Source organism: Muntiacus reevesi, chromosome 2 (assembly GCF_963930625.1).
Source record: "Muntiacus reevesi chromosome 2, mMunRee1.1, whole genome shotgun sequence".
NCBI lineage: Eukaryota > Metazoa > Chordata > Mammalia > Artiodactyla > Cervidae > Muntiacus > Muntiacus reevesi.
In genome coordinates, this window is record NC_089250.1 from 52612284 (window position 1) to 52678530 (window position 66247).

The 66247-nt window shown below is 58.3% G+C and overlaps 6 protein-coding genes across 10 annotated transcripts; 4 read left to right on the top strand and 2 right to left on the bottom strand.

Annotated features, from left to right (window-relative positions):
* The first annotated feature begins 604 nt into the window (after positions 1-604).
* Positions 605-18166, top strand: GMEB2 (glucocorticoid modulatory element binding protein 2). Of its 3 annotated transcripts, XM_065921627.1 has the most exons (11): positions 637-734; positions 6339-6441; positions 7019-7183; positions 7477-7574; positions 8134-8261; positions 11879-11982; positions 12276-12433; positions 14281-14352; positions 14599-14736; positions 15034-15156; positions 15587-18166. In XM_065921627.1, the coding sequence occupies exons 3-11, from the start codon at positions 7053-7055 to the stop codon at positions 16243-16245; spliced, it is 1611 nt and encodes a 536-aa protein (XP_065777699.1). In that variant the 5' UTR covers positions 637-734; positions 6339-6441; positions 7019-7052; the 3' UTR covers positions 16246-18166. The 3 variants fall into 3 exon arrangements, with proteins under 3 accessions (XP_065777700.1, XP_065777699.1, XP_065777701.1); XM_065921628.1 differs by lacking the exon at positions 6339-6441 and having other exon boundaries at positions 605-734; XM_065921629.1 differs by lacking the exons at positions 637-734; positions 6339-6441 and having other exon boundaries at positions 7144-7183; positions 8063-8261.
* A 2990-nt stretch (positions 18167-21156) lies between these two features.
* Positions 21157-24424, bottom strand: FNDC11 (fibronectin type III domain containing 11). Its single transcript, XM_065919662.1, has 2 exons — positions 24320-24424; positions 21157-22161 (listed from the first exon to the last, which is right to left on the bottom strand). The coding sequence occupies exons 1-2, from the start codon at positions 24338-24340 to the stop codon at positions 21157-21159; spliced, it is 1026 nt and encodes a 341-aa protein (XP_065775734.1). The 5' UTR covers positions 24341-24424.
* A 605-nt stretch (positions 24425-25029) lies between these two features.
* Positions 25030-31037, top strand: SRMS (src-related kinase lacking C-terminal regulatory tyrosine and N-terminal myristylation sites). Its single transcript, XM_065919663.1, has 8 exons — positions 25030-25391; positions 27731-27852; positions 28007-28173; positions 28980-29121; positions 29205-29363; positions 29791-29972; positions 30069-30225; positions 30461-31037. The coding sequence occupies exons 1-8, from the start codon at positions 25030-25032 to the stop codon at positions 30652-30654; spliced, it is 1485 nt and encodes a 494-aa protein (XP_065775735.1). The 3' UTR covers positions 30655-31037.
* A 2328-nt stretch (positions 31038-33365) lies between these two features.
* PTK6 (protein tyrosine kinase 6) lies at positions 33366-40030 on the top strand. The gene is made up of 8 exons (XM_065919664.1): positions 33366-33595; positions 35250-35371; positions 35653-35813; positions 36300-36453; positions 37027-37188; positions 38215-38396; positions 39104-39257; positions 39442-40030. Exons 1-8 carry the CDS (start codon positions 33366-33368, stop codon positions 39627-39629), a joined length of 1353 nt encoding a protein of 450 aa, XP_065775736.1. The 3' UTR covers positions 39630-40030.
* Positions 40031-41300: 1270 nt separating this feature from the next.
* Positions 41301-42942, bottom strand: PPDPF (pancreatic progenitor cell differentiation and proliferation factor). Of its 3 annotated transcripts, none has more exons than XM_065919665.1 (5): positions 42791-42942; positions 42244-42324; positions 41951-42028; positions 41773-41869; positions 41301-41691 (listed from the first exon to the last, which is right to left on the bottom strand). In XM_065919665.1, exons 2-5 carry the CDS (start codon positions 42296-42298, stop codon positions 41574-41576), a joined length of 348 nt encoding a protein of 115 aa, XP_065775737.1. In that variant the 5' UTR covers positions 42299-42324; positions 42791-42942; the 3' UTR covers positions 41301-41573. The 3 variants fall into 3 exon arrangements, with proteins under 3 accessions (XP_065775737.1, XP_065775739.1, XP_065775738.1); XM_065919667.1 differs by lacking the exon at positions 42791-42942 and adding an exon at positions 42613-42641; XM_065919666.1 differs by lacking the exon at positions 42791-42942 and adding an exon at positions 42473-42604.
* An 11084-nt stretch (positions 42943-54026) lies between these two features.
* EEF1A2 (eukaryotic translation elongation factor 1 alpha 2) lies at positions 54027-61875 on the top strand. Its single transcript, XM_065921632.1, has 8 exons — positions 54027-54172; positions 55501-55721; positions 57247-57426; positions 57878-58174; positions 58542-58692; positions 59710-59966; positions 60574-60808; positions 61467-61875. The coding sequence occupies exons 2-8, from the start codon at positions 55578-55580 to the stop codon at positions 61592-61594; spliced, it is 1392 nt and encodes a 463-aa protein (XP_065777704.1). The 5' UTR covers positions 54027-54172; positions 55501-55577; the 3' UTR covers positions 61595-61875.
* The last annotated feature ends 4372 nt before the right edge of the window (positions 61876-66247 follow it).

The following is a 66247-nucleotide window of genomic DNA, read 5'->3' on the forward strand; positions in this document are numbered from 1 at the left end:
TCTGATTGCGGAGGAACTGGATTTAAACTTCAGTTAACGCAAATTAAGATGAGCAAACGTGGTCAGTGACTACAGCATAGAACAGCGCGGTCGGGAATCGACACAGGAACACTGGGGGGCGCCGCGCCGATCCTGAAGTAAGAATATTCAAAGCCGTCTTTATGGCTTACTGTAATACAAAAATAAACCATGATAATCGCAGGATTGGGACTATACGACCCCCAAGGCAGCCCTCTCGCTTGCCTGCCTCTGGGGAGACCCTGTCACACACGGGGAGGTCACTCACATTTCTCGCCAACCCTAAACGAGTCTTCCTACGCACCCTTTCCGGGGTCTTGTTTCCGCCGTGCCAGGCAGGTGAGCCAGCGGGCGGGGTGTGTGTGGGGGGGGTTGGGCAGCGTGACCCGCAGCCCCAGGAAAAGGCAGGTACATCCACCTCCAGCCTAACCCACACCCACGCGCACGCGCGTTCGGCCTCGCCGGGCCTTATTTCTCGGCACCGCCCGCTTCCACACCGAGCGCCAAATAAATCCCCGGGCTCGCCCTTGCCCGTGCGTGCGCGGCCCCGCCGCCTGCGTCACTAGGAAGCGCGCGCCCGGGCTGCCGCCGCCGCCGCCGCCGCCGAATCCCCAACAAGGAGCGGAGCCCGAGGCCGCCGCCGCCGCCCGCCCGCCGCTGCCGCCCGCCACCCCCGCCCGCCCGCCGGCGCCCGCGCAGGCCCGGCCGCGGCTCAGGTAAGCGCCCGCCGCCCCCCCGCGGCGAGGCCTCTCGCTCCGCCGCGCGCCGCCGTCCAGTCAGGGGTCCCTGCGGAGCGTCAGGACGTTACGGCGGGGGGAGGGGAGCGGGGGAGGGGCGGCGGCGCGCGGCGGGCGTCACGGGCGTCACGGGTCCGCGTCAGGCGCGTCGGCGGCGGCGCGGCCTCCATCTTGCCGGAAGGCGGCGGGCGGCGGGCGCTAGGGAGGGCTTTGGGCGGGGGCCGCGTGGAGGGTACTGCGCGGATGCCCCGCCTTCCTGTGGGGGGTCCGTGGATCGCCCCGTTTCCGTGGGGGTGTCGTGTATACTCCCCTTCCCGTGGGGCTCGCGGGGATGCCCCCTCATCCCGTGGGGGCCGCGTGGATATCCCTTTCTCCTGGGGGCCTCGGAGATAATCCCCCCTTCCCACTAGGGCCTCATGGCTAACCTCTACCCTTGGGGCCACGTTGATACGCCCCATTCTGTGGGGGCCTTATGCCTGCAGACCCCTTGGTGAGAACCAGAGCCACGTGAACCTCTTGGTAGGGGTCCATTGCCAGTAATGACCTGTTACATACTTGCCTAACTTTGTGACTTACTTAGTTTTCTTTCAGATAGCCAAGGTTATCTTTCTTTGGTAACACTTCAAATACAAATTTCAGTTACATCAGTCTTCTTTTTATTCATTTTTTAAAAAAGCTGACATAACCATTATACAACTTTATGAGTTACATGTACGCCTGTGAAACTACAATCTATACCATTAAACTATCAGTCACCAAAAATTTCCTGCTGTCATTATTACTCTGTGGTAGGAACGATTAGCTAGCAAAACTTTAAGTATACAATATTGTTAACTATGCAGTATCTCAGACCTCCAGGATTTACTCATTTTGCGTATCTGAGGCTTTGTACTCTGACCAACATGTCCTGGTCCCTCTTGAGCAAATGCTTGCAACCATCATTCCACACTCTGCCTAAGTTTGACTGTTTTACACTCCTCACGTAAGTGGTGATGGTGGTTTAGTCACTAAGTCATGTTGGATTCTTTTGTGACCCCATGGACTGTAGCACTCCAGGGTCATCTATACCTGGGATTTTCCAGGAAGTGGTATCATGCAATATTTTGTCCTGTGTCTGGCTTATTTCACATAGAATAATGTCCTCCACATTCTTCCATGTTGTCACAAATGGCAGAATTTCCTTTTTTTTTTTTAAAGGCTAAGTTATATTCCATTGTGTGTGTATACCAAACTTTTATCTATTCATCTGTCCATGGACAGTGAGGTTACTCCCATATCTTGACTGTTGTACATAATGCTCCAGTGAACAAGGAGTGCAGGTGTCTCTTGGAGATCCTGATTTATGTTCTTTCATATATACACCCAGAAGTGGGGTTGCTGATCATATGACAGTTCTATTTTTAGTCTTTTGAGGAACCTGGTAATGTTTTCATAGTGGCTGCACAGTTTACATTCCCACCAACCATGCACAACTGAGTACAACAGTGTGCACCAGTCTGTTTAGGATAAAACCAAGTGGATTAAATAAATCCCCAGTGTAACAAGATACATTAAGCAGACTGGTCAGAAATTACTTCTTTGTAGGAAGTATCATAAGACTTTGGGAAGACATACTGGACAGGGGAGAAACTTACACATACAGGTTTCTCACTTAAGAGCCTGATGCCGCCTCGCCAGTGTAACACAGGTTGTGGTCAAGACAGCAAGTGCTTGTGCCCCCCTCACCCCCCAGGAAAGCAGGGCGAGGAAGCCCAGATTCTCAAGGAAAAGCAGGGCTAGAGGGCCACCTCCAGGAATGGCTGCTTCTGACATTCCTCAAGAGACACTGGAAATCTGGATTTCTAAAGTGTGAAGCTTGTAAACTTTGAAAAAGTTGCAACTAATTAAATATTTTGAAACAAGGTGAGGATAAAAGAAACTGTGTCTGTGGGCCATTGCTGTGTGACCTAGGCCCTCTGCTACGTTTCTGATTATATTTTTATCAAAGGAAAATATTTGATTTTTTTCAAGACATGGAAAGCTAGTTCTGAATCTGATGTACTCACTGTGCACTCACACATTTTTAACCTGTTTTTATATATTTATGCCCCCAAATGCTGTTTTAGAAATATTTTGTCATGTTTTCTTTACCTCAAAATTAATTGGGAAAGAGGAATTTTGAGAGCTTATATAGTTGCCATTGGAGAGGCAGAAATTCCAGCTTGTGGGTTTTCACTGTTCAGTGTTCTGTGCAGTTTTGAGATGTGGGTGTGGACAGCTGCTCTTGGAGGGTGGGTCCTTGCCTTTCTGTAGCTTTGGGGTCAAGCGTGGCTTTCTGGGCTTCTCAGATCATACCTGCTGAAAGCAGAGGTGCCTCCATGAGAGCCAAGTACCACAGAACAACATTACTTTCAGGGCAATTTTTAAAAAACTTTTTATTGGGCTATAGCTGATTAACAAACAAGGTTGTGTTCGTTTCAGGTGATAAGGGTGATTTTAAAGTGATTTGTTTTTTTTTTAAACTCATGACATGTGGGATCTTAATTCCCTGACCAGGGATCAAGACCAGGGATCGAACTCGTGCTGCCTGCAGTGGAAGTGTGGAGTCCTAACCAGTGGACTGCCAGGGAAGTCCCTGTATGTGTGACTTTCTGAGGCCCTGCCAGACTGCTTTCCACAGGGGCGTCACCATTTTGTTGGTCTGCCACCAGTGCAGAATGGTTCCAGTCCCTCCACATCCTGACCACACTTACTTTCCGTTTATTTTTAATAACCATCCTGATGGGTGTGAAGTGGTATCTCCTGTGGTTTTCGTGTGCATTTCCCCAGTGATTAAGGGTGTTGAGCATCTGTTCCATGGCTGACGGGATGTTTGCAGATTTCCTTCAGAGAAATGTCTCCTCCAAATGATGCTTGGCCTGTGGTTCCGTTCGTTTTGTTGTTGAGTTGCATCCTGGGTGTGAATCCCTTGGTGGGCATGTGCTGCGCAGACACCGCCTTCCAATGTGTAGGTCGCCTTTTCAGTCTCCCAAGAGTGTCCTTTGGTGCACAATAGTTTTTAATTTCAGTGGAGGCTAATTGATCTGTTTTTTGTTGCCCGTGCTTTTGGTGTCATATTGCTAGGGAATTCCTTGGCAGTCCAATGGCTAGAACTCTGCTCTCACTGCCGAGTACCTGGGTTCAGTCTCTGGTCAGGGAACTAAAATCCCACAAATTGTACCACTGCAGCCACAAAGTAAAAAGAAAGAAAGAAATATTTACCAAATTTTGTGTCAGGAGGACTTTCGCCTCTGCTTTCTTCTGAGGGTTTTACAGTATAAACTCTTATGTTTGGATCGTTGATCTATCTTGTGTTAATTTTTGTCTGTGGTGTAAGTGAAGGTCCAGCCTCATTCTGTTGCCTGCAGAGGTCTGGTTTTCCCAGCTCCGTGCTTCGAAGAGGCTGTCCCTGTTCTCCATGGAATGTCTTTCTATGTCCATCTATTGAAGGTCATTTGAGTTGTTTCCAGTTTCTGACAGTCATGAATAAAGCTGTCATAACGTTGTGTGTACAGGTTTTCATTCCTTTGGAGCAGATACTTAGGAGTGGGTTTGCAGGGTCATGTAGGAGGAGTGTATTCAACTTTATGGAAACGTCCAGACCCTTCTTAGTGTGGATGTACCACACAGCTGTGTGTGAGAATTCCGGTTGCTTCACATCCTCCTGGTCTTTGTGTCATCAGCTTTTCGTTGGTGCTTTTTAAGCTGTTCTAATAGGCATGCAGTAGTATTCTTGTGGTTTTAGTTTGCATTTTCCTGTGGGTTAATGATGTCGAGCAGCTTTCTGTGTGCTCATTTGGACTTCTCTTTTGCTGAAGTGTCTGTTCACATCTTCTGCCTACTTTTAAATTGTGTTGTTAAAAATAAATAAATTGTGTTGTTGTTGAGTTCTTTGGGTATTCTGCAGGCAAGTTCTTTGTCGGATGTGATTTGCAAGTATTTTCTTCCACCTATAGCTTGTTTTTTTCATTTTCTACTGTCCTCTCTATATTCATTCCATGGTACATAGCTCATTTTGGGGGTAGGTTTATGTTCACAGCACAATTGAACAGGAACCCCCGGAGTTCCCGTATACCCACTCCCCAGCCTCCGTCCCTGTCAGCATCCTCGCCAAAGCAGTACGTTTGTTGCAGTCCACAAAGCCCAGGTGACTCATCATCAAGTAGAGTCTGTAGTTTACACTGGGGTCACTTTTGGTGCTGTATGTTTTTATATTTTTAAACTAAGACTTAATTTTGGGGATTCCCCTGGTGGTCCAGTAGTTAAGAATCCATCTTGCAATGCAAGCAACAGGTTCAGTCCCTGGTTGGGGAACTAAGACCCCATCTGCCTCGGGGCAACTAAACCTGCATGTTGCAACTAGAGAGTCTGTGTGTGACAATGAAAGATCATGCATGCCGCAGACCTGACACAGCTAAATATATAAGTAAAAAGAACTAAAGGGGAAAACTTTGCCGAGTTTTACCAGATATTTACCACATGTGTTGCCTTCCTCCATTCCTGAAGCTTCAGGCTTCCCTCTGCTATAATCTCCGTCTGTCTGAAGGACCCTGTTAATATTGCTTTTAGAGCAGGTCTGCTTGTGGCCAGTTGTCTTAAGTTTCCTTTATCTGAAAATGTCTCTATTGTGCCTTCCTTTCTGTAGAGTCTTCTCCCTGTTGCAGAATGCAGGCCTGAGGCTCTTTCCTTTCAGTATGTTAAGGAAATCCCTGCCTCTGGTTCCTCGGTTCTGGGGAGAGTCCCGAAGGCCTTCAGGTTGCTGTTCTCATGTGGGAAATGCGTACCTTTTTATCTGCTGTTTTTGTAACATTCTTACTTTGTCATCCGTTTTCAGCAATTTGATTATGCTCTCGGCATAGATTTCTTTTGAGTTTATTCTGCTTGAAGTTTGTTGGACTTCTTGAGTGTGTAAGTTTATATTTTCCACTACCCTTGGGAAGTGTTCAGCTGTTATTTCTTCTGAGTTGTTTTTCAGCACCACACGGTCTTCTTTCCTCTGGGACTCCGGTGATACAGATGGCCAACTTCTTTTGTTCTGCATTCCCAGAAGCTCTGTTCATTCTCTTTTCCATCTTCTTTCTGTTGTTCACATTAGATCTTTTGTACTGCTGTATATTTTCACTGCTGTGTCTCTTTCCTCTCTCATCTCCATTCTGATACTGAGCCCATAAGGTGGGTTTCTCTTTGTTATTATATTTTTTCATTTTCAAATTTCCACTTGGCTGTGACTTTGGTTCCTATGCCAACCCGGTCAGGACAGTAGGCTCCACCCATGGAGTAGGAGCACCCGCAGCTCAGGCCACTGGCGGTTCCAGTGGTCACCTCAGACTGGGCTTCTTTGGGTAATTTTTGCCCTATTTTGGTCAGATTTTCCTGCTTCTTTGTGTGGTAGGTAATTCCGGACTGTCATCTGAATCCTTTGAATATTGTGAGACCCTGTGGAGGATGGAGCATTTTGTTATAGCAAGAAGTGGACCTGGGCTGTGGGTCTGAGCCCCTCCTGTGGGTGGATGTGGTATTGAGTCCGCTCAGCCTTCAGACTGTGCCGGGGTCTCTGTCCCTCAGGTGCCATCCGAGGCTGGTCTGAGACCTGGGCAGTGGTCGACCCTGGAGGTTAGTCCTCGAAAGTTTTGGCTGACCATTTCGGGCCAGGTCTGCACGCAGACAGGTGAGGAGTGACTGGGGCCTTCACACACGGCTGGGGTCAGGCCCTTTCCACCTCCCCACTCTCTGCAGTCTCTTGCACGCTCCAAGCCCCCGAGCCGCCTTTCTTGTGCTCTGCCTAAAAGCTGGGTCTCTGACGTGTCCCCTGTGCTGTGACACCTCAGTCCCTGGCCCGCCCTGAGCCAAGCCTCAGAGGGTGGAGAGCAGTGGAGCAGTCAGTTGCCTTCAGGTCCCCGGAGTTTTCAGTGCCTGCCTGACCGCGACCGTCACAGAGATTAGAGGGCTGGGGCTCACCGGAGGGCAAAGAGGCAAAGACAAAGTAACATCAGGGAGGGTCTCCGAGACCAGAGACAGGGGGTCTCCAAGGGCTTTCTGTGCGAAGCCCTGGATTCTGACGGGACCCACCTCCAGAGGCATCCACCTGCATCCTGGCCCCACCCCAGCGCCCGAGTGTGACCGCAGGGCTTTTGGGCCTGATGTGGCTCCACGGTTCTGCTGGGGCTTCCGCCCTGTGCTCACTCCACTGTCAGAAGGTAGCAAGGTCCCCATGCAGATCCTGTGCCTGCCCTGTTGCCCTGCAGGCCCGGGGCCCTGGCGTCTCCTATCCGCTGAGCCATGGCCACCCCCGATGTGAGTGTCCACATGGAGGAGGTGGTGGTGGTGACGACGCCTGACACAGCAGCGGATGGCAGTGGTGTGGAGGAGGTGAAGACTGTGCTGGTCACCACCAACCTCGCCCCGCACGGGTGAGGACAGGCTCAGGGGGGGCGGTGGCGGAGGGGCTCAGGTGAGCTGAGGGCTATGTCTTTTCTCCCACTGCCGAGATCATGGCTTCCTGTCCCCAAATGCATGGTAACTTCTCCTCTGAAGGGTCAGGCCAGTTGGGAACCAGGTTTTTCTAGGTGAGGTGAGGAGGGACGTGTGTGGGCTCATGACCTCTGGCTAGACTGGAAAGCGGGACAGAAACGGTAGTGGAGCGTGGAGCTGGCTGTTGCAGAAGTGCTGATGTCCCCTCTGTCTCCTTCCCTTTTTTCCCTAGCGGTGACCTGACGGAAGACAACATGGAGACGGAAAATGCCGCAGCGGCTGCTGCAGCGGCGTTCACAGCATCCTCGCAGCTCAAGGAGGCTGTGTTAGGTAGGGAGCCTGCCTTTTGGCAGTGGCGCCCGCAGGTTGCTTCAGAAGTGGTTTTGCCTGAGGGGACTGTCTTCCTTTCAGTAAGGGGGCAAAGGTTCCCGAGGCCCTCCTGGGGCTCCTCTCCAGAAGTGGGCCTGAGGCGCCACAGAAGTCCTGGCTCCAGGGTCCCCAGCTGTGGCGTTGGCCCGTGGCTAGCAGGGAGAACTCAGTTTGTGGTCCAAAAGCTTGGTTAGTGTAGCTGTCTGTGATCAGCAGTGCAGACTCTTACCACCTTTGGCCTTTTTCTGTAGCCTAACATTAAAGGCCTCAGAGCTCTTCCAAATAATTAAGAATAGGTTTCTCTGTAAGTGTTTGGGTGAAGTTTTATTTCCATCAGTTGATCTTTACTTTGGGCTGAGGAGAAATGCCCTCTGCCCAGCTTGGTCTTGTCTCAGTCTCTCCTGGATTCTGATTTCTCTTTCAAGGTAGTTAACCTTGTACTTTTGCAGGAAATGCTTTGGAGAAGTTGTAACTGATTTTCTGTGTTGCCCCTTTCCCTGTCAACACACCTGGTGAGAAGTGAAGATGGCTGAAGAAGAGGAGAGCCTGGAGGCAGAGATCGTGTACCCAATCACCTGTGGGGACAGCAGGGCCAACCTGATCTGGAGGAAGTTTGTGTGCCCTGGCATCAATGTGAAGTGTGTGCAGGTGAGAGTTCCCATGCAGCCAGGCTGTAGGGAGGGGCTCCCAGGGCCGCAGCTACAAAGCAAACAAAAGGAGACCCCAATGGCAGGGTTGTGACCTTGGTGGGGAGTTCAGGAGGCACAAATCCCATATTTGGGAGAGCAGAAGACAAGCAGGCTTCAGGGACAAACAGGCTATCACCAGGGCATGAGAGAGCCTCAGGGCAGTGAGTTCCTTTCCTGGAGTGACTCTGTTGGGCACTTTAAACAAGGGAGCTGCTCTGCAAAGAGTCATTAGCAGCCGTGGGTGAGGTGGACAGCGAGAGGTCTGCTTTTCCTGCAGCATGGTAGCTTAGGTACCCACTCACCTTGTGCTGAAAACAGCTAAAAATGCCACTTAAGGCATCTAGAAGATGCCTCCTGAAGCTGGCAAAAGAGGAGGAAGTAGGCCCGGGGCTTGAGTAAAGGTGGATTGTAGAGGGCAGCTAACTTTTGCTTGACACTGGTTTCTCAGCCTTGTGGGCAGGAGATGAGCCAAAGCCCAGGGCTCCCAGTTGGGGTGTGTTGTTGGGGTAGTGATTGTCCCTGTGATGCTGCTACTTCCAGAGGTCTTCACCCTCAATGCTGGGGGCTAGAAAACATGCTGATAACATTCTCCCAGCCCCCCTACCCCCAGCACAAGGAAAACGCCCCTCCCACATCAGCACCAGGTGGAGTAGGGACCCTCCTGAGGAGCCACATGTGGCCTGTACAGTGTGAATACCTTTAGCTAAGAGTTTAGTTGTCAGATGGTTCCTGGCTCACAGCTCCCCCAGGAATCTGACAAAAACAAATGAGAAATCCTTTTTCAAAGAACTCACTTTTATCTCAGGTTTCAAGTAACTTTGGCAGACAAAGTTCCAAAAAAAGGAGCAGCTCACAGTAACGGAGAACATAACCCTGAGCACACAAGGAAACCATAGCACCTGAGTGAATGCACACAGAATCCACAGACAGCAAAATAAGGCCCACAAATATTGCAAGTTGGAATTCTGAGACACGAAATATAAAATAATGATGTTTAATTTATGTTTAATTACTTCAAGAATTAAAAAGGAGACGCAAACATGAATAAAGCATAAGCAGATATGAAAAAAACTAGAAATGAAAAACAGAATTAAAATCGAACACTAAGTGGGTGGATTTACAGCTGATTAGATACAGTTGAAGAGATAATCAGTGAACTGGAAGACAGAAGTGAAGTTATTGAGACAACTACCTAGCGAAGCGTCACAAGGGAAAATGGAAGCCCAAGAAAGTCTAACGTATCTATCTGACTTCTGAGAGGAGAGAGGGTCTGAGAACTTTCATAACCCAGCAAAGACAACCACCCGCAGTTCAAGAAACTTAACACATCCCAAACTGAACAAATACATTCAGAATTTCACATTTAGAAATCTACACTAGGTGCCAGTGCAAAGGACCTTGCACTAGCTCTGGGACATTTTAGCATCAGAATAATGAATGATGGACCATCATGGATTATAATTCAAGTAAAAATAAGAATCTATCTGCCCATATTTGTTGCAGTATATTTCATATTGTTTATTTACATCAAACAAGGAAGAGTTAAAACTATGACAACTAGCAAACATAGATGGGGTGCTGGAGCCAGAGCGCCGTGAGGAGGTGCTGCATCTAGTCAGGGGAAGCTGGTCTCCAGGTATCCGCATCACTAAGGTGCTGCTTACAGAGGGTGAAGCCTGCAGATCACCCGCTAAATGAGTGGTGATGTTTGGGCGTCAGTGTTGGGCCAGTTTCCGCCACAGCCTCCTGATGGAGTGGGCAGGGGTTCTGTGGCATTTCCTGACACAAACACACAACCTGGTTCTGCTCAGGAAGATAATCAGACAGACACAAACTGAGGGATGCTATCTTTGTCTGTAGAAACAGACCTGCATGCTTCCCAGATGTTGGGATCAGGAAGGCATGGCTAGTCTGAGATGCTCCTGCAGATTAAGGAGAGGAGAGACAGGGCAGTCAGTACAGTCAGACAGGTGTGAGTGGGACCAGTTAGCCCACTCTGAGTGTGGAGCACACCTACCCAACCAGCAGCGCCAGAGGAGGCATTGTGTAGTTAGGGGGCACTTTGGGTCCAGCGTGGACTTTCTATGCTCGGGGAGCAGCCAGAGAGGGTGCTGATTATCCCTGCCTTCCTGGGCTCAGAGGCAGCTCCCAATCAACCAAGGCAAGGGATAGAGTGGCTTCCTGGCTTGGAGGGACAGTGCTCGGGCTCAGGAAGTCAGGACAGTCGCTTCCATCAAGAGGGCTTCCTAGGCTGGTTGCAGGCAGCCTTGGAGAAGGCCACCTTGCAATAGAGAGTCACACACATTTCTTGTTTTCCCGGCACATATAAAAATTATATTTGCACTGGACCGTGCTCTGTTAGTGGTGTCATAGCATTGTGTCTAAAAACAGTGTACGTGTCTTTAGCTTTATTGCTAAAAATGGTAACCATCATCTGATCTCTCGGAGTCGTGGTAGTAGCACTGAAGATCACTGATCACAGATCACCATAACTAATGAAAATGTTTGAAATATTAGAAGAATTACCAGAATGTGGCACAGAGACTTGAATTGAGCAACTGCTGTTGAAAAACAGCACCAATAGGCTTGCTTGAGACAGGGTGTTTGCAAGCCTTCAATTTGTAGAGTATGTACTCTGTGGAGCGTGACAGAGCAGGTATGGCTTGTACTTGAGCTGAGGCAGTTTTGCTCCAGTGGCAGGGTAACCTGGGCCCAACCTGACACAGACTGCAGGGCCCCTCAGGGCAGCTGTCCTGGGAGGGGAGGCCCTGGGGAGGGGAGACCCCGGGGCATCTGGCACCCTGGCCAGGTTCAGCCATGTGTCTAGGCCATGTTGGAGCTTTTGTTTCTGCCTCTGCTGCGACTGTGACATATCCAAACCCCCTGCTTGTGCTCTAAGTAAATGCAGTTGTGTGTTGGTTCTTTGGTTCCAGTGCATGCTTGTTCTACAAGACTGAATTGGATACTTCACCTTCGCAGGCCACATTTGGGTGAAACTAGCAGACGCGCGAGGAGGAAGGGCAGTTCCCTGACTTGAATTGGGCATGTGCTCCTGTGCCATGAAGGGTGCTGTTAGGGCTGGGCCAGGCGGGCTGAAGGGGTGTTCACAGCTGACCCTGTGATTGTGTCTCTTGTTACTTGATGGACTGTATGTGAATGTTATTTGTGAAATAAGTTACGTACAAGAAAGTTCGCTGCTTCTTGTCCGAAGGGAGAGAGCGCCCTGCGTTTCAGAGTTGGGTGGGCTCCATGGGTCCCAGGCACTGGGTATCTGGTTGAGGGAGAGCACCGAGCTCCCAGCTCCCTCCCTGCTAGGGGCAGCACCTGACCATCCACTGGAGCAGGATAGGGCCAGCACCTCACTCAGGCCCTGCAACTCAAGCATCAGGCTTGGCTCAGCTGGTGGTTCTTCCACCTCAGTCAAGATTGCCAGTGGCTAAATCCTGAATGTCCACCTCCACGACGGCTGCCCTGCCATCCACCCTCTTTCCCAGGCTGGCCCTGGACAGAGGGTCAGGCAAGAGAGAAGGGCATCGGGGAGGAGCTCTTGACCCTGCTCTGCTTTTCTGTCCATAGTACGATGAGCACGTCATCAGCCCCAAGGAGTTTGTGCACCTGGCTGGCAAGTCCACCCTGAAGGACTGGAAGCGAGCCATCCGGATGAACGGCATCATGCTTAGGTGGGAGGGGCGGGGGTGGGGCGGAGTGGAGCGGGTGGGGCCTGCACAGGACTGGTCAGGGACCCTCCATCAGGGAGTACTGTGGCCACTCTCTCAAAGAGGGCCAGCCCTCAGGTGCTGACTGAAGTCTCTGGGATAGCTGCCTCCCTCTGGGTACCAGCTGCTGTGGTCGCACTCCTCGTGGACAGAGCCACACACAGGCATCCCCATGCTGCTGAGAGAGTGGTGCTGGGGCAGGCCCTGAGCCTCCGCAGCCTTGTCACCCTGTGTGACGCCCATCCTCCTCCATGCAGGAAGATCATGGACTCTGGGGAGCTGGACTTCTACCAGCATGACAGGGTCTGCTCCAACACCTGCCGTAGCACCAAGATTGACCTCTCTGGGGCGCGCGCGTCCCTGGGCAGCCCCACGCCCACTGAGTACATCCCGCTCACGCCGGCCACCGCTGATGGTAGGTACCACATGCTGGGCTCCCTCTGCTGCTGGCTGCTTGAGTGGGGCCTGCAGTCAACTTGGCTGTCCCTTCTGGGCCCCAGTGGTTTGCACCCACCTCCTCCTTCCTCACCGAGGAAATCTAGCTGAATTGCTGTTGTACCCACAGGGAAGACTGAAGGACTTTATTTTCTTAAGCCATTCTTATTATATATAAAATACAGTGATTCATAGGTGGAGAAGAGCATGAAGATTAACAGGGCCAGCGTCCAGTGCTCACCTCCAGCTTTGCCCGTTTTGGGGAGCGCCCTCTGCCCTTGCCCTGGAGCCTCTCCCGTCAGCACCGGTCTGGGCTTGTGTGTGCTCCCTGCCACTTGAGTTGCTGATGTGTTTATAGTGCTCTAACTGGTAGGAGGCCTCCGTGTTCCCTGGGATTATTTCCAGATGTTTGAGCACAGAGATTCTTTTTAAAACAAGTTGGAGTGAAATCAGGTCCCAGTTTCGTGTTCATGTTGCCCACTAGTAACTTGGTGGCGCTACCTTTCCCAAGATGGGAATTAGGTTGCCCCTCAGCTGTTGCTCCACTGGTCTCTCTGGGCCTGCTGCCATGTGGACAGGGACTGTCCTTACGGCTGACCAGACAGTGGTTGGTCGAGAGGCCTTGTCCTTCTCTTGGGAAGCTGGAGGGGAGGCTCGGGGGCATAGAGAGCTCCTGGAGTTCACCCTGAATAAGTCGCTGTACCCTACCTGCCTAGACTGGCAGCCAGCTCAGCTGGGGAGTCCTCTGGGAGATCCAGGAATGTGCAGGCTGCCAGCAGTTGGGACTGGCCCTTGTTGACTCTTCCTCATCCATTGGTCACTCTTTGCAGTAATTGGGTGGTGGCCTGGCCCTGGGACAGCATGACACAGTGTGGGAGGGGCTGGGTCATGGCAAGGCCCCTGCCCTCAGAAGAAACAGGGGGACACCACTCCTGGTGGGCTGGTGGCTTCTGTGGGAACAGGACCTCCTCTGGATGATTGAATTCACACTCTTCTCTGCCTTGTAAAAGGTGGCCGTAGTGGCTGGTCTCCAAGAAGGCTCTGAACACTGAGCCTCCAGTCAGAGTGCCATGTCCGGTAAAGGCCACATGGGGTTTGGGATTTAGCTCTTAGAATTCTGTTGTCTCTAGATGGTTTGGTTTACTTAAACTTACCTCCGTGGTGGTTTCTTCAGCCAGAGTCCTCAGACCACCAGAGTCGCCTATTGTGTAGTTAAAGTTTCTGTATCAGTCCAGACTATGAAAAAACTATTTCATGCATCTGACATTCCCCAGCCTGATGTCTTTGTCGGATGTGGAAAAGGCTGGCATGAGGTCAGAAAACTCAGCCAGAAGTTAGGATGCTGTGCTTGTTCCTAAGCCCCAAATGGCCAGATCCAGACCGTGTCCAGGACTCTGAAGACACTGGAGACAGGTGAACCAGCCTGGGTGGCTTACACCTCTCAAAGTTCCACCTCTTCTGATTTACAAGAAGGAAACGTGGTAGCTGTTGAGACAGACAACAGTGTCAATGAAACAAAGAATTGAGGGGCTGCTGAGAACGGGCCAGGCAGGAAGGCTGGGTTGTGGCCCCTGGCTGGTAGGCATGAAGACTCATCATAACTGACAAGGACAGCAGAGTATTGAGGACATGGGCACAGCTTTGAGGAGACATTTTCTAGGTCCTTCTTTGTCCATATTTAGCAGTGAATGTATAATGTGTGGATCGTCTGTTGTGCTTATACACATTAATTAATTTTTTGAAAGGGGGGGTATGAGGGGGGTACTGTGGCGGGTGGGGGTGCTGGCCTGTCGCCAGCAAGGCTGACCAAGCTCATCTTGGTTGCAGTGAATGGGGCTCCTGCGACCATCACCATCGAGACGTGCGAGGACCCAGGGGACTGGACCACAGCCGTTGGAGGTGCGGGCCTCCCTAAGCTTCTCTCTCCTGGCTTCGCCCTGGGGACTTGTGGGTTGCCAGGCATTGTCTTGGTGGATGCACAGGGCTGACCCATTGGACTCCCACTTGTGGTTGGGTTGGGGGGAACACTCACACGGCTCCCCCAGAGCTGTGTCTTCCTGGCAGTTCTTTACTCCTCCCTGTGATAGAACCAGAGGGACTGCCTGTGCAGGACTCCCGATCTCTGAGCCCCTTCTTCCATCTCAGATGATACGTTCGCCTTCTGGCGGGGGCTGAAGGACGCAGGCCTGCTGGACGAGGTCATACAAGAGTTCCACCAGGAGTTGGTGGAAACCATGAAGGGCCTGCAGCAGCGGGTGCAGGACCCGCCCCTGCAGCTCCGAGGTGAGCCATCTGTCTGCCCTGGTCCGTGGGCCCCAAGGCCTCTTCTGACTCGGCGTGGTGGGGGTGGCCTCAGGATGCCGGTGAGTGTAACCTGCTTCTTCTGGCTCCGAGCTGGTCCAGCAGCATTGGCATTGGTGGGCAGTTAACCTGCTCCCTCTGGATCCCTCCTTGCTGCTGGGAGGAAGCCAAGCCCTAGACCTGCTGCACCTGGTCCCACACCTCAGCAGGTGGCATGGAGTGCCCCAGACCTGCTGTAGGCCAGCCCATTCTCACTGTTTGCCTGCCCTGCCCATGTAGACGCCATCCTCCTCAACAACATTGTACAAAACTTCGGCATGCTGGACCTGGTGAAGAAGGTGCTGGCCAGCCACAAGTGTCAGATGGACCGTTCTCGGGAGCAGTATGCCCGCGACCTGGCAGGTACACTGGCCTCGGCTGTGCCCACAGGTGCTTGGGTGTGCAGAGGCAGGCACGGGGTGGGTGACACTGGGATGGCCCCAGCCAGACCTCCCCCAGAATCGAGGGATTCACCCTCTGCCCCATGCTTTGCCTGTGAGGTGGCGCCTTCCCAGGAGGTGCCTGTGGGTGTATGTGAGGCAGGCTGGTTCTGTAACCAGGCAGCTTGCCTGCAAACGTTAACATGAGCAGAGTACGTGACAGAACAGGGAAGGCTGCCCCAGTCAGGCGGCTTGAGCCAGCTGCTCTCTGCTGCTTCCTCAGAGCAGCTGGTCCCCTGCAGAGAAGGCCCTGCAGACAGAGTCCCCACGAGCACGTGAGGTCAGGTCCCAGGCCAGTGCAGGCCCTTGTCTGGCGGTGGTGGGTGGTCTGACACCCTGTGCCTGCCCCGCAGCCCTGGAGCAGCAGTGTGACGAGCACCGCCGGCGGGCCAAAGAGCTCAAGCACAAGTCACAACACCTCAGCAACGTGCTTATGACGCTCACGCCGGTCTCCCTGCCGCCCCCTGTCAAGCGGCCGCGGCTCGCGAGGGCCACATCCGGGCCGGCCGCCATCGCCTCGCAGGTGCTCGCCCAGTCTGCTCAGATCGCCCTGACCCCCGGCGTGCCCGTCTCCCAGCTCACTGGTGTGCCGCTGGGCAAAGTGGTGTCCACCCTGCCCTCCCCCGTGCTGGGCAAGGCTGCGCCCCAGGCCGCTCCAGCCAGCTCCCCTGCCTCGCCGCTGCTCGGCGGCTACACGGTGCTGGCCTCCTCCGGCACCACCTTCCCCAACACAGTGGAGATCCACCCGGACGCGTCCAGCCTCACGGTCCTGAGCACGGCCGCCATGCAGGACGGCAGCACTGTGGTCAAGGTGGTGAGCCCATTGCAGCTGCTCACCCTGCCCGGCCTGGGCCCCACCCTGCAGAACGTGGCCCAGGTGTCGCCCGGGGGCAGCACCATCGTGACGGTGCCCACGGGGACTGTCGAGAGTGCCGTGGCTGCCTCGGGACCTGAGGAGCACACAGCCACCATCGAGGTGGCCACCATGGCGGAGGGCCATGAGCACAAGTAGCAGCCAGTGGAAGGCGAGGCCCTATGTGGGCACTGGGCTGGCCGCCTCTCTTCAAGCTGCAGGGCACAGCGCCGGTGCCCACAGGCCACGCGGGGCTGCTGAACCAAAGAGAGGAAACGCCAAAACAGACGGAGAAGAGAGGAGAGGCAAGGGACGTGGCAGCAGCCTGGGGTGTGGGGCTCTGAGCTCTGAACCTCCTCCCCTGTTTTCCTGGGAAATATATTTTTCCATCTGTTGCTTATTAATACTGTTTACACGTGGGGCCTTGGTGAGGAGCCAGGTGGGGGGCCAGGGGCCCAATGCAGCTGGCAGCAGGGGCAGGGCAGGGGCAGGGCCTCGGCCCATAGCTGGGGAGCCCGTTACTAACACGTGTCTTGGGAACTGTCCCCAAGTGTGGAAACCCATGGATCCTATGGATTTGGTTTCTTCCCACAGTTTTCTGTAGGTTTAGTGTGGCCAGCACTCTGCTCTCCCGTCTCTGGCATAAGCATCAGTGGTGCTGCAGGTCTGCACGTGGCTCAGGGGCCTCCAGGGCCCCCGGGGGTCGGGGTGCAGGCCCTGGGACACCCGCCTGGCCACAGGGACCCCGGGGTCCAAGCAGCACAGGCCAGAACACCCCCCCATCCCTGCCCGCAGATGCTCAGGGGCCATTGCACATGCTCTGTGGGTGTTTCTAAGTGAACCCCTTAGTAGGCTCCAACAAAGAGTCAGGTTTATCGTGTTTTCAACCTAAATGAGGCAGAGTGCCTGGGCTCCCTGATCTGCTCTGGTTTCAGGAGTGTCTTCTACACAGGGATGGTTGGGACGGCCCTGGGGGCAAGAGGCAGGTGTGCCCTGTGACTTTTCCTGGGGAGGACACATGGAGAGAACGACCAGGGCCCACGGAGGGGTCACTCCACATCCATTGGGGACATGCCTCAGGTTGGGGCTCATGGTCTGATGTTCAACTCCAGGCTCAGCTCCATGCTGGTGGGCCCCCCCAGAGGTGGGCTGCACCCCACTGGCTGACACTGGTGCCCCAAGGCATCTGGGACCAGCATGGGTGAGGTGGCACCCAGGTGCTCATGGGGAGGGTGTCTGTGGGCTGGCCGGCCCTCTGCTTTCCTGGTCTTGGACTTGGAAAGACCAGGGAGGGGCTGCTCTGCAGGCTTTGAGCCACTGCAGCTGGGGATACCCACGGCCACCCTGGGCCTCCTGTCCATCTGACACCTGTGGAGACCCAGAGAGAAGCCTCTGCCCGCCTCGCACTTTGAAGGGAACTGGGCTCCGTCCATTCGTCCTTCCGTCCGTCAGGTCCCCTGGACCCACCTCAGCGCCCTCACTGAGGCTGTTTTGTTTCTGTCATGTCTGGTCAGCTGCCGTTTCGGGCGTGCTGGTTTCAGCACAGTGTCACTTCCTTGTTTGTTAGATGCTCCTCTTCCAAGGGCGTCTGATACACGCAGTTGAGCCTATGGACGGGGCACCCCAGCCAGTCCAGCGTCCGGCTCAGAACATGTTGCTAGTGAAACTGGGCATCTTGTGCTTGGAACCTTGACCATTCAGACCTGCTACGCCCTGAAAAGCTGCCTCTGCCTGCCGGCCATGGGGCACTGGGTGGAAAGTTCGTTTCAGAGCCATATAGACAGAACCATGACAGCTGCTCCCAGACACGGTGCCTGGGGGCAGAGCTCCGGGTGTGGGAAGGGGCCCACTGTCCTCCAGGAACCTTCAGCCCGCTGTGGGGATCGGGCCATCTCGCTGTCAGCGCCCCATCCTTCCCCTCACCAGGCATGCAGGGGGCTGTTCCGGGCTCAGGCTCCGGGAGGCAGGATTGGATCTGGGGGGCTCGGAGGCAGCCTGGGCAAGGGACACCTCTGAGTTCTACTTTGTACGTTGTTTTGCAAGTATCTGCTTGGTACTTTGATTTCAAATAAAAACATTTTTCATAACCTGTCTGTGTCTTGTGATGAAGGGCTGTGAGTAGATGGATTTCCAGCAAGGACCACTGCACCCAGCACCTGAACGAGGCGAGGACCCTGACTCAGGGCGCCTGCAGCTTCTTTCTTTACAGTTCCAAACTGATAGTGGATCTCAGTTCCCCCGACCCAGGGGCGAAGTCAGTGCCCCCTACAGGGGAAGCATGGAGTCAACCACTGGGCTGCCAGGGAGGTCCCAAGTTACTGAGTTTTAAATTAAGAAACTACAGTTCTTCCTCAAATTTGTGTATTTTGAATATTTTCTTTCAGTCAACACCTTGCCTTTTCTTTATTTTCACTGACATCTGTTGAAGAGCAGGCATTTTGGATATTTATGAAATCCAGTTTATTGACTTTTTTAGGGCTTTTCATGTTCTTAAACATTTGCCTACCCCAAGGCTGTGAAGATTTCATCTGTTTTGTAGAAAATACAGTTTAGCTTTGACATTGAGATGATCCTCTCGAGTTAATTTTTGTGAGGGTGAGTCAGGGACTTCGTTTATCTGTCTGAGGACCCTCGGTTGGGAAGGTTGTCCTTTCTGTGTCTTGGTGTCCTTTTAAGACCAGTTGACTGCAGGTGCAGGGGTGGTCATCCTGGGACCCCTGTCCTCCACCCAGCCCTCTCCTGAAGCTGGCAGTGGCTGTGTCCAGTGCTCTACATGTTCTCCAGGCAGGAACATCTCCCCGGCAGCCCAGCATCCGCCACGCAGGAAACGTTCCATCAGAGACCAATCCCCTCCTAAGCGGACACCCATTGAGCCGTGCAGCCAGAAGTGGACCTCCCCTGGAAGGTGGCAGGCAAGTTGCAGGTGGAGATTCGAGGCCCAGAGGCCAGAAGTGTGGACATGAACCTCTGGTCTCAGGAGTGAGCCTCCCTGTGTGTCCAGGAAGGACGTGGGCTCTAGCCATGAGGCCCCAACTGGAACCCCAGTCTCGGCAGACGGTGTGCACTGGCTTTGTTCTCCAGTCTGCATGGTCAGGAGGGATGTGCAGCTGGACTGAGGCACAGCCAGTCCGACAGGGTGCACGGGCATCAAGCCTGGTGTGGTAGAGACGGCTGGGTCAGCTGGGGCTGCAGCCCCTCCAGATCACTGAGGCATGGAGCCAACCCCTCCTCAGCCTGGAATCAGGGAGGGCTTCCAGGAGGAAGAGGCATTGCAGCCCCGAGGACCTCAGTTCCGTAGTCAGGCAACTGCTTGCAGAAGTGGTGTGAGAGAGGGTCATGGGCAGAGGGTGGATGGTGGGCCTTACCATGGTGAGGGCTGTGCTTTCAAGTCCCAGGTGCAGTTTGAAGCCTGGGGCTATGAGTGCAGGGCAGCGAACGGATCTAGAGAGAGAAGCTGGGGAGGCAGAAAGCCTCAGGCATGAGGGGCGGGGCAGATGCAGACCTGTGCCCTGACCTCCAGGGCTGCACTGGGAGGGTGCTGTGGGTCACTTACAAACTGGCACCTGCAGTGGCACCATAAGGAAGGTGCTAGGAGGGGCCAAGGGAAGGAGGCGTGGACCCCGGAAGGCCCCCAGATGTGCCAGGACTCAGAACCCATGCATTCTTCCCTTGGTGAGCCCTCACCCCAGTGTGCTGGGCTCTGGATCAGTATGACCAGCATAAACCCCCATCTCAGGTCCACTGGCTGGCCCCTGCTCCTCTCCCCTCTAGGCTTCTCATTCCCATGCCCCACCCTCCACTGCTCTGGATCCCTGGGAACCTTGGGGTGACTCCATCTGCAGGACACCCAGGAGGGAGCCCCCCTCCCCCTGCCATAGCCACATGATGCCACAGACCGCGTGACAGTCTGGCTGAACCCTTGGTTGGTACACGGCACCAAGCAGGTGCCTGGAGAGATCTGGGAGGGAAGCCCTAGGTGAAGACACCCCAACCCTTCAGAAGACTCTGTCCATATCTGGGGAGGGAGGGTGGTGCTGGGCCCTCTTACCCAGTTGAAGTCCACTGCTCTTACTGAAAAGCGGTTGCTTTTCAGTGGGGCAGGGGCTTTGTTTCTGACCCCCTGGCCCTGGCTACACTGTATCTTCCCAGGGGTCTGAAGTCCTAATGAATGCTCTGGTGTGAGCGATGGGCAATGGAAGGCTGGTTGGCCATGTACTGGGGGCAGCTCTGGGCCTTCAGTCTTCTTCAGCCATAGCCAGGGTACACGGTGCCGTTCCTCCTCGACCTGAGCAGGGCCAAGTTGCCAGAGCAGGTAGCCACCGGCATCCTCCTCACCTTCATTCACGAAGTGGGTATGTGCACAGGCAGCAGCAAGCTGCTGGCCGAGCTGACCACATTGGCAGGCAAGGGCAGACTCTCTCGGTTGCCCACTGGCCTGGATCTGGGCAGGGTACCCTGCCAGTCTCCCTTGCTAGGATCCTCATCCACCTAAGGAAGGAGGTGCAGATGAACTTCAGCTTCTTTTGGGGAGAAGATAATACTTTTATGTTCATTAAAAACAAAATAAAATGTGCTCTTGGCCTTGGGCCCCCTGGCCTTGACAGGCACGATAGTAACAGGGCCATGACTGCCCCCAATGAGGTTTGGGCAGGACTTGGGGGTATCCACCCCCCTTGGGGAACCCCAGCCTAGGAGGCAAGAAACGTGGCCAGAGCCTGTGCCCAGGTCACATGGCTGCTCACTGTGATGGGAAGGAGCTGGGGCACGTGGGAGGGGCTGGGGCGGAGGTGCCAGAGCCTTGGATCCGTTCTTACCACTGATGGTGGCAGCCATGTGCCAGGCAAGCTGAGGCTTGTTACAGGGGTCAGTGTCCTGCAAAGGCCAGCCTTGGGGCTCCCTGCCAGAAAAGGGAGCAGAAGCTGGAGGGGCCGGGACTCATGGGTGGGCTGTGCTGAGTCAGGAAGAAACACTCATGTGGCTGCCGCCGCCTCTAAAACATAAGTAAGTCTGTTTCTTTAATTGTGTATGTTTGTTTATACTCCTCTTTATTAGTGGATAAATACTAGAAAATCATCTCTCGGAAGGTGCGGTCAGGGATGGGCCCAGCTTGCCCAGCCAACTGGAGGCGGGCCCTTCGGGGGGCCCTGGCCGTGTGTGCAGGGTGAGGCTGTCCCTCCAGGGCTCATACACCAGTGTGTAGCTCTCCGCCCTCTTGACAGTGAACTTGTAGGCACGGTTGGGCAACAGGTTTCGGATGTCAAAGGTGCAGGCGGCCACGGGGATGATGCCACACTGCATGCATTCCTGCTGTGTCCGTGGATCCAGCAGCTTGTAGCGCAGCTCAAACTGCTCCGGCACAGCCTGCTGGATGGTGACAAACCAGCGCAGGCTAACCCAGTCCTGGTGGGCCACCGACTCCTTGCGGTCAAACATGACGGGCATCTTGGTGCTCAGCATGAGCCGGATGTGGGGAATCTTCGTGGCGCCAATGTCAGACACTAGGCGGTGCTTGACGTGTAGGCGCCCCGGCACCATCATGGCCAGGAAACTGTCCATGACAGCCGACAGGTCCACCAGGCGCTGCTCCACGAGCCCCCAGCCTGCCAGGAAGGGCCGAGGGTCCGGCGACTCGAGCAGGGCATCCAGCTCAGAGCGGCCGTGGTCCAGCTGCTCTAGCAGGTCCCCAAGCAGCAGAAGCTGGATCTTGGTCTGGGCAGCACCCACCTTCTTCATGCGCTGGAACTTCCAGGGGTCAATGAGCTGGAACATGGTGGTGGGCAGCACCAGTGGGTTCTGGTCGCCCAGAGCCAGGTGCTTGGGGAGGATCTCGATGTAGTAGGAGCACTTCTTGAGGAGCTCCATACGGGCGTGGTGGCGCTTGAGCACGTGGGGGCTCAGGTCTGAGGTCAGGAACTCTTGCAGAGCGTTGCGGCGCTCCACATAGGTTCGCCAAGCCTCGGGCTCCAGCAGCTGCCCGTCCTCGGCCTCTTCCACCTCCTCCTGGTCCAGGAAGGACTGGGGACTGTCCAGCTTCATTTTGTCCAGGCCCAGGCCTGTCACCTGGAAGTTCATGGTCTAGGAGCAGGGGACAGAGGGCGGGGTGTGAATAGAATGCTCATACTGGCCTTTGCCGCCCACCCGGGGCTCACTCAGGGCAGTGTTTGTGTGGTGTGACTTCAGTCCCACTGTCCCCCATGCTGGGCCCTCTGGCCTCCGGGAGTGGGAGGAGGCTCGTGAGGAGGGCTCATCTCTCTGGACAGAGGCTGCTTGGGGCGCCAGGTGGGCAGGCTGCAGATCTGGATAAAAGTGGACACGGTAGGGCTGACACTCTACTGATGGTCTTTTGTGGGACCCTTCCCCTCAGCCCCTCAGGGAAGGGCTGAGATGGGGGCATTGGGCCTGTGCTTTGGAAAGTCCAGTCACTGTCTAGCTGTGTAGCCCCATCTGGAATGGGGTCACACCGTGCCCTGGAGCTGTTGACAGGATTCACAGTGATTCTGTCTGAATAGCACCAGACCCCAGCTGGGGACCCCACTGTCCTGCAGACCGTCCACACTCCACTGCAGATGCAGAGCAGAGGTCCAGGGCCAGCCCAGCAGGCAAGGTGGCCTCAGCTCTGAGGAGCAATCAGGCCAGTTCCTCATTATGGAGCCCTGCTGTATCTTGGGGCCTCAGGATGTTTCTGAGCCCATAAGAAAAGTCCCTGAACGGTCCCCTTGCTCACAGATGGGGTGCCTGAGCCCAGAACACTTGGTAGCTTGCTCTCAATCCAGGCTTTAAGCCCACGGTAGACCCCAGAGTCTATGTCCTTCTGCACCCCTCCTCCACCCAGGTTCCCCGCTGTAGGAGGGTGCAGTGTGCCCCAGAGCTGGGCATAGCTGTGCTCCCAGCCCTGCCAGGTCCTGACCACCCTTGGAGAAAGGGGGTCAGCCTTCCTGGCTGCTGACCCAGGTCCCAGCCACCCCCAAGGACAGCAAGACAGACTCAGTGGTTTCACTGGGAGGTCTGAGGTTGTGCAGCACCCAGAAAGTTGGATGAGTTACAAATGGGAGTTGAGACGCTGAGTGAGAGTCCCAAGGGGCAGAGTGAGGTTGGGACCCAAGTCGGTCTCCCTCCCCAGATGCCAGTACTTGACCTTCCTGGGATGGAGGCGGCAGACCCAACCCTGGGCACAGCAGCACCAATGTCTGGGCTGAGGTGCAGCAGACCAGGACCAGGATTGCTGGCCTGTGTCCTTCAGTGGCCCAGTGCCCCAAGGCTGGGGCAGATTCAAGCCGCCTCTGGAGGGAGCTTTAGCTCCAGGTAGGGCTACAGGTCAGAGGTGCTTCCAGACGGCCCCAGTTTCTCCGTTGAAAAAGCCAGGAGGGGTTGCTGGTAAACTCAGGAAAGAAGCTGCCTGCCCTGGCCCGCTACCCAGACTTACACCCTCCTCCGCCTCAGGGACCCCCTACACGCCCCTGGCCCTGGGCCCACTTTCCCTCAACCGATCCCCACCTGCCCCCGCCTGCCCACCTCCGCCACACTCCTCCCGTCCTCCCCCTCGCCCGCCTCCCGGCGCGCCCACTTGCCCTGCCTCCCGAAGCAGCGCTGTCTACTGTGCACGGAACCAGGGTCGCCTAACCTCACACCGCGGCGTCCCCCGGGTTGCCATGGGGACCGCGGGTCTTTGTGACGCTCCGCCCAGAGGGCGGGGTGGGCCGAGAGCCCATACTGTGGGGATCGGCCCCCTCGACTCGGGGAGATTGCGGGGGCGCGTTCCCGGTCGCGACCCAGAAGCCTCCCGAAGGCAAGGGAGGGCCCTTGCCTCCACCCCCTTGTAGGTCAATGGTGGGTACCTTCCAGCATACGTTGTCTGTCTCTGAATTCCCCTCCCCTGGCAGAGCCTCCCTCTCCACGGTGCCCCTCCCCCACCCCTCCTGGTGACCTCACTCATGGGAGAAGGCTTTGCCAGGCTAAGCGCCCATCACCGTGTGGGGGTGGGGGGTGCCCTGGGCGCTTAGTCTATATGTTGTAGCTGTTGTTATGTCATTATTTAGGGGTCTGAGAAGCAAGAGTTGAATTATTTGGAAAGGGGATGTTGTCTCAAAGTTGAAGGAGAGGCGGGGAGCTGGAAAGTGGCAAAGGGAATGAACAGCAGCGAGAGAAAGACCGTCCACCCATGCAGTCCACCCACAGAGAGAGTGTGGGGGACAGAGCAGTCTCCCCTCCTCTTCTGGGTCAGGCAGGTCCTCACCTCTGCCATCTCTGACTCCATCCTTTTTTTTTTTTTTTTTAATTTCTCGTTCTCAGCTATTTTCTTAAAATTAAACTTTCAATTTTGAGATTCAGCTGCAATTCAGCTGCAATGTAAAAAATAACACAGAGATCCCAAGTATCCTCTGCCCGTTTCCTGAGGGGACCAGTTTGCAGAACTGTCCTACAAGATCACACCACGTGAGTGACCTTGACCGTCAAAACGCAGACGGCCCCTTCCTCACAGTGACCTCCCAGCTTCAACTTCCGCAGCCCACGAGACCCCGCCCACCACGCCCCACCGAGACCCCGCCCACCACGGCCCCACCCGAGAGACCCCGCCCACCACGGGCCCACCCCTGAGGCCCCGCCCATCACGGCCCCACTTCGGGACCCCGCCCCATAGTCCCGCCCTGACGCCTGTACCGGGACTGGGCCCGCCCCACCTTCACGAGTCTTGGAGCAGTTGGGGACCAGTCCTGCCGGTGAGACAGCCTAGAGGTCGAGGAGAGCAACCGCTGTCGTGTGGCCGGCGCTGGAGGGCCACCCAGCGCTGCTCTGAGCACCGCAGGGAGCCGGTGGTGGCCTCTGGAGCTCCTGCCCCCCTCAACCCCGCTTCAGCGCTCTCCATCCCACCGCCCCTCCAGTGTCTCCCCGTCGGGGTCCCGGAGCCCCGCCGCTGCGCTCCCTCCGCCCCCTGCAGAACCAGGCATGGAACCCTTCCTCAGGAAGAGGCTGGCCTTCCTGTCCTTTTTCTGGGACAAGATCTGGCCGACCGACGCGCCGCGGTTCCCGGACCCCGACGCTGACCTGGAACCGGAGCCCGCCGCAGAGGAGCCCAGTACCGCGGAGCCTTGCAGTCCACCGGCGCCCGCGCAGCTCTTCAGGGCGCTGTCCGACTTCACCGCGCGGCGCGCGGAGGAGCTGAGCGTCAGCCGCGGGGACAGGCTCCACGCCCTCAGGGAGGAGGGCGGCTACATTCTGGCCCGCAAACTCTCGGGCTGGTCCTGCACTGGCCTGGTGCCCATCACCTACGTGGCTAAGGTGGCCCCTGAGACGCTCTCGGACCAGCCGTGAGTACCACCTGCTCTAGGGAGTCAGTAATAAGTGCAGGGTAGTTTGAGGCCTGCACATCCAGCATCACTCCTCAGATCCCGCCATCCAGCGGTGAGCAAGTTCCGCAGGTGTGGTACCAGGATGCTGTGCAAGATAGGCGCCTGATTCCGCTAGGAGAGGAAGGGGCAGGGACTCTGGCGGGAGTGGTTAGGTGGGGCCGCGAGCCAGCGGGACGGTGTGTGCATGCTGGACAGTGTGTGCGTACTGCGCCCGCCACTCCTGCCTGCTGGCACACGGGGATTCAGACCTGGAGTCTTGCAGTGTTTGCTGAGTGGTCATTGCTTGGGGGAAGGGGGCTGAGGACTGGGATGCAGTGAGGTGGTGAGGACATGAGTGAGCAGAGAGGCCGTCCTTGTGCTGTGAGGGGTGAGATAGTGACCTCAGTGTGGAAGGGGTGATAAGCTGGGTCAGAGCTGTGCCTTTGTTCACTCCCTCACCTATCCACATTCACCTGGCCTCCTCCCTCCTGCTCTGGGCCAGGCATGGGGCAGACACGGCCCTGGTCTTTGGGATTGCTCCCAAAGAGGCTCGTTTGGGGAGTGGGTACAGATGGGAGAGCCCACCCATTCCCCTGAGTGTCTGAGGCCCCTAGGGCCAGGGCAGTCCACAGACGGGGAGTGGCTCGCATGGACCCTTGGCTGTTTGCATGCCAGTTGTGTGGTCATGGCAGGGAGCAGAGGCTGGGCGCTCTCCCAGCAGGCTCCCTAGATGATGTGACCTCTCGGCCCAGACTCAGGGTCCAGAGGACACAGTGTATGCTGGTGCCGGGCTGGTCCCCACCATGTGGGTATGGACAGAGTACATGGGCCTTTGACCCAAACTCTGGGCATGGCCCCTACCTGTCTTTCCTCTGAATATCTTGGCCATTGTCATCCCTACTTTCTAGAAGGAGGGGGTGCCTGGGGAACCCTTGGGGCAGAGGCACCTCTTCCCAGTCCTGGTGCTACAGAGGTGACATGCCGGCTGAGAAAGGCCAGAAACTGGCTGGTGAACAGGGCTAGCAAAGGGAGGTTGCCCAGACCTTGCCCTGACATGGGCCCCAGGTTCTGCACCCAGCTGTGTCTCTGCAGACCAGAAGCAGGTCTCATGTCACTCAGGCTACCTCTGGCATCCTGGGGACCCCTGGGACGCCCACTGTCTCCTGTAAATGTACATCTGGGGGAAAACCTGAGTCACAGGAAGCTGCCTTCGGAGGGGACTCCAGCCCCACCCCCAGCCATTCTGATGGGAAGGGGGCCCACAGTCCCTCCAGGTGGAAGACAGACTGGGTCAGCAGCTCCTGGAGGTGGGCAGGGTCCGGGGGAGGGGAAGGGCTGCTTAGAAGACTAGCTAATGACTGTTTGTCTGGGCTGCAGATGAAAGGGCTGCCACACTTGCTGTGTCATTACACTCGGACACCTGGCTGCCTGTCACCCGGGCCAGCCAGGCAGGAGGAGACCCCTCAACTTTACAAGATGCTAGGACACCCCACGCTTATCTCACCCACTGCTCCGCAACCAGGGCCTAGAGTTCAAGAACATATCAGAAGTCTGGGTGTGCATGGGGGTTCAGCCCTGCCCCCCCTGGCCCTGATGTGGGTTCAGGGGTGGGGGAGGTAGAAGCACTGCTGCCCTGGGACTGTCCTCTGTTGCCCCTCCCCTCTCCTGGGTAGAGGGTCCCCGAGGCAGGGGCTGGCTGCAGGAGGCCCTTGGTGGATGGAGCCCTCAGACGCCTGGGTCTGGGCCTCCTGCTTCCGAATCAGTGTGTCTCTGGCTTGCCGTCCACCCAGGGCCTGTCTGGGAGAACCACATCCTACAGGTCCCTGACCCTTCCCCAGATGTCCGCTGATTTTACCTCCTAACAAACCTCTGCCTCTCCCACCATCACCCTACCCCACCCCCATCCTGCCTCAGCCTCAGCCCAGCCTCACTGCTCACTCTGGCCATGTTGTTTGCTAGCCCACTCCCCAGAGAGCACCAGAGTGGGCACAGATGTCTATCTGTGCCAGGGTAGGCCTGTCTCTACCCCTGTTCTTCCAGGCCCCATCTTCACCCCAGGCTCCAGCAGCAGCCCCTCCCAGGTTGTCTATCCAGTCCTTTCTTTGGGGGCTCCCACCTTGTGCCCAGTCCCCACGGACTCCAGAGACTGGGCCCTGGGACTGGGGCATGTGCAGACCCTGGACTGGGTCCCCAGTACCAGGCACCAGGTTCCTCTCTTTGCCTCCTGCGTGGAGTGGGCACCTGGGGCCCGACCCATGGGAGTCATGGGTGTCTCAGGGCTGGGCCAGTATGGGGACTGCTGTGTCTGCCCTTTGCAGCTGGTACTTCAGTGGCATCAGCCGAACCCAGGCCCAGCAGCTGCTCTTGTCCCCCGCCAACGCACCGGGGGCCTTCCTTGTCCGGCCCAGTGAGAGCAGCCATGGGGACTACTCACTGTCAGGTACCAGAGTGCCCTTGACCTTGGGGTGGTGGCTTCCCCAGGCAGTACCAGCCCCCAGCCCACCTTGGGCCCAATGGTATGGGTCGATTGGTTGGGATGGTGGGAGGGTCAGGGCTGCAGCCAAGATGGGGTCTCCATTTCTGTGCCCTCCCAGTCCGGGCCCAGACCAAAGTCTGCCACTACCGCATCTCCACGGCGGCCGATGGCAGCCTCTACCTGCAGAGGGACCGGCTCTTTCCCAGTCTGGATGAGCTGCTGGCATATTACAAGGCCAACTGGAAGCTGATCCAGAGCCCACTGCTGCAGCCCTGCACACCCCAGGTGGGCCCATCCCTTCCCCTGCTGTGCATGCCCCAGCTGCGCCTGTCCCCCCCTGCCCTGCCCGCCCCAGGTGGGCCTATACCCCCTGCCCTGCCCGCCCCAGGTGGGCCCATCCCCACCCCTTTCGCCAGGCTGCCCCTCACCAGGCCCGTGGCACTTCCCAGCACATGTCCAGCTGGCTCGGCCCAACCCTGGGTGAAGCTCCTGTGACTCCTCTGCAGTCTGGCTGCGACCCTGCCCTGGGGTTGGGTCTGCTCTCACAGGTTCATCCCGATGGCATTCTCTTCTCTGAGGGGGAGGGGGAATGAGGCCTGTGAGATGCCCTCCATTCTTGCCCAGCTCCGCCATGGAGCAACCAGGAAGGTGGGAGGGAGGCAGGTTGGGGAAGGCGTCCAGGGATGGCACCCACAGCAGCCCCAGGCCAGCGTGGAGGCCGTGGGAAGAGATGCCTGTCGGGATGGCCACACCTGTGCTGGAGCCATGGTATCTGTGATGGTCCCAGTCAAGCAGTCCTGCCAGGGGCCGAGCAGCCATCTGGTTCCTCTGGTCTCTTAATGACAGCCTGGATGGGACACTAATGAGTGTGGGTGGATGCCTGCACTGGCAAAGGTGCCACTTAGGTCTGGAAGCAATTAGGGCCAGGCCTCCAGAGGTCAGCACCTGTGCCCCTGGCCCTGAGCAGGGTCGGAGGCGAGTGTGTGCTGGGGCACAGGGGCAGAGAGCTGGAGGCCTGGGGCCCCAGGAGAAGCTGTGGACTCTGCTCAGGGAGCCACAGGCAGAGGCCCTGAGTGCTCCCACCCCTGCAGAAGTCCCTTGAGCAGGATGAGTGGGAGCGGCCCCACTCGGAGTTCACCCTGCGGAGGAAGCTGGGCGAAGGCTACTTCGGGGAGGTGTGGGAAGGCCTGTGGCTGGGCTCCATGCCTGTGGCGGTCAAGGTCATCAGACCAGGTGGGTGGGACCCCGGAGCCCAGGGTGGTAGCGGTGGGCGGCGGTGGTTATGGCAGGTCCTGGAACGCTGCCCTGTCCCACAGGCGATGTGAAGCTCACAGACCTGGCCCAGGAGATCCAAACGCTCAAGAGCCTGCGGCATGAGCGCCTCATCCGGCTTCATGCGGTGTGCTCCGCGGGCGAGCCCGTTTACATCGTCACCGAGCTCATGCGCAAGGGCAGCCTGCAGGCCTTCCTGGGCAGTGAGTGTCGCTGTGGGGATGGGGATGGGGATGCCTCACCCTTCCTGATGGTCCTCCAGGCCTTTTTATTGAACGCCGATTGTCCAAGGCCCAGATGGCCAGGGTGGGCTCTGGCCACGAGTGAGGTTGGGTAGGGTTTGGACACTGCAGCTCCAGGTGGGGCCCCTATGGGTCACTAATCCTACACGATTTCACTAGTTCTGGCATGGACCCCACCAGACCCCGAGTGCACCCCTCCCCCACTTTGGTCTGTTTCTGTTCCTGGTTGGGAACCAGGGCCAGGCTGACCTGGAACCACAACACACTGCCCCCCTGCGGCCTTGGCAGGCGGTGCTGTCCTCACCCAACTTAGAGCTGGGGACCCCGAGGCGCGGAGGGCAGCGACTAGCGCAGACGCCTGCCGCCTGACTGTCGGCCCCGCCTGCAGGCCCCGAAGGCCAGGCCCTGAGCCCACCCCTCCTGCTGACCTTTGCCTGTCAGGTGGCCGAGGGCATGAGCTACCTGGAGGAGCAGCGCATCGTGCACAGGGACCTGGCTGCCAGGAACGTGCTCGTGGGCGACGACCTGGCCTGCAAGGTGGCCGACTTTGGCCTGGCCCGGCTGCTCAAGGTCAGCGTGGGCTCTAGCCACGGGCTGCTGGGCGACTCAGGCGCTGAGGGGAGACTGCCTCTCCACCCATTGCACCACTGGTCTCCCCTTGCCCAGGATGACGTCTACTCCCCGCGCAGCGGCTCCAAGATCCCCGTCAAGTGGACGGCGCCCGAGGCAGCCAACTACTGCGTGTACTCCCCCAAGTCTGACGTCTGGTCCTTCGGGGTTCTGCTCTATGAGGTCTTCACATATGGCCGGTGTCCCTATGAAGGTGGGCCTCCAGGCAGCACAGGGCAGGAGGGAAGGGTAGTCCAAGGAAGGAAGCGTGGGAGCCAACCTGGAGGAGGAGGCACCCTCTGCCCCAGGGTCGCTGAGCCTGGAAGGGGTACCAGACCTGGAGGCTGCCTGCTTGGCAGGGTCTGCCCAGGCCTGGAGGTGGGCTCCAGGGTGATTCCCAGGCCAAGGGAGGAAGCACCTGCCCAGCCTGTCTTCTTGCCCCTCTCCAGGGATGAGCAACCACGAGACTCTACAGCAGATCTCACGGGGGTACCGGCTCCCGCGCCCAGCCGCCTGCCCGGCTGAGGTCTACGCGCTCATGCTGGGGTGCTGGAGGCGCTGCCCGGAAGAGCGGCCGGACTTCACCACATTGCGGGAGAAGCTGGGTGCCACGAGCAGGCGCCGCCGCCCCGCCCTCACATGACCCGGGCCCCTGCCCAGGCACCCCCCTCACGGGACAGTGTTTGCCAACAATACCTGCTGCTCAGAACTGGTGCCAGCCCACAGAGCCTCTGGCTGTGGGCCTCACACCCTGACACGTGCTGGCACACACAGCTTGTGCACACGAAGCAGACACATGCGAACACCCGCTCAGACAGGAGAGGGACCAGCGTCCTCCACCATTGTGACCAGTGTTCCCCAGAGAGGGAGGGTCTCAGCAGAGAAGCCCAGACAGAACCCACATTCGCCCTGACCTCAGGGAGACACGGGGCAGAGAGGCCTCCTGCCGGTGCCTGCCTCATCGAGCCCCCTCCCACAGTCAGGAGCCTTGGTGGGTTGCTGTGGCCTTCTTGCAGCTGTCGGTGCTAGGGCTTTGGCAAGACCGTGGCGCTGGCCCCATGTGGTATAGACTGGCATAGCCGCTCCCTCCTGTGGGCCACCTGGGCCTGAGCCCCTAACCAGAACAGGACCTGGGGCTGACGGCTCAGCCCTCTGTCTGGTGGATCGTGCCCGAGGAAGAGCTGGCTCTCACGTGCCCACCTCCACCCCAGGGCATATTGACGCCCACATCCGGGGATTCAGAGGCAGCACACCCTCTGGGCTGTGGGCAGGAACAGGATGGCGGGGGAGGCTGCAGAGGCCAGGTGAACGGCCTTTCCCATGCCCCTGGGCTAGAGCAGAGAGTGAGGGAGGGAGGGGGTTGTCAGGCCACAGGGAGCTCAGACTGGTGACTAGGTGACTGGGTGATGCTCTGGGCGGTTCTCTGTGGGTCAGCAAAGGTCAGGGAGGCGTCGTGCCTCAGAGCTGGGGTCCTGGGTGCTGGCTGACTGTGCAGGGTCGGGGTGGGGCAGACGTGGATGCTCTGGCGTCGGGGCACCCGGTGACCACTGGCCCTCCTGTGACAGGAAGCAGCCAGTTTCCAGGTGCAGCTGCTGCCCCGGGGCTGATCTCAAGCACGGCTTTGTCACAGGACGTGCACTGTTGGCTTCACCTCACCCTGCCGGCTCCAGTTCCACGAGATGGACATGGACGGGGACTGGGCAGGTGGGGTCTGCCCTCAAGGTTCCCAGCTCTCATCGTGGGAGCCCCAGGCTGGCGGCTGTGCTCCAGAGGCCTGTGGGACAGAAGGGGCAGAGGCATCATAGGGCAGGAAGATGGGACCCTAGGGTTCAGATAAGTGACCCTCCTGCCCCAGGAGCTGCTCAAATGCTCAGAAAAACAGTCTGTGCAGGGTTGGAGAAATTGGGGCAGAGGACTTCCCAGAGGGCAGGGGAGGGGGGCGTGGGGAGGGTGAGGGACCCCTTGGGCCCCAGTCACCTTGGTTGTGGGTCAGAGCCTGAGACACAGTCCCTAGCCAACCCCCCCCAACCTGAGGCAGATGGGGGAGGGGGCAGGAGGGTTTGGCCTCAGCCTTTTGGGACATCAGGCAGCTGGGCCTCAGCTCTGCCCTGGCCTTCAGTCCCTGACCCCTCTCTACCCTGTCCTGGGAGAGCTGGAGGGCCCAAAGGTAAGGGCTAGGCTCCTCTGGCTCTGGTGGTTCCCAGACCAAGAAGCCTGTGGGGCTCGGGCTCCAGCCCCGTTGAAGGGCTCACCCTTTTTGTTTCCTGCTGTGTGTGGGAACTGGGGCTGGCAGGTGTCCTGGGAGTGGGGGGGGGAACATGCTGGGTGGGGTGACAGGAGAGGCAGATGTGCGTGGGGGTCACCAGCGCTTCCTGGCGGTGAGTCATCAGCACAAGCTAAACAGGTTTGACACTGGTGCCTTAGGATGGCCGGGGCCTCAGCCTCAGACCCCTCCCATTTGCTGGTGTGAAGCAGGCAGAACCAGAGGCCCCGGGACATGGCTCAGGGGCGGGGCCCAAGGCCAAGGCGGGTCAGAGAGTTGTGGCCAACGGTGAGGGGGTGGGGGCTTCAGAACTTCTCACCGCCCAGTCATCTGTCTTTCCCCTCTGGGCCCTCCTTGGTCAGAGCCAAGCAGGCTTGTTCTTGATCTCAGAGAGGGGGGTGGTGCCTAGTCTCTTCTCAATAAAAGGGAACCCGCCCACAAGCAGGATGAGTGTGTGATTCCCTTGCTCATTGTCCTCATGGACCTCCCATTGGGCAGAGTCCCTGGCACCCCAGCCTCCAGCTGGGGAGGAGGTGCCTGGGCCTCGGGGGACCTCCCCCCAGAGGAGAAGCAGAGAAGCAGCCCTGGGCTTCTGGTCGGAACCCTGCTGGGAACTGGTCCTCCTGAGGTCCAGGCTCAGCAACAACAGTCCGGTTGGTTGGGGGGGGGGGTGGTTTGGGGAGGGCGTGCCTTGTCCCTCCCCTCCAGTTCGGAGTCCCACACCTCCTGCCTGATCAGTGACTCCCCTCTCCCTTCTCCTGGAGCTTAGGTCTGGCCATGTGGCCAGTGGCACCTGTGACCACTTGGTGGGCAGCTTTCTTGGCAAGTGTTAACTGATCAGTTAGTGCCCAGACTGACCTGGCCCAGGGGGTGGCCCTCAGGGTGGAGCCTAGGGTGCCTGAGAAGGCCTGAGAGGGGCCGTCCCTGGTGGCACAGGTGTGGCTGGCCTGGCCGCCTCGTCACAGGGAAATGGGTGGTGGCTTAGTGGGGCAGGGACGGACTGCTGGGGACAGCCCTGCCCACATGCTGCTCCCAGCTGGACCGGAGAAGACAGCAAGGCCGGACGGCCCAGTTTTGCCGCTGCACCAGCCATGGGGTCCGAGGGCCAGGCTCCCCTGGGCCCCAAGTATGTGGGTCTCTGGGACTTTGAGGCTCGGACTGCTGAGGAGCTGAGCTTCCGGGCAGGGGACCTCTTCCATGTGGCCAGAAAGGAGGAGGAGTGGTGGTGGGCTGTGCGCCTGGATGGGGCAGGCCGGGCCCTGGCTGAGGGCTACGTGCCCCACAACTACCTGGCTGAGAAGGAGACAGTGGAGTCAGAGCCGTGAGTGTCCCTGTGGCCCTGGTGGGTCACTCCAAGGCACCCCCATCCCTGGGCCATGCAGCCCCTCATGAGCTTGGGGCAGGGGTCTGTGGGGACAGAACTCTGTGCCTCTGTGGCCGGGCTCTGGATGTGGGCAGGAGCCCTGGGCTGCCACAGATTGGGAATCCATGGCTCCATCTCCCTGCCCCTGCCCCCCTGAGAAGTGGGGCCTACCATCCTGGTCTTGGGATCCCTGGCTGGGCATCTGTGTGTGACTTCTGGGGAGGGGGTCCTGAGACTGTGGCCCCTCCCCTGGGCTTCCCCATGGTCAGTGCACCGTGTGGGACCTAGAGAGGGCAGAGTCTGGACCTTCTGGAGAGTTAAGCTTTGCTCCCCTTCCAAATACCCAAAACCAGACATGTGGCCTCATCAGAGGGAGTGGGAAGGCTATTGCGACAGGCCGCCCGGGGTGTGGGCCACAGACATGCTTCCTGTGTCAGCATGGCTGTCTGTCACTGGCAAGGTAGCTCTGGGAGGTGACTACAGTCCTGTGGGGCTGCCCAGGAAGCTTGGGCCACAGGAGAAGCCTGGCCTGGGCGTGCTCACACGACCCAAGGAGGTTCTGTGAGCTCTGGGTGGGGGGAGGGTCTGGAGGAGGAAGTCCTTGGGTGCCCATGCGCCCCACTGATGGAGTGCCTACTGTGTCCTCCCGGAGGGACACAGCATACACTGGACGGCCTCAGGCGGGGCCAGTATGGCCAGGGCAAAGGCCCCGAGTCCCTGGGAACACAGCACATCGAGACGTGGAAGGAGGCAAGGAGGTGGGGTTGGGAGCAAAGGGGAGAGACTCCAGAGGTGTTGGGCGGGTGGGTGGGTGGGAGCCGGCTGTGAGCCCCACAGGGCTCAGTGCTGGGCAGTGGTCCTCTGTGCGGGGGCTCACGTTTCAACAGGGCCTGAGGAGTCAAGGGTGCAGCGGGCAGAGCGGCTGGCAGCAGAGGTTCCTTGGGGAGTCCCACTGGCCCCATCCCGCCCTCCAGAGTCCAGGCTGGCCCCTGTCCTGGCGCTGGGGGCTGGGGTGTAAGAAAGGGTGTGTGCTGGTGTGAGTGAATCCTCAGGTCCCAGGGCTTTTGTGTCTGTGGCCCCAGGGCCAGAAGGTGCCACAGGGTCACAGGACTGTGTGGCCCAGGAACTTCCCTGGTGGTCCAGTGTTTTAAGAGGCCGCGCTGTCATTGCAGAGGTGTGGGTTCCATCCCTGGTCGGGGAACTAAGATCCACGTCCTGCATGTTGTCTGGCAAGGCCAAAACAAGATGGGTCCAAGTGCATGGCTGCAGAGTCACAGCTGAAGTTGGGGATGGGTCGCTGCACCCACAGGATGGGGGGCTCTATCCCCACAGACAGGGGACGCCCCAGGCAGGGTGGTGGGGGGCCTTTCCCACTTTTGGATCTCCAGGCCTTTCCTGGTATCCAGAATTGGCCAATTGGGACATTTGGAGTTGGCAGTGGGCAAAGAAGGGTACTCTGGATCAGTGAGTGTCAGAGAGTAACTGTGCATTTGGGTTGGGATCCGAAGCAGAGGGTCAGGTCAGGTGGGGGCTGGGACTTAAGGTAGGGGCTGAGGCTTAAGGTAGGGGCACTGGGGGGATCTGCTCTGCTCAGGGTGCCCCCATCCTGCAGGTGGTTCTTTGGCCGAATCTCTCGCTCGGAAGCTCTGCACCGACTGCAGGCCATGGGCAACGAGCAGGGGTCCTTCCTGATCCGCATCAGCGAGAAGCCAGGCGCCGATTATGTCCTCTCGGGTACCTACTTCCTGTTCTGCCAGCTCCACAGTCCCCCCGCCCACCCCCGGGCCTGACTTCTGGACTCCTGGTCCCTAAATCCTTTGTGCATGTAGAGTTCAGCTCCTCTGGCCTATCCTCTCCCCATCCCTAGGACGTCCAGACCTTGCCCTGGGAGCTCTGACCCTTGGTGGGCGCGGGCCCCACTGTCTGGGCCCCTGTCCCAAGGTCCTGATGGGTCCTCACCTTCCCCATTGGGGGCCCCTCTTGGCACCTGTTCACGAGTGCCCCTCTCCGTCCAGTGCGGGACCAGCAGACCGTGCGCCACTACAAGATCTGGTGGCGGGCCGGCTGGCTGCACCTCAACGAGGCTGTGTCCTTTCCTGGCCTGTCTGAGCTTGTGGACCACCACAAGGTCCAGAGCCTGTCCCACGGCCTGCGGCTGACCTCGCCCTGCCGGAAGGTAGAACCTCCTGATCCCCACACCAGACCCTGGCCTCCCCATTGCCCCTTATAGGGACACAAACCCTCCAGTGGAGATGGGTGTGGGTCCTTGCCTCAACTGCCTCGGGACCCTTAGGGACACTGTCTGGGGACTCTGGCAGCCGGGCAACTGTGGTTGTACAGAGCCAGGCATGGGGGGAGGGTGGGCACTCTCACCCCTGGGCCAGCAAGAGGTCAGCTGTGTTCCTGCCATGTCCTAAGTCTCTCTGGCCATATGCCCTGGCTGGCAGCAGACAGGACTTTTGTCTGAATAGCACTCAGGCCAGTGTCACTGGTTCAGAGCAGATGGAGGGTAGTTTTTGTCTGCTGGACACAGAAGGGGTCAGTCTGGTTGGAGGCAGCCTCTGTGAGCCCGGCCACGTGCTGGACACCAGGACCCTCCCAAGCAGGACGTGGCTGAAGCTGACTTCACGTGGACGGGTGCCCCCGCCCCATGTCCCTGCAGCACGAGCCAGAGCCCCTGCCCCACTGTGACGATTGGGAGAGGCCACGGGAGGAGTTCACGCTCTGCAGGAAGCTGGGCTCCGGCTACTTCGGGGAGGTCTTTGAAGGGCTCTGGAAGGACAAGGTCCGAGTGGCCATCAAGGTGATCGCCCGAGGTCAGTGGGCCTCAGGCCAGGGACTTCCAACCTCGCTTGCAGGCGTTGGGTGGCCCAGCAGCCCTGCGCCCTGACACCCCGCCCACCACTCAGCACCCTAACCTGGACCACGTGTGGCACCCACTGCAGCATCTGGGTGGCTTTCTCCTTTCATGCTGCGACCCAAGTGCACTTATCCTAACAGGAAATTTTAAATTCTTAATGTAAATGGAAGAAAAGCTGTTAAAATAAGTAATCACCAGATATCTGAAAAGGTTTATCTAGACTCTTCTTAGATGAACCACCAGAGGTTCAGATCACCCACTTCAGGAACCAGGGACCCAGGGCTGCAAGGGAGCACATTTAGGGGGATTTCTAGCTTCACATCAGGCTGGGTCAGAGGTAAACCCCATGGGGGTGTCTGTGGTGCCTGGGGTGTAGGGAGAGCCGCTGGTGGGCACAGTGGACCCCCCATGTGAACAGTGGGGACAAAGCTGTGTCTGAGCTGCTGCTGGTGCGGCTGGGTGGAGGGGCAGGCAGAGGGCCCCCAGCTTCTCCAGGGGCCACATCCAGTGAGGCCGCCCACCCCCGCAGCTGACCTTCTGCACCAGCACACCTTCCAGTCAGAGATCCAGGCCATGAAGAAGCTGCGGCACAAGCACATCCTGGCTCTGTACGCGGTGGCATCCGTGGGGGATCCAGTGTACATCGTCACGGAGCTCATGCCCAAGGGGAGCCTGCTGGAGCTGCTGCGGGGTGAGTGGGGCCACCAGAGTGACTTGTGTCCACTGGAGGGAACGGGAGACGTGCACAGACGTGCACTCCACACCATGCACAGGACAGCCTGGGGTTCTGGGGGCTTCCTCAGCACTTTTCTGCTTACAAAAGGATTTAAAATATCTTGTGATGAATGTACCACCCATTCATAGTAGGAATTTGACAAAATACAGATAAGAACAAAGACAAGAAAAGCCACCCATCACTCCTGCACCCACAGTGAATTGAGGCCTCTTTAGTCAAAGGCTTGGTGTGGCTGCCCACCCCTTCTGCTACTGGGACACACAGCCTGGTCTCACTGCTGTCTTCTCTTCCTGGAAGACGCTGTCCCTTCTTCTGGTGTTTGTGAACATGCTTACACAGCCATACACCCACACACACTCTCATGCCATGTATCTCACTGACGCACAGACCTCATCATCTGTAAAAAGAGCCATCACTTAACACCCAGACCAGACAACAGCAAGTGAGCGGAGACACCACTGTGTGCAGATGCGGCTTGACTGCAGAGATGCTGCAAAAGAAAGAAGTGTGCACGCAGGATAAGCTACACCCAATATGCATGTGTGTGCATCGGGGGGTCTATTTTAATACAGCACATTGGAAATACTTTCCACTTGATCATTGTAAGCAGTTTCCCATATCATTAAATGTTCATCAGAAATTAAATCCTGATAGTCTGTGGGCCACCACGTGGATGTGCCACGTCCACTTAGGTGCCTGTTATTGAAACCTTCTGAGATTTTTCATGTAAATAATGCTGGGCCGAACACCTGTGTACATATGTGAGTTCTTTCTGCTTCAGTGTGGATTCCCAGAAGGAAATTCCAAAGGGCTATATGCTGACTCTATCAGTCTCTACAAGGCCTGCAGTGGCTCCACAGTTCCAATTTGAAATCAGGCCATCTGCCCTTTGTCCCAACCCCTCCCCTGAGCACGCAAGTCTGCAGAGAGGACTTGGCCCTGGCTGGTCCCATTCACCCTGGCCTCCCCTGGCCTCTGCAGGCTCCGACGAGAGAGCCCTGCCCGTCTCGGAGCTGATGGACATTGCAGCACAGGTGGCCGAGGGCATGTGCTACCTGGAATCGCAGAACTACATACACCGGGACCTGGCTGCCAGGAACATCCTTGTCCGGGAAAACAACATCTGCAAAGTTGGGGACTTCGGGCTGGCCAGGCTCATCAAGGTAGGGGCGGGGCAGGGTGGAGAGCTGAGGGGGTGGGGCACGGGCAGTGAGGGCATGAGCCACTAGAAGTTCCTGTGGCCTTCCCGTTCTCAGGTGAGATATGGGCTATGGAGCCCAAGCTGTCCCTTGACAGGGTTAGGAGGCTCCTGGGAGGGCAGTGCAGGCCCTTGGACGAGTCTAGAAGGACAGCTCTGTGCCCAGAAGCTGTGAACACGGAAGTCCCCGCTGAGCGGGGCACAGCAGGGCAGGGTGCACAGGCAAGTGGGGTGTGGGGGAGGCGCCTGGCCCAGCAGGCTGGCGACACAAGCACTTCCAGGACTCCCATTAACACATTGAGAAGTTGAGGGGGTTCCTTCAGTCATGACACCCAGAGCTAAGTGTCAGCCGTTCCTGACTGCTCCTCAAGCAGACCCTGCATCCCCCTAGCTTGGCTGCTAACCTGCTGTCCCCGCCGAAATCTTCTCGAAGCTGACTTTCAAGGATTCTCTGCCCCTTGTTCTGGGAGGCTTTCCACTGGGTTCTGCGACTGGTTTTCTGGGGCACGGCCTGTGGGTATCCAGGCAGGGTCTGCCAGCTCAGCTCCCAGGAAGCCATGACATGGTGTGGGTCCTGACCGCACAGTTGCCCACCACATGCCAGGCTCCCCTGCCCTGTCCCTGCTGCAGGGGCAGCCCCCAGGCCCACTCCCAGCATGTGTCTGATTGCAGGAGGACATCTATCTCTCCTATGACCACAACGTCCCTTACAAGTGGACCGCCCCAGAGGCGCTCTCCCGAGGGCATTACTCCATCAAGTCTGACATCTGGTCCTTCGGGGTTCTCCTCCATGAGATTTTCAGCAGGGGTCAGACGCCCTATCCAGGTACTGGGCCCCAGCATTGCAGACTGTCGGCAGGGCAGTGGGGGGCTGCCTCCTGGTCACACCCCCTGCACCACTCACTGAGTATCTTTCAGGGCCACCAGCCAGAAGAGGGTGGTAGGAGAGCCAGGGGTGCAGAGGGCCTTGGCTTCCTGCCTCCAGAGCCCCCTTGTACCACCCATCGCAGGCATGTCCAACCACGAGGCCTTCCTGAGGGTGGAGAGCGGCTACCGCATGCCCTGCCCCCCAGAGTGCCCGCCCACCACACACAAGCTGATGCTCTCCTGCTGGCACAAGGACCCTGAGCAGAGACCCTACTTCAAAGGGCTGTGGGAGAAGCTCTCCAGCCTAACGAGGTACGAGAACCCGCTGTGAGCTCACAGCCTCCCTGCAGCTGCCCAGAGGCCAGGCCAGCCCTCATGAGTCAGGCAAGGCCTGAGGACCTCAGATCATGGCTGTGGGCCACCCCAGTTCACTGAGGATTTGCCGAAGGTATGGACCACTCCTAGAACCATCTGGACACTCCTGGGAAGGTGCTCTGGCAGACCTGGGCCTACCCCTTCCCCAGTGCAGCCTGGAGCTGGGGCTGTCCCTTCCCCTGATGCCAGCGCCTGCAAAGTACCAGGCACTCTACAGTCAACGTCTGCCCTGGAGCCAGATCACCCCTTTCCTCAGAATGGACCTGTCCCTGGTCCTGACTTGAAGCCCACCAACTAGCAGGACCAGGGTCAAGCCTTGCTGGCTGTGTGGTGGGGACCTAGGCTTTGGCTGCACCTCCTCTGCCCCCTGGCCCTGCCTGAGCCTTGGACTTGAGGGGGTGTGACCCCCCCAGTCCTCTGCAGAGATGGGCACTGACACCTGCTCCCCGGGGCCAGTGCTGCACCTGTCCACCTGCCTTGGCAAACACCTGCCCCGGCGTGTCTGGGGGCCTCATCTGGACACTGTGGCCAGGAGGACTGGGTGAGGGTCCGGCTAATCCTTGAGGTGGACCCCCCACCCAGCCTTAGCACTGACCACCAGTCTTCCCTGGGACCACAGGAGAGCCTGCCCCCCAGCCTGCAACCTGCCTGGACACATGGAGGGCAGGCGGGACAGACGGTGTAGGCTTTGGGGGCTACTAGCCACCCAAATTACTCATATGTTTTAGAACAGAGTTGGGGTGGGGCGGCCAGAGGATGGGTCCTTCCAGCAGAGCCTGGCCCTTCAAGAAGGGGAGGCCACCCCTCTAAGCCTCTGAATTCACACCAAAGCTCTATCCACTGCCTCACTGAACTGCCGTCTCCTGATCCCACACCCCAGTCAAACTCTGCTGGCCACTGAATGTGGACACCACCAGCCCACCCCTCAGGCCTGTCCCAGGAGGCTGGCAGAGGATGAGGACCTCTCCCTCACAACACCACACAGGTCTCCTGAGTCAGACTCTGCCCAAAGCTGGGCTTCCCTAGTGAGAGCGACCCACAGGAGCCTCCCACACTTGCTTCCCCTCTGCCTCAGTGGGGTGCCGGGGCCTCAGATTCACTCTGGGGCTTGGGGGCCCTGTCCAGAGTGTGTCCTACAAGAGAAGAGAGGAGGCAACATCCTTAACAGAAGACACATGGGAGAAAAGAGGACAAGCAAGTTTGAGGACTGCCTCCTCAAGGTCCTCCAGGGGGCACTGGCATCCCTCTGACCCCAAGGTAGAGACCCCGCTGGCCTCCTATAGCAGCAGCAAGAGGGGCCAGGGGTGGAATCACAATAGAGGGCTCTGACCTCAGCAGCTGCCTTGGAAGCTTCTGCTCCGATTCTTGGACTGCCTGCTCTCCCTGGTTTCCCGAAATAGCCAGGCACCCCACCCCTTCTCAGATGCAAGGCTCCACACTCACTGGAGCTGTCTGCCCACATGAACCTGGGTCAGACCTCAAAGGAGGCCCCTAGGAGGGGCTCCAGGAAGGCCCAAGGAGCACGGCCAGCTCTCTCACACCTGGAAATGAGAAGGTTGAGGGGTTAGTGACTTCTCCCTCGGGGGCGGGGGAGCACACAGCTCTCTCTCACACACACACACCAGGCTGCTCACTCTTGGAGTTTATTGTTCACTTGTTGCAAGGCACAGGGTTCCGGGGTGTGAGGAAGGCGCGTTCGTGTGGCTCGGATAGCAGAGAGTGGGATTCTCTCAACTTCCTTTTTTGGTGTTTTGATATTAAAAACCGAACTGCTTCCCTTGACTGCAGCCTGCTTGGTCTTGGGGAGAGGAAGGGAAGAGAGGGTACAGGGCGGGGGGAGGAAGAGGGCTCTGATGAGCCTAGCGCCTTGGAAGGAAGCCTGGCAGCTGGTGGTGGTCACTCAGGATGGGGGCCTGCAGTTGGTTTTGCCAGGCTGGCCTCTGGGCTGCTGCTTCCCCACAGCTTCCCGAGCCAGGTCACAGGTGATCGTGCTGGTGGAGGCCTGGGCAGACTCCGAGCTGGGGGAGAGCAGGAAGTTAGGGGCTGTTTCCACTTGCCCCAGCCCCCACTCACACTGGTCCCCAGAAAGGCACACTCACTGCTCTGGGGACTCCAGCACTGTGGCCATGAACGGGAGAGTGGACTTCCCGAAGAAAAAGCTAGCCCACCAGTGTCCTGGGTCTGCTTTGGGGAGACCTAAGAGGAGCGAGGCAAAGTCAAAGTGCTGCTGTCTCTCCCTGGGCATGGCCCTGGGGACAGAAGGGACACTGCACTCACCCGGGTGGTGGGGGATGGCTTCCCCAGGGTACTCGGCACTTCCGCAGGAGCTGTTACTGGAAGTGGAGCCCAGGCGGCCTGGAGAGAAGAGGCCCACTCAGCTCCACGGGGCACTGGGCCTCCAGTCCACCCGGCCAAGCATTGGCTTCACCGGCAACGCAGGCCGGTGCCAAAGGTCCTTAGCAGCTCACTCCCCACCCAGATACAGGTTCTCAAGCAACTGGAGTTGACCCCACAAGCTCTAGGCGGGGGAGCTCGGGACGGACTAGGGAGCGGGCAAGGGGCTGACTTACGCCGGTAGTAGTCGTGGGTGGCCACGAGCGAGCCGCTGGAGGGGATGGCTGCCATGCTCTTGCTTGCGGGCTGGTGGAAACCTGCGCACGCGGGGGTCGGGGAGCCCCTTCGGTCACTGCTGCCTCCGCAGAAGGGTGCTCCCCACCCGGGCTGAGTAGACCCGCTCGGACCCCAGGGTCAGGTCAGCCCCGTGGGCTCCCGGGAGGGGCGGAGGCCGGGTTTGTTTACCAAGTCGAGGCGGGGATCCGGAACTCTCGGCCCGCCCTCTCCTCGCGGGCGGCTCCAACCAGCCCGAACCGGCCGCGAGGGACAATAAAGGCGCTTTGTGCGCTGGGTCGCCGGCCTGGGGCTCCGGAAAGTGGCCCTACCTGTGGCCGGCGGACCTCCAGCTCCGTGCCCCGGGTCCTATCCGTCGCCCCCTGCCCACCCGCGCCCTTCCGACTTCCCGGTCGCCCGGCGGTCAGCCCCGCCAGCCGTCGCGCACCAGCCGCCCCCTGCCGCCCATTCGGGCCGCTCGACTTCATCCACGCGCCGCCCGGGCCCCACCTCGGCGGCGACCCCTCGCGGGCCTCGGCGTGCGATCACGGACGGTGGGCACAGGGACGCTAGGCCACAGAGCCCATCTGCGTTAAGAAAAAGCGGACAGCCGCTCCAGAAACCAGACAAGCAGGGCGCGCACGCGCGGACGCGCCCCCCCCCCCCCCATAAGGCGGTACAGCCCCGCTCTCGGCCCCGCCCCAGCCCTGGCGAGACTCCGCCCGGATATCGGCCCCGCCCCAGCAGGCTCGGTCCCGCCCCGCCTAATTGGCTGCGAGGCCAACTAGGCCCCGCCCCAAGCTCAGCTGGGCCCCGCCCATCCCCGCCCCCGTGGCGCGGCCCTAGTTGGTCCGCCCCGGAGCAAATCCATCTCTGTTGGCTGTCTGACTTGGGCAGCGCATCTGGGCTTGAGGTGGTTAAATAACCGCCGCCCCAGCCTGAAAGCAGGCCCTTTCTCTCTCCCACCTCCCATCCCCGCTTCCTGGGCTCTGGCCATCATTTGGGACCCAGGACCCCTGCTAGTCCAGCCTGTTACCACCTTTCCAGCTTATTGGAGGCAGCAAGCGCGCTGGACGGTGGCCCCTGCACTTCCAGTCTGTTTCTGCTGCTCTCCACAGGAGAGGAGGTGTCAGGCTTAAGCTGAGGGCTGAGCAAGGAGGAGGTGAGGTAGGGCCCAGTGCTCAGAGCTGCTGGGCAAGAGCAGGGGGCCCGCTGGGACTGGACAGGGGTCCATGGCAAGACCTGTGATGGGAGTGGCAGCCAGGCATGCCTACTGCTCACTGAGGGATCATTGATAAGGTCAGTGCAGTTGGCACCAAGAGGGTGGACTGTTTGGGCAAGACCCAGGCTTGTCTCGCTCTCGCTTACCTTCCCAGGCCACCTTTCAAGCAGCCCACTGGCCAGCCTGCCCCCATCCACCCCAGGTCTCAACCTCACCAATGATTTTAAGAGTGGATAATCCGATAAAGGGGTAGTTTTTTTTTTTTTTTTTTTAAGTGATAGTGTAAAGGCTGCATTTACTAAGCCAGGAAGGTGGAGGCTCTGCCAGTCACTCCCCATTGCTGGCCTTGGGTCCCTGAGTGGATGGTGGCATGTCCTGGTTAGAGCGGAGAAAAGGTAGGGCTTTTGGCCTCCATCTGGTCTAGCCCCTCTATCTGGTGTGAAGGACCCTCAGCCACTGGGCCCTGCCCCTTCCCTGGACTCTCACATCCCTGTAGTTGGTGTCCAAGTGTATGGGCATCTCGTGGGTGCCCGTCACTCGTGCCTCCAACAGGACCGGGGTTCCAGGGACCAAAGCTGGAGAGGCCAGCCTGAGGGGCCCGTCCAGGACCATGGACAGTTCATATGATCAGGAAGTGGGGCTAGGATTTGGCAAGGCGCCTGCTCTGGATTCTGGGCCTGCTGGTTACTCAGGAGGGGGCACAGCTGGGAAACTGAGGGCTGCTGCCATTCCTGGGGGCCCGGGAGGGACACAGAGTACCCCTGGGGGAGAGGGGCAGCAGTGTGAGGAGTGGAACCCCTGGGGCAGACCCATTCCTTGGTGGGGTCTGAGCAGAGAGAGCTTAGGGGCGGGGGGCCACCAGGGCTTCTGCTGGGAGGTGCTCAGAGCTGGAGGCTGGTGCTGACCTTGCTGCTGCGGCTTCTACCACCCAGAGCTTGTGGATAATCCACGTGTGCACCGGGGGCAGTGAGTGGGAGACCCTGCCCTCTTCAGGCTCAGTGTCCTGAAGATGAGACAATGCTGCCTTAGCACCAATGCAGGGAGATGCAGAGGCTCTGGGGCCAGAGGGAGCCCTGGTGCACTGGGCTGTGGGTGTGTGTGCATGCTAATTTGCTACAATCTTGTCTGACTCTTTGCAACCCTATGAACTGTAGTCCACCAGGCTCCTCTGTCCATGGGATTCTCAAGCAAGAATGCTAGAGTGGGTTGCCATTTCCTCCTCCAAGGGATCTTCCCCACTCAGGATTGAACTGGCATCTCTTATGTCTCCAGCATTGGCAGGCAGGTTTTTTTAACCACTAGTGCCATCTGGGAAGCCCAGACTTGTGGGGGTGGGGAGGTTGATGTTAAGTCCTGCCTCCTGGTGGGGAGCAGAGGATGAGATGTCTCAGTGAGTCCGCAGGGGTGGGTGAGCATGTGGCACTTTAGTCACTCCAGGCAGGCCTCACAGCCTTCCAGTCCTGCCCTGGGACCTCGGCAGCCTCTCTTCCTCGGGGATCCCAAATAGTGCCAGGCCCTTGGGATGGCCCTGAGGCAGCCACATCCCCATCTGTTCCCTGAGGGACCCAGACCCCTGCTGGGGCTCCCTGGGCCTGGCTTAGGCCTGAGCAGCTGAGTTGGAGGGCTAGGGGAGAAGGGAAGATGTGCAGGGTTGGTGGGATCCTGAAACCCCTCCTCTTGGCCTCAAGAAACCATGAGGCTCCCACCCCCAAGCAGAGTTCAGCTCCCAGGGTGATGGGAAGCTTCAGACCCTCAAGGGAGAGACTGGGAGGAATTCTCAGGCTGCCCTCTTTCCAGTTCAGGGCTGAGACCCCCCCAGAGGCTGTTGCTCCTCTCTCACATTCAGAGCTCAGTGGTCCTCAACTCGGCTCCATTCTCTCCACCCCTGGACCCTGGCTCCAGCCAGCAGGGCTCTGCTCAGTCTGATCAGGCCATATGACACCCCTCACTGGTCAGAGCCTTTGAGCCTGTACCTGGGGGGCTGAGGTCAAGGCCAGCAATGCCCTAGGGTCACCTTTGGCAGCCCAGATCTAGGAACCTGGTCTGGCAGGGCACTCGGCTGTGATTTGCTGTGGCTGGCTCCTGTTTGGGACTCCCTCCTGTAGGAATGTCTTGGGAGCAGCTGCTGAGACAGAGGGTGGGGTCAGGATGTGTGTTGGTGACCAGCACCCTGGGAGGGAGCTGAGGGATGCAGGACTGGGTGAGGGGTGGTGTCAGCTCAGATGGTTGGCCCAGAGGGGCTGCAGTGGGGCCCATCAGGAGTCCTGGAGTGAGGAGAGATCATTAGAGTTGAACTGCGTTGAGCCCCAGGCAGCCAACCAGCAAATTGAGCCCTTGGGCATGGCAGCTTTGCAGCCCAGGCCAGCCCTAGAGGAGGGGGTAGTGGGAGCCGCTCCCAACTAGGTACTGAGGCCTTCCTCGAAAAAGCTCTGGTGGGGGCATCCCCCATCTTCCCAGGCCACCTTTCAGCAGCCCATTGACCAGCCTGCCACCATCCACCCCAGTCTCAACCTCACCAATGATTTCAAGAGTGGGATAATCCAAAAAAAGGGTAGTTTTTTTTTTTTTTTTTAAGCAATAATGTAAAGGCTGCATTTACTAAGCCAGGAAGGTAGGGGTTCTGCCAGTCACTCCCCATAGCTGGCCTCGGGGGCCTCTGGGTGGATGGTAGCATGTCCTGGTTAGAATGGGGAAAGGGGTAGGGATCTCAACCTCCATTTAGTCTTGCCCCAGTCTGTGGACAGCATGGCCTGATCCCCAGATGGGCTACACCCCTGTCTGGGATCCCCAGAGGTGCTGAGTGGACCTCAAGGTCCTTGTGTTGCTGACACCCCTGGGTGTGGCTCCAGCGTTGGGGGAACACAGGCTCTGGGCCTTGAGGCCTGGGCTGGGGCTGCTTTAACTTTAGGGTGGGTGTGACAGGGGCTAGCCTTGGGAGAGGCTGGCCCGGGCCTTCCACCATCCCTTGGGGATAGTGGCCCGAGTGCTTGAGGGCTCAGAGTCCAGTGCTCAGAGTGGACAGGCTGAGTGTGGGGTCAGGACGCAGTGCCTGAGCCTCCAGTCACCTGGGGAAGCAGTGGCATGAAAGCCGTAGGGAGGCTGGAGACAGTCACATGCAGGACGTCCTCACTGTAGAGGGAGCAGGACGGCTGTTAGCCATGGGCTCCCTGGGTTCGGGGCAAGACTTGGGCCTGGGGATGGGGTGCCAGCTGAGCAACAGGGCCTCATAGGGTTCCTGAGCCCCATCCATTCCTGTGCAGACTGATGGGGCAGCATCTTCCTGATAGGCGTTCTGTGAAGACCAGACAGGGCGGCAAGGGGCTGGCTCAAACCCCAGGTTGCTGCTGTCACAGGCCCGGAGTCGTTGCTCTGGCCGCAGGTGTTTGGGTGTGAGGTGAGGGCTCTGCCAAAGACTGAGCAGAGCTGGGGCCCTCAGGGCTTCTCCACCTGCCCCTGGAGAATGGGCTCCCCAGTAGGACTCCAGCCCAGGCCCTGCCCCTGCCCTTCAGGTCAGAACACCCTCTTCCCTGGGTCCCAGCTATGCCAGGTTTCAGCCCTAGCTGGAGCTTCTGTAAGTGACATCACCACTTGCAGAAGAAATAAAACTACTGACTAATATGTAATGAATGCCTACTATGTGGGGGGCACTTTGTGTGGCCAGATGATCACTCATCCACTTGTCCTCAGTGTCCTTGTGGATAAAACAGGAAAGTACCAGGACCTAGCACATAGCAGGTGCTTATTAAAAGTCACTATTTATAGCACTTTTTGCTACTGAAAACAACCTAATTGTTTTTTTTGCTGGTTAAGTAAAATCTGGGAGGGCTGAGCTTGCACCTGTTCTGTCCCCAGTAACTAAGAAAGACTTGGCCCTGTTGTAGGCATTTAAGAAATATATCTGATGAAAGAGTGAATTACCTAAAGACATGACAGATTTCCAGCATGAAGGAGTGAGGAGGTCAAAAAGATTCTCCCTTAAAAAGCAAATACAAACCTAGGAACAAGCATTGCAATGCCCTGGAATTCCATCCAAGGCATTAAACAACCCACAAAGTGTTTATTCATCAAGAATACTGAGTGTTAGGATAAGATCTAAAATTCCTCAGTGAAAAAGCACCAGGAGAACCCCAGTGGGCATGAGAAATGACACCTGGCAAACAGGTTTACTGGGATGGCAGATGCTGTAGTGACCAACCCAGCATCTTTAAACGAAGGCTTTAAAGCAACTGATGTAAAAATGCACCAACACACAAACTGTGAGCATTCACGTCAAGTGATGGAGAATGAGGTTGACAAACCCAGTTATGATTGAAACCATACAAGAAATAAAAAAGGAGGTCTTTGGGAGTTCCCTGGTCCAGTGGTTAAGAATTGACCTGCCAATGTGGGGGACACAGTTTCCATCCCTGGTCTGGAAAGATCCCACATGCCTCAGGGCAACTAAGCTTGTGCATCACAACTACCGAGCCCACGCCCCCAGAGCCCCTACTCTGCAATAAGTCACCGCAAAGAGAAGCCCATGCACTACAACTGCAGAGTAGCCCATGCTCTCCTCTCTGCAACTAGAGAGAAGCCCAGGGGCAGCAATGAAGATCCAGTGCAGCCAAAAATAATTCATAAATGATTTTTTAAAAAGAAAGAAAAGAATGTCTTCAGTCTTGTAAAGAGCATCACTTACAACCAACCAACTCCTGGCAAGTAGGCCAATGTGGTCCTTGATGGAGAAAGACAGGGTCTTTTCCCAGCACCAGGCAGGCAACAAAGATGTCCACTCTCACCATGATTATTCAAAGTCTACCAGAAGTCTTAGCGGGTGCAATGAGGCAAGGAAAAGAAAGAAAAGGCATCCAGATTGAAAGTGAGAAATAAAACTGTCCCTCTCCAAGACAACATGGTGGTTGTCATCAAGGAATGTACAAAAAAACCTAATGAGCGAATGAGATTTAGCCAGACACAGTCAACACACAAAATCCAGTTGTACTCCTGATTTACTAATGATTTACAACTAGAAGGAGAAAGTTTAAAAATACCATATATAATAGCCACACTCTGCCATGAAACACTTAGGTATAAACCTGACAAAATGAGTATAGGGTTTGTATGCCAAAAATTAAATGCTAATGATAGAGACCAGTGAAGGACTAAATAATGGAGATTCAATACAGTAGAGATGTCTGTTCCCTCCAAACTGATGAACATATTTAATGCAATTCCAGTAAAAATCTCAGCAAGGTCTTTGAAGATGTAGGTCCTAAAACTAACACAGATGAACTATGATAACTAAAATATGTTTGAAAAATAAGAATAGAGAAATAGCAATACCCAAATCTTTTTATTGAGGTAAATTCCCATAAACTAACCATTTTAAAGTGGGCAACTCAGCAGCAACCATTTAATACGTTGACAGTCATGTAACCATTCCCCCACATTTCATCACCCCAAAAGGAAACCCATTTTATCCACTAAGCAACTCCCCTACCTTTGCCCCTCCCATAGTCCCTGGTGACCACTGATCCATTTTCTGTCTCTATGATTTTACACGTTCTGGACATTTCATATGAGTGGAATCATAGTCTTTGCCTGGCCTTTTACTTATGCCTTCTTTCACTCAGCATACTGTTTTCAAGGTTTATCCACATTGCAGCATGCATCAGCACTTCTCTCCCCTCCAAAAAAAATTGTTTTACTGCTGTAAAATACACATAAAATTTACCATCTTAACCATTTTTGGCCCCCTTTGGCTGCAGCACACAGCTTTTGAGATCTTTGTTCCTTGACCAGGGATTGAATTTAGCAGCCAGGAGGCAGTACACAAATGACTGGAATAATGTACACACATACACACGGGTCAAGGCCCCACTCATGGGGCCTATAGCAGACAGAAATGCTCACACAAGTGGCATGCAGGAGAGGTTCATAGCAGCTTAATTTTCAGCAACTCAGAACTGGGAATGGAATACTACACAGCAGTGAAAATGGAACGCTACACAGTAGTGAAGAAACAAACACCTCCCAGATGCAGGAGCGCAGGTGCACATCACACATGTGGTGGCAGGTGAAAGAGGCCAGAAAAAAGAAGAGAAGTTACGTGGACCATTCATACAAAGCTTAAGAGCCAGCAAGGTGATGTCTGGCAGGAGAAACCCAAGTAGGGGTGCTTTTGAGGGCACAACAGAGTGTTCTATTTCTTGACCTGGTGGTCAAGAACAACTGTGCTTCATGCAGTTTCCCGAAGTGGTTCAAGGACAGGCTGGAGCTCTGTCTCCCTCAGTGCCCAGTCCTTTCCCTGCCCTGCTGCATCACTCATTCTAACATCTCCTGAGACCCTCAGCTCCCTCAGCAGGTTATTCCCAACTGTGCAACTGAGGGGAGCTCTATTCAAAAGCAGAAAATAAGGGCTTCAGGGTTGCTAAGGAGCTGCCTGTTCCCCAGGGAAATTTTTGAACCTGGGAGTGGGAAGCTGGCTTAGGGCTGAGACCTCTCCCTCCCCCACGCCAGGGCAGGGGCCCAAGGTAACCCATCCAGGTGTGAAAGGAATCCATGACACAGCACATGCCCACCTGGGCCCAGAGAACACTGTCCATGAGGGACCGTCGGGCCTGCAGACCCTCCCCTGTTTCTCCCTATTTCACTGGCCCATGGCAGGGCCGCGCCTTCTTAACCCAAGAACTCTAAGTTAAGATCTGGCTGATCCTTCCATCTCTCAGTTGGCCTCTCAACCTGCAGTGAACTGAATGGGGGATCTGGCCACTCCCTCTTCCTAGCACCAAGCTGGAGCCCCCACTCCCCTTCCCAGTGACACAGAGCCAGGGGCCCAGCCCACCGGAACCCCCTCTTCTGCTTTCCGGAAGCAGCGGTGCTACTCTAGTGCAGGCCGGGCCGCCCTGGTTGCTGGGGAGTGAGGGCTTGGGGGGAGGAGCCTGAGGGCCTGGGGGGAGGAGTCTGAAGGCTCCATAACCATGGCTACGGCTCCCTGCTGCTGCCGTTGTACCAGTGGGCGGACAGCTCCCTTGGCCCCAGGATGGGTGGGGGCGGGGCGGGCTGGCTGCCCTCCCCCTCTCTAAGGGATGGTGTCCCCCTCTCTAAGCTGTTCTGGCTGACTCAGGCCAGCCCCATCCTTCCAGACACTCTCGGTTTGGCAGGTGATGTGTTTGGGGGCCTGCATTGTCCAGCAAGTCACCGCGACTCTCCCCCACCCGCCATCCCCTTTCTTTCACTAGACCCGGAGACCCAGCCCAGGGCTGGCAGGCTGGTGGGGCTTCGGCGGTCTTGGGGTTCTTGCTGGCGTACACGTGCCCTGGCCCCGCCCCGGCCCCGCCCCTTCTCTGATTAGGGGCCGTGACTTTGCTCTTCTGCGGGGAGCTAGTTGCCGAGAGCGCCTCCTCGCCATGGAGACACTTAATTTGCAGCCTCGAGGGTAGCTCAGTCCCCTGAGTGCCTGGCCTGAGAGCTGAGGGCGGGGGCATGTGTCCCCGAGGCCGTCCAGGGTCCCACTGCCCAGCTAGACTGGGAGACAGGTGCGACTGACCCCTCACGTGAGGATGCTCACCGATGCCCAGGGCTCAGAGGGCAGCCAGTGTAGCCCAAGGGCAGGGGGTGAAGTCGTTCTGAGACACCGCGCAGCCCTCCCTCTCCCTGTCCCACCCCCCCCCCCCCAGGCCGCTATTCGCGACCATCACCCGGGTGGCCGTCCCCACCTGTTGCGGCCGCGGCCCCCCAGGAAAGCGCACCGCACAGGTGGAATGCTCTGCATTCGCAGGTTATTATTAACCCGGCGGTGACATCACCCGCAGCCAATGGGAGGCGGGTTTATTTCCAGGGCTGACAGCTTGATAACGGTTAATTTTAGCTGGATCTTCTTTCCCTAGGCTGGTGAAAACCCCGCCTGCCAAAGAGGGGGCTGCATGTGTCGCCCCAAACAGCTCACTGGGCCTGGGAGCTGGGGGGGGGTTGAAGAGGCAGGGCCTGTACCCCTCCCTCTGCCTGCTCCCCAGAAGCTGCCTTAGGAGGCAGCACCAACCTCCTTAGCTGGAGCCCCTTCCTTGCTCTCCCCCACCCATAACCTTGGCTGCTACTGGGGGCCACAGTGACCAAAGGCACAGATGTGGGAAAGGGAGGCTACGGGGGCGGAGCCTGACTTGGGAGGGGCAGAGCACAGGTGGGATCTGGATGGGCTTGTCCAGAAGCAGCACTGACCTGGCTCAGGTCTTCCAAGTCATCTGCAAGCTCTGCCCTCCTTGCTGTGTGACCTCAGGCACTGTGCTTTGCCTCTCCGTGACCAGTTGATTCTTGATCCATGGACCCTCAGGCTGCCTGGGAGCCCCACCATGCAAGGCTGGGTGACTGTGGCTGTCTAGTACATCATGTAGTGTTTAGTACTGCTTAGTATTTTGTGGTTATTCAGTACTAGTCAGTGATTAGTAGTTATTCAGTACTATTCCATGGTTATTAAGCATGAATCAGTAGTTAGTAGGCATTAAACACTAAGCAATAGTTAGCAGCTGTTTGCCAGTGAGTTGTGCCGTGCAGTGGTTAGTGCTCCACTCTGCCGGTGGGCGTTATTTAGCATCATACCTCCCTGTGTCTCACTACTGTGTGAGCCCAGTGTCTCCAGACGCTGAATCTCCGGGGACTCCCAGGACCCTGCAGGTAGTACTGCTGAGAACACAGAGGCCTCTTGGTGAAGCCATTGGAGACTCCTCCCTAGGGTCAGCCAGCAGACCCTTGGGAAGGATGTTGCCTTCCAGCAGTGGTGGCCACTGCTCCTAGCAGCATGGGGTTCCAGCACCGGCTGGCCTCTGGCATGGGCACCCCAGTGCGGTTTGGTGCCTGCCAGCTGACTGCTGTGGGTGAGCCTGAAGCAGAGAGACGCAGACCTGTGTGGGGGTGTCTGATAAACACCCTCTGAGGTTGCAGGCAGCTGGAGGTCCCCTGGAGGAAGTTGGGGTGGTGTCCACAGGGACATGGGCCTCCTGCCTGTCCCATCCCAGCCTTGGCCAGTCACAAAGTCTCCCAGATGCTGCCTAACCTTCAGCAGGATGGGACACCTTAAGCCTAGAGACCAGCTCAGCTGGGCAGGCTGGGCTGCGCTTTCCCTGCAGGCGTTTATTTTTAATTCCTGGCTCCTGTTTGATGGAATCAGCAGCGCGAGGAAGTGCCGGGTCACTTGCCAACTATTGCCTACCCGAGGACACAGGGACAGTATGGTAGAAGGGCCCTTCCCCCGCCCCCCGGAGAAATCTTCACCGAGGGCAAGGGAGACCTGCTTGGCCCCCAGCCCATCTCTACTTCCTGGCCTGCCGGGGGTCCCATTGCTGGGGGCTCCTCGTGGCCACTGCCCCATCATAAGGTGCTGAGCCCTGGGCCTCTGCTCCCACCACATGTTTCTGAGACCCTGCCTGACCTTCTCCCAGACCCAGCCCTAACCTGAGTATCCTCAGGATGTGAGGGAGATGGGAGAGATGACCCTGGGGAGGCATAATCATGGGTAAACTGACAAGGTCGGGGGTCCCTAGAAGGGGCCGTGACTGTGGTCTTCACTGACCCCTCCCCCTCCCTGAAACCCATTCTGGTCATTGCCTGTGACCACCCCACTCCCCTGCGGCCTGGCACTCTGACCCTGCCAGGGACACGGCCCAGAACTCTCTTTGGGAGCCTTGTTTTTATGTCAGCTCTGCGTCCTTAGGAACCCTGCCCATGTATGCAGACCAGGGCAGCCCTTGAAGGTCTCAGTGGGCTCGGGGGGCAGACTTCAAGTGTACCCTCCACACAGAGGGGTCCAGGGTGGAGAACAGTTCTTTCCCGGGGCCTCAGAATCTGGTGGTGGAGCCTTACGCCACTTGGCCAAGCTGAGGGGACCCTGGAGGCCACAGTTCCAAGGTCACAGGGAACCACGGGGCCCAACAGGGAGAAGTCAGGCTTTGGGGGCCTGCTGGGGCACACCTCTGTGGCAGACATGTGGGGACAGGGCCCAGATTCTAGAGTCCCATCAGGAGGGCCTGCACCCCTTAGGCCACCCTGGGGAGACACCTCAGAACACAGGTCCATTGTAAACCAAGGGGCAGACGCTACAGCCGCCCAGACCCCAGCCTCAACAACCACCCTCGACCTGTTGTGCTCCCACCCTGCCCCTGCCTGCCGGGTTCCTGAGGACTGGGCCCGTCCCTGGGACCTCCTCTTATGATTCGAATGTCTTCCTGTCTTGTGCTTGACGCACCCATCCTCTCTCCCTGCGGGCCTGAGCCTGCGTTTCAGGCTGGCTTTATCTGTCTTCTGCCTCCAGCTCTTTCTCTCCTGGTCCCTCTCTCCATCTCCGCCCTCCCTCTTTTTTTGCCTCCCTTTCCCCGTCTCGTCTCGTCGCGGTTCTCCGCCGCCTCCGCCTGTTTTTCCCTCGCTGCTTGCGCTCCCTTTGGGTGCGTCTCGTCTCCGCCTTTGTAGCTCGCTCCCTCGCCGCATCCTCCTCTCGCGTCCCTGTCGCGCTCGCGCGCGCCCGAGGACCCTGCATCCCTCGCGTCCCCGCCCCCGGCCCCGCCCGCGCCGGTACCGCATTGCCGTACTGCAGGGGCGCGGTGCACTGCGCCTGCTCGGGCGATAGGTGGACCCCCCTCCTGGAGAGATAAAACCGCCGGCGCCGGAGTCGCCAGTCCCTCTGGCTGAGACCTCGGCTCTGGGTAAGGACGCTGGGCCTCCGGGTCCCTATTCCCGCCCCCAGCTTTCCGCAGAGGGCCCCTTCCCCGGGGACCAGTCCTGGGGGCATAGACGGGCCCGTCCCGGCTTCTGGCGAGGCTGCGGTCCTCCCTGCGGAGATCTGCCGCCCGCCCAGCACGCCCGCACCGGCACCGGGGTCAGTCCCCGGGGCGGCCCTGCGTGGGGTGGGGGCACCGTGGTATCGCTTGTTTACGCGGCGGCTGAGGCGGGGACGAGTCTCCTGGACAGTGGCGATCGACCTGCAGCCGTGACCTTGGGACCGCCTAGGGCCCTGCCGGATTGAGGAAGGGTCGTCAGCGCTGGGGGTTGGTGAGGGTGGGCGCTGTGGGTACCCGCCATGTAGCGGGAGAGCGGCAGGAGGTCAGACCTGAAGGGTCCTTGCCACCCCGCCCCCACCCGCGCTGGCGATGTCCACTTGGTATCCGCACCCTAGGGTGCACCTTTTTCTCCAGCTTTCCCTCCCCCAGCTGCCTGTCACCTCCTGGGCTACCTAGGTTTCCCCATTGACCTCCAGGATGGAGCAGGGGCTGCGACTCTGTGATTAGAGGGGAGGGGGAGGGGAAGGCCCCCTGCCCCCAGCAGGCTGAGGGCATCTGTCTGTCATTTGCTGAGCTTGGCTGCTAGGGCCAGATTCACCCTCTGGACAGAGCAGGGACCCCCACCTCCCTGCCCTACTGTCTGCCCCCTGTCCAGATCTGGGGAGGGCCTGAGCTATTCTGGGCCCCTGATCTGGGCACTGCATCACCCTGCCTGAGGTCTGGGCCAGCCTGTCTCCCTGTGCCAGCCTGCCGGGCAGGGATGAGAGGAAGATGGCGCCGTCGCTGCTCGAGGAGGGGAGTGGGAAGCCCTGACCATCTCTCCACTGTGACAGCTCGGCAGGGGGTGGGGGGGTGCTGGGACTGGGAGCAGTGTCCCAGCCCAAGACCGTGGGTGGGGGAGCAAACACTGGGGACAGGGCATTGGAGAGCTGGGCAGGGTGACTCATCAACAGGCTCCTGACTGGTCATGGGGCTCACCAGCCTGGTGTTTCTCCGTCTCTCCAGAGGGGGGATAACCTCTCTCAAGGCGGCGGGGGGTTGGGGGGGTGGTTGTAGCCACGACACTCAGACATTTCCAGCTGTTGGCCCTTTGGGCTTGCCCCTGGGCTCCGCTCAGCTAAATGCAGAGACCTGGCTATAGCCTCAGGGTCTTGTTCTGTGGGGCAGGGTGTGATCCCAACCTGGGCAGGGCAGTGTCTGCTGGGCTACTCCCAGAGGCCCCCCATCACCTGTGCCCCTGCCTCAACCCACAGACTCACTGCTCAGCATCCCCTCATCCTGAGCCAGAGCACCCCAGGTCGTGCCAGCCCCTCCCCACGCCCCAGGCAGAATGGGCAAGGAGAAGACCCACATCAACATAGTGGTCATCGGCCACGTGGACTCGGGCAAGTCCACTACGACTGGCCACCTCATCTACAAATGCGGGGGCATCGACAAGAGGACCATCGAGAAGTTTGAGAAGGAGGCTGCCGAGGTGAGCCCTGGGGGAGCTCCCCATTTCGCCTCCACCGTGAGGCTGGGGTTCCATGTGGCAGCCCAACTGGCACTTCCCTGACCCTGGGGTATGAAGCTCAGATGATCTCCTCCAGGGCAAGAGGATGTGTGTGTCAGAGCATCCAGATGGGAGAGGCAGGGGGCAGGGGAGCAGGGGCACCTCTCTCTGAGGAGGTGCCTGTGGAGGAGGTGGACCAACCTGAGGGACCTGCCCCGGGGCAAGGGGGAGGCGCACTTCTCCCAGTACTGGTCACTGTCTCTGAGCCCCACAGTTGGGTTCCTGTAGCCCCAGGGCTGAGTCTGGGTCTGAGGGTGGCGCTGTCCTCGCTTGTCCCAGGGCAAGGCCAGGGCTCAGAGTGGCTATTAATAGCCAATTGATGGGCACCCAGCCCATCAGCTCCATTTTCTCGTGCTGGGCTGGGGCAGGCCACTCATCCAGGGTGGCACCCTTTTATAAGGGGCCCTGATGGCTGAACCCCTATTTCTGGAGGCTGATCCTCTTGAGTTCTGAGACCCATGGGTGGGAGGTGTCTATGAAGTAGGGGTCTGTTCTCTGTGCCCCCTACCTTCACCCCTGAGCTCTGGGAGAAGCCCCCTGTCTGGGGAAGCTGTCAAGGGTCTCACCTGGATGACTGGTGCCAGGGCTCAGGAGGGGGCGGTTGCTGGCCTGGGCTGAACCCTTTTCTCAGAGTGGGTGGGGGTGCTCTTGGGCCCCAAAGCTGTGTCTTTCTTTTCCTGCCGGGCTGGTACCTGGAAGGGGGGGGGTGCTGAGGGTGTTTGCAGGGTGTCTGTCTGCGAAGCCTCCCTGGAGGGCAGAGTTTGGTCCTTGCGCAGCCCTGGCAGGGGGTTTTGCCTAGCTGGACAGTGAACACACAGTCCTGACTACAGCCCTGGCCCTAAGCCTGGGGGTCTCGCTCTGCACGCGGGGCAGGTGTTGGCAGAGGGTGGCCCGGCTTTGCTTCCCCTGCTCAGGTGAGGCGGGGGTGGGGGGGAGGAGCCTCGGAGCCACTGGGGAGCTTTATCTGTAGAAAGAGCTGGAAAGCCAGGCCCTTCCTTGCGACCTCATCTGATTTCTTTCTTTCTTAAAAAAAAAAAAATCACAGACGGGTTTTTTTGGTTGGACAGTGTGAAACCCAGTGGTGTCGTCGGCTGACACAGAGATCTATCTGGGGGAGGGGAGACCCTGGCTTCAGATAAAGGGGAGCCCTCAGCCGGGGGAGGGCTTGAAACCGCCCGCAGCTTCTCTCCCAGGGCGGCTCCCAGGCCCTTGCGCCCCCTGCTGGTGGATGCTCAGATGGCGCCCGTTGTGACTGCAGGAGGCTGGTCTGGGCAGGCAGGGACGAGGTCTGGGTGTCCCTGGTTCCAGAGCTGGGTCCAGAGTCCCCGGTCCCGACAGGAGCGAGGGCCCTCTCCGCTGTGACATGCTGCTCCCACGGCCCAGGCGGACCCGTGACCAGGCCGTTGGGTCTGGGTCCGTCCTGAGCCACGCCCCCCTCCCCCCCCAGATGGGGAAGGGCTCCTTCAAGTATGCCTGGGTACTAGACAAGCTGAAGGCAGAGCGGGAGCGCGGCATCACCATCGACATCTCCCTCTGGAAATTTGAGACCACCAAATACTACATCACCATCATCGATGCCCCAGGCCACCGCGATTTCATCAAGAACATGATCACAGGCACATCCCAGGTGGGCGGGGCTTTGGGGGTGGGGGGGGATCTGGAGGTGGGGCAAGGGCACCATTTAGGAGACCCTGGGGGCCCTGGAATTGGTGAGTGGTGGTTGGGTTTCCTCTGCTTCCTCACCAGGGCATGAGACCCCTCACCTTTGTCACCACTCACCCCTCAAAGAATTGAGTAAGCGCCCCAGCATCTCAGCCAGGCAAGAGTGCCTATAAGGACAGCTGGCCACTGTCAGGGCCGACTTCACAGACGAGTGGACACAAAGGCCAGGATGGGGACACTGAATGTAGACAGAAATGCACCCCCCCCCCCAGATAATTTAACATTGCCAGGGCATTCACACAGACACACACTGCCTCTAAGGGTGAGACCCCCAGATTCCATCCCCAGGCGACTGCCCAGGCCCCTGTCCACTGCCCTGAGGGGCCCGAGCTCACTCTGCCTGACCTTATGGACAGGCGGACTGCGCCGTGCTGATCGTAGCCGCAGGAGTGGGTGAGTTCGAGGCAGGCATCTCCAAGAATGGGCAGACCCGGGAGCACGCGCTGCTGGCCTACACGCTGGGCGTGAAGCAACTCATCGTGGGGGTGAACAAGATGGACTCCACGGAACCCGCCTACAGCGAGAAGCGCTATGATGAAATTGTCAAGGAGGTCAGCGCCTACATCAAGAAGATTGGCTACAACCCGGCCACCGTGCCCTTCGTGCCCATCTCAGGCTGGCACGGGGACAACATGCTGGAGCCCTCACCCAACGTAAGCACCCTGCAGTGGTGGGGCTGCTCCCCAAGGGCCCTGGGTCAGGGTGAGCACAGATGGCCAGTGGGGGGTCAGGGAGCTGTCCCCAGGCTGCTCTCAGTCCTGTGACTGTGGTACTAGCCCTCTGTGGGTGTTGTGCTGGTGGGAACCACAGCCTCCTTGGGTACGGGCACTCTGCCCTCAGCTCAGTTTCCCCAGGAGACTGGCCAAAGCCACTGCAGCCCCTTCTTTGGCCAGGGACACCCCCAGATTGACACTGTGGGGGCAATGGCCACTGAGGCCCAGGCTTATCTGCCTGGGCCTGTGGGGTGCATGGGGTGGGGGGAGGTGGGTGCCATGACGGTGCCTTCTTCTTCCTGCCCAGATGCCCTGGTTCAAGGGCTGGAAAGTGGAGAGGAAGGAAGGGAATGCCAGTGGCGTGTCCCTCCTGGAGGCCCTGGACACTATCCTGCCCCCCACACGCCCCACAGACAAGCCCCTGCGTCTGCCGCTGCAGGACGTGTACAAGATTGGTGGTGAGTGAGGGCTCCATGGCCACTGCCCGCTGCAGTGCTCCTGCCCACCTGGCCAGCTCTGCCCTCAGACCCCCTCCTGAAAACCGCCCCCAGACCATGAGCATCCAGGGCCAGTTATTTCTGCCTCTCCCACCATGCTGCACACTTTCTGGGGGACCACCCATCCACCTATCTCCATCCATCCATCTATCTGTTCATCCATCTATCCCAAGACTGCCGGGGTCTTCCTCCCTCCAGACAAGTGCCCAGCCCTATGCCAGCACCAGTGGCACAGGGAGAGTCATTTATCACCCTCCACCTTGAGATCCCTGACTTGCAAGAGACACTATCCACTCTAGGAATGAGAAGACCTGGTCACGCAATGATGCAGACCCATAAACAAGCGTGAGGCCCACAGGGGGCCATAGTGGGGGACTCCCAGCCAGGAGGCTGTGGCCAGAGATGTTGAGGACCTGGGTGCAGGTGGAGTATCACGCTCACCCAGCACAGAGCATAGCCATCAGCCTCCTTAATGCCACAGGAGCCTCTGCCACAGCCAGGGAAGCCAGGCTCGAGCCCCCTGCCCCCTGTCTTGGGGGGGGGGGCATCACACCCCCACTGTTTGGCCACACAGTGTAAGCAGATCCTGAGAAGGGCACCATGCCCCTTTGGGACTCACCCCTGAGATGGCAGCACCAGTGCCGGGTGGGCCACCCCGGGGGGCTGGTCCACAGCCCGCTTAGTGCTGCTGTCTCACAAGGAGGGCCTTGTGGTGCCTCCCCTTGGGACACTTGCCCCTGGGGGTAGATGGGGCCTCTCAGTGCCTGTGTTCCCTTGTTCTGGGAACTTGCTTCCTCAGGCCCTTTTTCTCCAGATGGGGCAGGAGAAAGGTCTCCACCTCTGTGTAGGTCCCAGCGTCCGCCTTGCCCAGGTGTCCCATCCCCTCCCTCCCACCACATGGCCACTCCCTGCCTGCTAGGGAGGACAGGGCACCCCTGGCCCCAGCCTGCCCTCACGGCCCCTTTCCTCTCGGCCCAGGCATTGGCACCGTCCCCGTGGGCCGAGTGGAGACAGGGATCCTGCGGCCTGGCATGGTGGTGACCTTCGCGCCCGTGAACATCACCACGGAGGTGAAGTCGGTGGAGATGCACCACGAGGCTCTGAGCGAGGCCCTGCCCGGGGACAATGTCGGCTTCAACGTGAAGAACGTGTCAGTCAAGGACATCCGTCGGGGCAACGTGTGTGGGGACAGCAAGTCTGACCCACCCCAGGAAGCCGCCCAGTTCACGTCCCAGGTGGGCAGCCCGGTGGCCAGCGGGGCCCACTCCAGGCAGTACCAGGGCTGTCCTCATCGAGGGGGCTGCTGGGTGCCAGGGAAGACCGAGATCCTCACTTTGCAGAGCAGGTCCCCAAGGACTGGCGGGGTTGTAGGCAGGAAGAGTGGGCAGGGTGCTCCCAGCCTCACTGAATCCCTGCTCTGGTCCTGAAAAGGCTGTTTTCAGTTTACTGCTGGGAACAGGCCTGTGGTACTTTGTTCTCTACATGCTTACTGTGCCCTCTTTGGTGACCTCTGTAGGTGAGTAGGATTTTTTAATTGGCTTTATTGAGATATAGCTGAAATATGATAATTGAGGTGTAGTGTTGTCATGCCCTGGCCTCTGCTCTGGTGCTGCCCTTTCAAACTATGCCCTTGTCATTGTTTATCTCTTGTGGCCTTTCAGATGCTCAAAGAGGACCTTGGGGTTCAGGTCTGGGAGCCTCGATTCTCCCTATCCTGACCTTCCTCCATGGACAGCATCTGGGCCCCAGGGACCTGGGGTGGGCAGAGCCTCCTCCAGCTCAAGGCCCTCCCCCGGTACCCACCTGGGCATGCCTGATGGCCTTGTGTACCTCTGCCCACAGGTCATCATTCTGAACCACCCTGGGCAGATCAGCGCTGGCTACTCACCAGTCATTGACTGCCACACAGCCCACATCGCCTGCAAGTTTGCTGAGCTGAAGGAGAAGATTGACCGACGCTCCGGCAAGAAGTTGGAGGACAACCCCAAGTCCCTGAAGTCCGGTGATGCAGCCATTGTGGAGATGGTCCCGGGAAAGCCCATGTGTGTGGAGAGCTTCTCCCAGTACCCGCCTCTCGGTGAGCTGGGTGATGGGGGAGGGGCAGCCATCAGGTGGCAGCCAGTCTAGGCCAAGGGCAGAGAGCTGCTGTGGGGATGGGGTGGACGGAAGGTCCTGGACTTTCCTGCTGCGGCTTAGAGCTTAGAGGAGACCAAACCTTGGTCTTTATCTCACAGAGCATAGGTGGCCCCACTGGGTGGGCGGGGGATAGTATCCCCCTCTGCAGATGAAGTCCCCTAGGGGACTTACTCAAGGTCCACAGCTTGGCAGAGTGAGGACTGACCGCCGGCCTCCAGCTGGCCTGCCCCACCGATACCCCAGGGATGACCCACAGATCTATATCGGAGAGCTGCCTGTGCAAGGTTGCTGGCCACCGTCAGAATACCTTAAAGGGTGAACTGTATTCTGCACCAGGCTGCTCTAAGGACTGTTTACATGCCATTTAATTCCCACAACGACGCCTTGACAGAGTCCCATATGTGTTACTCCTGCCATCTAAGGAGAAGGGAGTCTAGCACCTCACTGCCCCCTGCCTTCACTCCGGAAACAGTCAAACAGGCTCAGAGAGCTCCGCGCCAGGGTCCCGCCCCAGGGCCAGGGTCTGGTGGAGGATGCTGCCGGCGCCAGTGCGCCTGCGCGCTGCATCCGGGCCTGCGCCTCACGCTCCCTCCCCGCAGGCCGCTTCGCCGTGCGCGACATGCGGCAGACAGTGGCCGTGGGCGTCATCAAGAACGTGGAGAAGAAGAGCGGCGGCGCCGGCAAGGTCACCAAGTCGGCGCAGAAGGCGCAGAAGGCGGGCAAGTGAAGCGCGGGCGCCCGCGGCGCGACCCTCCCCGGCGGCGCCGCGCCCCGCCCCCGCCCCCACCCCCGGCCCCGTCCCCGGCGCGGCCCCGGCGCCCCGCCCCCCCGCCAGGCGCATGTCTGCACCTCCGCTTGTAAGAGGCTCTCCGTCAGCGACTGGATGCTCGCCATCAAGGTCCAGTGGAAGTTCTTTAAGAGGAAAAGCGTTCCCGCCGCCCCGGCTTCCGCGTCCAGCCTTTGTCACGCTCAGTGCCCGTTTTACCAATAAACTGAGCGACCCCAGAATCGTGTGCGTCTGCTGCTGGGGGGTGGGCGACCTGCACTGTGTGAGGGCGCTCCTTAGGACCCCTCCTGGCCCCCCACCAAGCTGCCACCCCGTCCACCCCGGCGGCCATCACCCCTGCTGGCTATGTGCCCAGGCGTCCACCCACACTAACCAGGTGGGCGGTGGGTCGCTGAATTCGGAGTCCAGCTGGTGAGGGGGCTTTGGCCCCCAATGGGGGCATCCAGGACAAAGAATGGGTCACTTCGGATCGACAGAAGGGGGATGAATATTTTGGGGGGGTGTCTCTGAGAACGGGATGAGCAGAAGATTCCTGCACGAGTGATTGTCACACACTCGTTCTTTTCCTGGGTTTTCAAGCTCTTAGAAGTCTGCTCTTACACCCCATGCCCACAAGCCAGTCACTTGTGCCACATCCACCCTGCTCCTCAGTGGGGCTCATAAAACATCCAGGAACTGTGGCCCCAGAAACCCCAGAGCAAGCCCTGACTGTGGTCAGTGAGGGGGGAGGGGGGAGGAATGGCAGGATCACTCCCCTCCCAGCCAGCCCTGCCCCAGAAAGCAGCCCCCAGCCCCAGGGGGTGTTGGCACTGCCTACAGAGTTCAGGAGGGCTGAGCCGATCCCCCACCACGGGCGCAGTGCACACTTGCACGTTTGCAGTGGAACTGGGCTGCGGGTTGTCCCTTCCAGGGTGAGCAGGGCCATAGGGTCCCCCAGTGTAGGAGTCCCCTGGGGCCGCAGCAACAAATGGGCCCCAAGCTGGCAGCTTAAAACCACAGACGTGGACTCTCTCACAGTCCAATACCCCTGGGACAAGACCCAGCGTGGGCCTGCTTGCTCCAGAGGATCAAGGGGAGAGTCCGGCCTCTAGAAGCCTCTGGGGGCTGCTGAAGTTCCTTGGCCCATGGCCACATCCCCCCAGCCTCTGTCACCATGGTCACATGACCTCCTCTTCTCTGAGTCAAACCTCCTCTGCCTCCCGCTTATAAGGAAGCGCACTGAAGACCCTCCCCACTCCCGGATCATCCATGATCATCTCAGCTCAAGATCCTTACTTTAGTCACCTCTGCAAAATGCTTTCTTCTCACTTGTCATGTCACAGGTTCCAGGGCCTGAGGCCTGAGGCTCCTGAACTCTGGGAGCTTATCCAGCCCACCACCCCGGGTGGGGATGGGAATTATTCAGCCCAGCGAGGGGCCAGTGGGACAGAGCGGTGCATGGAGTTCATGGGGGTCTACAGAGGGGCTGTGGTGTCTCCTTGCCAAGTCCCAAAGTGGGGCTTGGTCCCCGGAGCGGCATGAAGGGAGAGTAGGACCAGAAAAAGGATGACCAGGTTAGTCAGGCTGCATGGGGACCCACTTTTCTGTGCTGGCGGCCTTCAGACCTCCTGGGAACCATCTGGGCTGACCCCCAGAGGCCTCCAAAGAAGGCAGCCTGAGTAGGCAAATTCAGACACAGAGAGTAAGGAGAGAGTTAGTTGCTCAGTCGCGTCTGACTCTGCGACCCCATGGACTGTAGCCCACCAGGCTCCTCTGTCCATGGGATTCTCCAGGCAAGAATACTGGAGTGGGTAGCCACTTCCTCCTGCAGGGGATCTTCCCAACCCAGGGATCAAACCTGGGTCTCCTGTATTGCAAGCAGATTCTTTACCATCTGAGCCACCAAGGGAACCCACAGACACAGCTCCCCTAGTCAAATATGGGTTTCAGAGAAACAGTGGATAATTTTTAACATGAATATGTCCTATACACTATTTACATCGAAAAAATATTTGTTGCTCACCTGAGATTCAAACTTGATGGTGTGTTTTACCTGGAGGCCCTACCAGAGGAAAGTGGATGCCTCCTGCCACTCTGCTGAGATGTGGCCCGTCCCTCAGGCCAGCCTGGGCTGACCCCACGGGCTCTCTGTCCCAGGAAGTGTCCTGACACACTTGGCCCAGTTAGAATTGGGGTCAAGCAGGAAAAACCTACCAGCTCGAGACAGGCTAAGAATGAAACCAGCCCCTGCCTGGGGTCAAAGGAAGTCGCCGAGCGTGGTCCCTGTGGAGACCATCACCTTCTGGTCCCAGTGGCTGTTACAAATTCTGGTCATTCAGATGCCAAGGCTGGGGGCTATAAGCCTGTCCTGCTCCCCAGAGGGCTGTCCTTGGGCCACACTGCTCGCCCCCCAGGTGAGTGTTTCTGGAATGGGGACACATATCGCTCCAGGCTGGTGGGCTCTCAGGATGGCTTGAGGACAGAGGTGGAAGCAGTATCCCATTCCCACAGAATCTGAGCCAGTCGGGGATCCCTGCCATGGTGGAGGGTGGGGTTTCTCGGAGGGTTTCAGTGCCTTGGGCTCCCTTGGGGATGCAGAGATTAAGGTAGGCCCAGGAAGGTGCCAGCTCCTCGTATGATTCCTGGCAGGGTCCTATGCCTCTCTGCATCCCTGATGCCCTGCTCCTGGTTAGGGGCGGAGAGGCGGAGGAGGAGAAATCCAGACCTCCCTGATCCAAACATGCAGTACTTCCAAGTGTCCACGTGAGGGCAGCACATGCAGCACATCTCCCAGGACTTTCCGGCTGACCTTGGGGGTGGGTCAGCACCCTGCAGAGCTGGGGTAGGCAGGGGCCTGGATCTTGGGGCTGTTCCACTCAACGGAAGGGGCTTCAGGGGGAGGCACTGGCCACACCCGGGGACCGGCAGCGAGGAGAGGCTGCTGGGTGAGACGGCTGACACCTGCATCACCCTGGGCGTCAGTTCTCAGACCCTCACAGGGTCGGATGCTGCTGAGGTCACAGCCAGGGGCTCAGTGCACCGGAGATGAAAGCAGGAATATTTAAAACTCAGGGTCACATGGTGCAGTCCTCACACAGCACGTGCCTCTGAAAACCCCACTCACTGCAGGAGGTGGGCCTGAGGGACAAAGACAAGCAGTGGTGTTACTGAGTAAATAGTTTAACCCTGAGGGCCTTCTGAAGGATTCTTGGGCCCTGGGGTGTCTGGATGGAATTTTGAGAACCTTTAATCTGGGCAGCAGTGCAGCTGGCAAGGGTCAGGTTGCTGCCCTCTCCACCCGATGGGAGCCAGGTGAAAGCAGGCAGTGGGTGGACGACCCCCTAAGGTCAGGCGCTTGCGGGCATCATGCGGCCGCCTCCGCACCTGCCTTCTCTGCTGTCCAGTTCCTGGTGCAGCCATCCGAGTTCAGGCTGAGGCCGCAGGGTGAGATGGAGGGCCCTTCCTTTGTTTCGATGGTAGGTGGGCCCTTTCCCTCTGCAGTTTGGGGCAGGGGAGCCTAGGAGGGGGCAGAGTCCACTGGGTCGGTGGGGCGGGGCGTCAGCTTCAGAGGTGGTGGGTGGTTGGACAAGGGGTGGGTGGACGGGGTGGGCAACACAGCCAAGACTGTGCATACTGGAATGGGGGTAGTGGTACAGCCTGAGGGCTGGGGCCCAAGGACAGGACACAGACCAGCTCTCACACCTGGCCTAGATACCCAGGCTTCCCCGGACAATGTGGGGACTCAGACAGCGGCCTTCCTGCTGGCCATGGGGCTGGTGCCTGCAGCCTGGGCTTGGTGAGTGGTCCCTGAAGCTGGGGCCTGGGTCTGGTCTCCCGCCCTCTGCTGGGCTGGTGAATAATTGAAAGCAGGAACCACCAGGACCAGACTGGCAGCTTCAGTCGGCACTTTGGATGCCTCTGAAAAATTCATGAGTCCTTGGGGCGGCAGGGTCCTGCTGAGCTGGCCGAATCTGATCTATCTCCTGCCCTCATCTCCCCAGGGGTCCCAATGCCTCCCCTCAAGGCAGGAAGCACCTTCCCTCTCTCCCCCAAGGATGTGGGTGACCCTGGTGGTGACAGTCCTGGGAGTAGCCTCAGACTGTCCCCGGGGATGACTGTGGGCGTGTCTCCTCCTGGGTGCCCTGATATGTCTCTGAGTGGGGCCGTGGTTGTGCCAGACTGCATGAATGTGTAGTGTGTACCGGTATGTGTACCCAGCTGTGCACACGTGTGCGAATGTGACCTGGTTTTGGAGCTTGTGGGCCTGTGTGTAGCTGTGTGGGATGTGAGGGGAACGAGGTGGGCTGTCCTGGAGCCCACGGGAGCTGGCGTGTGTGCAGGGGTGTGTGCAGGTGTGCACCTTGTGCATGCTTGAGGGAGCATGCATGTGTGTGCACACACATGTACATAAATGTGCATGTACACCTGCACAGGCTGTATCTTGGCTCTACCTGCACTGCTGGCTGGCTGCCTGGAATCAGGTCTGAGCTCCTGGGGGCGCCCGTGGGTGGCTGGATGGCAGCAGTGCTGGGCAATTTTCCCGGCCCTGCAGCCATGCAGGGAGAAACCAGCCAAGTGGCTGGACTGGCTGCTCCCAATTCTGCTGGGGTGGGT

Coding starts and splice junctions, on each gene's coding strand:
- PPDPF (XM_065919665.1), bottom strand. CDS start 42,298: ATGGCAGCCATCCCCTCCAGCGGCTCGCTCGTGGCCACCCACGACTAC. Junction 41,870..41,950: donor AGCCATCCCCCACCACCCGG/GTGAGTGCAGTG, acceptor CGCTCCTCTTAG/GTCTCCCCAAAGCAGACCCA. Junction 41,692..41,772: donor GTGCTGGAGTCCCCAGAGCA/GTGAGTGTGCCT, acceptor GCTCTCCCCCAG/CTCGGAGTCTGCCCAGGCCT.
- FNDC11 (XM_065919662.1), bottom strand. CDS start 24,340: ATGGAGTCAGAGATGGCAGAG. Junction 22,162..24,319: donor TGGAGTCAGAGATGGCAGAG/GTGAGGACCTGC, acceptor CCCTGCTCCTAG/ACCATGAACTTCCAGGTGAC.
- SRMS (XM_065919663.1), top strand. CDS start 25,030: ATGGAACCCTTCCTCAGGAAGAGGCTGGCCTTCCTGTCCTTTTTCTGG. Junction 25,392..27,730: donor GAGACGCTCTCGGACCAGCC/GTGAGTACCACC, acceptor TGCCCTTTGCAG/CTGGTACTTCAGTGGCATCA. Junction 27,853..28,006: donor TGGGGACTACTCACTGTCAG/GTACCAGAGTGC, acceptor GTGCCCTCCCAG/TCCGGGCCCAGACCAAAGTC.
- PTK6 (XM_065919664.1), top strand. CDS start 33,366: ATGGGGTCCGAGGGCCAGGCTCCCCTGGGCCCCAAGTATGTGGGTCTC. Junction 35,814..36,299: donor TGACCTCGCCCTGCCGGAAG/GTAGAACCTCCT, acceptor ATGTCCCTGCAG/CACGAGCCAGAGCCCCTGCC. Junction 37,189..38,214: donor CCTGCTGGAGCTGCTGCGGG/GTGAGTGGGGCC, acceptor TGGCCTCTGCAG/GCTCCGACGAGAGAGCCCTG.
- GMEB2 (XM_065921628.1), top strand. CDS start 7,053: ATGGCCACCCCCGATGTGAGTGTCCACATGGAGGAGGTGGTGGTGGTG. Junction 7,184..7,476: donor ACCAACCTCGCCCCGCACGG/GTGAGGACAGGC, acceptor TTTTTTCCCTAG/CGGTGACCTGACGGAAGACA. Junction 14,737..15,033: donor CCCGCCCCTGCAGCTCCGAG/GTGAGCCATCTG, acceptor CTGCCCATGTAG/ACGCCATCCTCCTCAACAAC.
- EEF1A2 (XM_065921632.1), top strand. CDS start 55,578: ATGGGCAAGGAGAAGACCCACATCAACATAGTGGTCATCGGCCACGTG. Junction 57,427..57,877: donor TGATCACAGGCACATCCCAG/GTGGGCGGGGCT, acceptor CCTTATGGACAG/GCGGACTGCGCCGTGCTGAT. Junction 59,967..60,573: donor CCGCCCAGTTCACGTCCCAG/GTGGGCAGCCCG, acceptor CTCTGCCCACAG/GTCATCATTCTGAACCACCC.